The sequence below is a fragment of the Lactuca saligna genome, chromosome 9 (assembly GCF_052625555.1).
Source record: "Lactuca saligna cultivar CGN05327 chromosome 9, ASM5262555v1, whole genome shotgun sequence".
Lineage (NCBI taxonomy): Eukaryota > Viridiplantae > Streptophyta > Magnoliopsida > Asterales > Asteraceae > Lactuca > Lactuca saligna.
In genome coordinates, this window is record NC_136425.1 from 143,557,911 (window position 1) to 143,629,999 (window position 72,089).

General features: G+C 39.3%; 2 protein-coding genes across 5 annotated transcripts; one reads left to right on the top strand and one right to left on the bottom strand.

Moving 5' to 3' along the window:
- Positions 1 to 1,343: 1,343 nt before the first annotated feature.
- Positions 1,344 to 3,960, bottom strand: ABCI10 (ABC transporter family protein). Of its 3 annotated transcripts, none has more exons than XM_078976380.1 (7): positions 3,721 to 3,960; positions 2,823 to 2,920; positions 2,561 to 2,741; positions 2,407 to 2,483; positions 2,078 to 2,203; positions 1,857 to 1,979; positions 1,344 to 1,712 (listed from the first exon to the last, which is right to left on the bottom strand). In XM_078976380.1, the coding sequence occupies exons 3-7, from the start codon at positions 2,583 to 2,585 to the stop codon at positions 1,503 to 1,505; spliced, it is 561 nt and encodes a 186-aa protein (XP_078832506.1). In that variant the 5' UTR covers positions 2,586 to 2,741; positions 2,823 to 2,920; positions 3,721 to 3,960; the 3' UTR covers positions 1,344 to 1,502. The 3 variants fall into 3 exon arrangements, with proteins under 3 accessions (XP_078832506.1, XP_078832504.1, XP_078832505.1); XM_078976378.1 differs by having other exon boundaries at positions 2,407 to 2,493; positions 3,721 to 3,953; XM_078976379.1 differs by lacking the exon at positions 2,407 to 2,483 and having other exon boundaries at positions 3,721 to 3,953.
- Positions 3,961 to 21,347: 17,387 nt separating this feature from the next.
- On the top strand, positions 21,348 to 23,931 carry LOC145015782 (F-box/FBD/LRR-repeat protein At4g26340-like). Of its 2 annotated transcripts, none has more exons than XM_078974258.1 (2): positions 21,348 to 21,530; positions 22,248 to 23,931. In XM_078974258.1, exon 2 carries the CDS (start codon positions 22,250 to 22,252, stop codon positions 23,801 to 23,803), a length of 1,554 nt encoding a protein of 517 aa, XP_078830384.1. In that variant the 5' UTR covers positions 21,348 to 21,530; positions 22,248 to 22,249; the 3' UTR covers positions 23,804 to 23,931. The 2 variants fall into 2 exon arrangements, with proteins under 2 accessions (XP_078830384.1, XP_078830383.1); XM_078974257.1 differs by having other exon boundaries at positions 21,349 to 21,530; positions 22,241 to 23,931.
- Positions 23,932 to 72,089: the final 48,158 nt, after the last annotated feature.

The window sequence follows — 72,089 nt, forward strand, 5'->3', positions numbered from 1 at the left end:
AGGGTTTTCTTAATGGAATTGGTGAACCGGCGAATTGCTCAATGAAATTGTGTTTCAATGTTCTTAAGAATAAAAATTACGCCGATGGTCCTTGTGGTTTGGGGTTATCTGTTCATTTGGTCCTAATTCTTTTTTCAATTTTAACTCCATCTTTGTTTGGTTTTTGGTCTCGGTGTCAGATCTAATCCTTTTTATTTCATTGTTAATGTTTCTGTTATTTATTTCTTATTTATTTATTAAAAAATATTATTAAAAACAAATGAATCTTAACGCTCATATACCAAGCAACTCGCTCATCACTATCATCTCCGATAACCACCATCAGTCCACTCATGTCACTACCATTGGTCCCTTCCGGCCACCACATCACTCCATTTTCGGCAACCAAGTGAAATGAAATCAAAACTTGTAAACAAAAGCTACAACCAAAACCAAATTCAAACCTCCAAATAGAACCAAATCAAAATCTACAACAAAAATCATACCTGAAATCCCACCTAAAACTCTACTATAAAGATTATATGGTATTCTTTTTGGTCGGTTGAATTTGAATCTAGTGGAGAAGGATGAGAGAAAATAAGAATAAGAGAATGTGATTTTCTGTAGATGAATCAGTCGAAGACGAACAACTTCCAACCAATATTGGCTCCTTTCCTGTTCTACCTCACCAGTTTTCGACACACCAACCCTAGCTTTGTTTGTTTGTTTGTTTGTTTTTTTTTTGAGTGGATTGTAGATCCGGCAACAATGGTTGCAGTGATGGGTCGAATTAATCAATGGACGGCGACAGGTGGAGAGAATTTTTTAATTTACATAATATTCATTAAAATTTATAAAGCTCACAAAGAGTTTTTTAGTTTACTCCAAGACATAAATCTAAATATTACAATATCAAATGTGTAAATTATAAAATAAATCCACATACTAAACCAGGAAAATCACATATAATATAATGCAATTCACGTTTATAACATGGAATCCCTCGATTATAACATCCAAAAATACATTAAAACATGAAAAAATTTTAAAGCATATCATCAAATTTTTATATTAAAGTTACATATAATACATCGAATTTTTGATATATTATCTAATTTCTCTAAAAATGTTAGCCAAAAGTCAACCGATTGCCACAAAACTTTTACAAGTTACATTACTATAACACGTGTGAACTTAAAAAAAAAAATGCAATATTGATATAAAATGAAAGAAAAAAGCTGTTTTATATAAATTAATTTGATTTAAAAACTAATTACTTAAAATTTAAAACTATCATAATAATTTATCTTAGATTTAAAAGTCAATTTAAAAAAAAAAATCATGATTATCTATCAAATGCTTAATAATTTAAACCATACCATTCTAATTTGCAATATTTAACGAAAATGTCATCCATAAGTTACAACCATTGATCTGGATTAGATAATCAGAAAGGGCATTATATAGTGATGCTATGTTACATTACATACATAGAGATAGATAAAGAAGATAGTTTTTAGGAGTTAGGAGTTAATAGCTTTTGTATAAGACGCTTTCCTAGCTTCAATAGAATCCATTATAGTTGATGCTTCACCATGCATTACAACTCTCCCATCTTCCATATACACAGCTCCATCAGCATATTTCATTTCCTCCAATCGATGTGTTACCCATAACGCAGTCACATCTCCACAACTATTCAATGTCTTCTTCACAGCTTTAATCACCCCAATCTGACAAAATTCAATCCTTAAAAATCAAATATACATAAATAAATAAATAAATAAATAAAAAGGTTTGAACGATACTTTGCATTCTTCAACATAAAAAGTTAAAATTGAAAAGCATTAATCAATCATATGTATTTAAATATATACCTGATCAGATTGATCCAAGAATGTTGTGAGTTCATCTAGCAACAACACTTTGCATTCTTCAACCAAAGCACCAGCAATTGCAACCCTTTGTTTCTGGCCCCCACTAAGAGTCTGAACCGGTCTCTAACAAAACAAAACCAGGTAATAATTAATTACAAAGTTGTCAAGGGGTATTTCTGTCTTTCCATAAGTCATACATACATACATACATACATACATACCTGTAAATAATCATACATGCCCACAGCAGTCAATGCCTTTGCTACTCTCAGTTTTGTTTCCTCATCAGTCAGGTTGAATCTTCCAAGGCCAAATGCCACATCTGCTTCTACAGTAGGCATCACCACCTGAATAAATTTATACTCATCAAAAATACACAATCTATTAACTCCTTCTTTCTCAATATGTCAAAAAGTAAGTAACACCCATATACAGCTGCTTATTAACCCAAAACTAGTCATATATGACTCTTGATAAAGATAAGGAAACTTGAGTGTAAGCATATTGAAGGATAATCGATAATGGAATAAAGAAAAAAAAAAAGACTAACTTGGTGATCTGGGTTTTGGAAGACAAAACTTCTAGGTTTTTCCACATGTACAAAACCATCTGTTGGACATAGTAAACCTGCCAAGATCTGTGTATAACTTTTTACAACATAAATTACTCTATGTGACAAAACCGATAAGATCTGTGTATACTACCTTCAAAAGAGTTGATTTGCCGCATCCATTGGGTCCAAGCAGCATCCAGAATTGTCCAGAAGGAATTTTCAGGGAACAATCTTTTAGAATCGGAATCAACTTCCCCTTTTCTGTGTTGATTGAGTAGCTTACCCTATGACTTTCAATTGCAAAATTTTGGGCATCAACAACATTATTATTCCTGTAATAGAAGACAAGAAAACCCAATATGATTAGAAATATTGGAGACAAGGTGCTCGATGAAATGCCACAATGAAATTACCTGGTTGGGAGGTTGGAGTGGAGAGGTCCAGAGGTGCAAAAAGGAGTGTGGATGTTCATAACATGAAAAACAAGTAGAGGATAGGATGTATTCTTGTTCTGGACAGGATAGAAAATATGATGAAATGTGAAAATTACTATATTGCCCTTGATACAAATTAAGGGACATAATAACATAACTCCATAATAACTGAGATACAATGACAGATTCCTAAACAATAAAACAAAGCTTGTGAGGTCATGTCCATTCAAGATACAAAAAGGGTTCATAGAAATTCATAATGTATGGCCATAAACCATCACCTTAAGTCTATATGTAAAAAGTTGTCTATATAAACAATTCTCCAAAGATTAATTCCAACATTGAAAGCAAACCAGAGTTAAATATTTGTGAACTTGATAATTTTTCTAAACAACCTCAAAGGAACATAACCCGACCCAAATTAAGTGAGCTTTATATTTCAAATGAATAATCAGACAAAACAGCAACCCTTATTAGCTAATGCCTTATGCCCTAAATCAAGAATATATTCATCTACGACATCGATAAATTATACATAGAACTGTGATGAATGATTAGCTAATGCCTTATGCCCAACATTTGTCAGTTGAATGAATTAAATCTTGTCTTAAAGTAAAATGCAGCTCTAAAGGAAACGTAAAAATAACAAACATAAAATACACAATTGTACTTGCCTACTGATTGAGTGATTTCAGTGATTTGTTCTAACAGGAAACAGAAAATAGCAAACATACATACTTGCCTGCTGATTTGTTCAACAGGAAACAATCAAAGATAAATACCGATACTTGCATATAAACATACACACTTGGAACTATAAACACTAAAATGTAAAGAGGTCAGACATGTAAAGACTAAAGAAATTCAGATGAATTACCGGTAGATCGAGAACTCAGAAGATCGTAGCCTCCAATTTGATTCAAGCAGACAGCCGACAACCTCCAATGTCGATTCAGCCAGCAGGCTCCAAGCTTTCGAGGCTTCAAGACGCTAGGCGATGTCGATGTTGATTAATGGATTACTAGACGAATAGACGATAAAACTAGGAGAGAAAAGCTGCGCAGTGTTTTCTTTTCTGATTACGAATGGGTGAACCGGCGAATTGCTCGATGAAATTGAGTTTCAATTTTCTTAAAAATAAAATATATATGATATAACTCTTCCTATTCTTTTATAAATTATTTAAACTTTCATAATAAAAATTAGTTAAACTTTCATATTAAAAATTTATAATTATTATTTATTTAATATAAATTATTAATTAAAAGATATATCAAATTTTTAAAGTTATTATAACTTCAAATTTAACATATAATTAGAAATATGAAGAAATCGTATGACTGTAAAATGAATGTTTGTATTCACTGATGGATGTTGTACATATACGAGCTGTGTATTTATATACAGTGGAAAAGAAGGAAAAACGAGTCCTATCTATACGACACTAAGTAACGGCACCCAAGACTAGGTAAAATAGTTTGACCAGGTAAGATACTTTGAACTCTTCTGATATCACGTGCTTATTAGCCCCCGACAAGCTCAAGGATTGGACAGACTTGAAGCTTGGTACGAAGAAGATGGACCCAATCTCTAGAGAGTGGTTTGGTGAATAAGTCTGCTAATTGATCGACTGATGATATGTATCCAATTTTGAGTGCACCTACTTCTACCTGTTCACGAATAAAGTGAAAGTCTAAGGCAATGTGTTTTGAGAGAGTGCTGATGAATGGATTCTTGCTCATGAAGATTGCTCCCACATTGTCACAAAGGAGAAGTGGTTGTTTGAAAGTCAGAGCATGCAGTTCTTTAATTAGTTGGTGTAGCCACAATAATTATGCAGTAGTGTAGGCTAGAGATTGATATTCAGCCTCTGTGCTTGAGCGGGCCACAACTCGTTGCTTTCGTGATGTCCAACTGATGATATTTGAACCGTGAAAAATAGCATAGCCATATTGTGAATGACTATCTTCTTTATTCGAAATCCAACCGGCATCGGAGTAAACTAGTAATGAATCGGCTTTGGTAGGTGAGAAGTGAAGACAGTGGTTTAGTGTGCCCTTTAAGTATCGAAGAATATGTTTGGTAGCTTGCCAATGTTGTGTTGTTGGGGAGTGCATGAATTGGCATACGTGGTTTACAGCAAAGGCTATATCCGATCTAGTAATTGTAGCATATTGAATGGACCCAACAATTTTACGGAATAATGTTGGATCATGAAATGGCTCACCATCAGAGGTTAATCGGAAGTTGGGATCCGCAGGGGTTGATAATGGGGAAGCTTCGGTCATTTGACTTCTTTGAAGAATATCAAGGATATATCTTTGTTGGGAAAGATGGAGACCAGACTTGGTGGAAGTGATTTGCAACCCCAAGAAATAGTGTAAAGGACCAAGATCTTTGAGAGCAAACACATGATGAAGCTGACTGATGAATCATTGGATTTTATTAGGGTCGCTGCCAGTAATAATGACATCATCAACATACACCAGTATGTAAGTAATGGTGGTTGGGCTGGCATGGACAAACAAAGAAGTGTTGGATTGGCAAGCTTGAAAGCCTTGGGCAACTAGATAGTGTTTTAGCTTAGTGAACTAGGCACGTGGAGCCTGTTTCAATCCGTAGAGAGCTTTATGTAGGCGGCATATGTGAGTGGGACGAGTTGGATCTTCAAATCCTCGTGGTTGTTTCATGTAAACAACCTCGTTTAGATCTCTATTTAAGAAAGCATTGTTGATATCTAGCTGTCGAATAGACCACCCACGAGAAATGGCAATGGAGAGAACCAAACGAATGGTTGTTGGTTTAATGACATGGTTAAAGGTTTCAAAGTAATCCACATATGCTTCTTGAGTGAAACCTTGAGCCACCAAACGCGCTTTGTGTCGTTCAATAGTACCATCAGATCTTCGTTTTATCCTGTAAATCCACTTACAACCAATTACATTTGCATTAGTAGGATAAGAAACAATAGACCACGTGTTATTTCTCATAAGAGCATCATATTCGGTTTGCATAGTGTAACACCTGTGTTTCTGGGCTTGTCATTAATGTTGGTATAATAGTCTAGGTTAACCTTTGTAACCCGTTTTGAAATAATATAAGTGTATTATTTGAGTATTATGTGTTATGTGCTAAATTGTGTGTCTTAATTTAATTAAGAATAAAAATAAGCATCAAAATGAAATGTTAGATAAGTCCTATATTTATGGATAATGTTGTAGTAGTTGAAACGAGGTTTCCGAATATATAAAGAATGCCGAAATCCGAGTTATAACGAAGAAGTTACGACCTGTCGAAGTTTTGCGACAGAACTGGCACGACCCAGCGCGATGTAAATAGTGAATTTAAGGTAGTTAGATATCTATCCTTAGTGATCTAAATGAGAATTGAAGATCTCATCGATATTAGTGCAATGATGGAAAGACGGACGGAATCGGAGTTCAGATGAAGAAGTTATGAATTTCGAACGGAGTTTTCCTGTCCCGGCCTACTAAAAATAATATATAAGTAATATACTTATAATATATTAAAAATAAAGTCAAAATTAGCCAATGGAGTCTAAACGAGAGTTGTAGAGAATAATCTCACCTTCGCGGCGATATAAATAACATCGAAAACGGAGTTCGTATGCGAAAGTTATGAATTTCTGAAGTGCGGGGCGCGAAACCCCAAAACTGTCAGAGACCACGACGTGGCAAGCAGTGCCACGATGTGGCAAGTGTCCTGACACCTCCGGGAGGCCCCCAGATGCAACTTGGGATGACGCATGCAGTGACGACCAAGCCCACGACGTGGAAAAAGGTTGCCACGACGTGGCAAGGGCCAAATTTGCCCTATAAATAGATTTGAAGGGCCAGCCGTTTAGGGTTGCTATTTTCTCTCTTCTCTCTCCCGTTTTACCTCGATTTGCGTGCCAGAAGTACCCCGAATCCCCAGTAATATCCCCGAGATCCCGAAGATCCCGAGAAGTGCGGTTTCCGAGCCGAAGCTCTGCTCGCGAGAAATTCGACTTTTGTAGAGATCTTCCAGATCTGCTGAGGATTACTACTTCTGCAAAGCCGTAGTGTTGTCTGATCATCTTCTGATCAAGTGAGTGTGTAGTTACTTTCTTCTAACGCATAATTATGAAGTATTTTATACGAAATACGTGTTATGTGTATAATTTTGTTGTTATGTGCGTGAATGTATATTCACTCTCTTCAATCTCATAGATCTGATTTGTTTTCTATGAAATACGTGTTATGTGGGTATGCCTCATCTGTTATGTGAAGTATGTATTGGATGAAAATGCTATACAGGTTTTAAACTATGTATATAAATATATATTTTTATCTACTAATATGTTGGGTAGAACATGGATAGATAGTTGGTGTGTAATAAACAGATGAGAGGCCTCGATGTTGTTGTTGTTGACCTAGTTATTCAGCGGAGTATGGATAACGACCACAGACTCCTTCTAGACAGTCTCGTGGAACGCTAGCAGGTTCATAACATGTAGGTGTTGTGAACGATGTGTTCACTGGTGTACTCTATCCCCCTCATGGTTGCCTTTAGGATATCTATTGTTGAGGAAACCCCTTAGCAGTAATGTCCGTCCCGATGAAAATCCTAGATTAGGTCCCTTAAGATAGATGTTGTTTTAGGGACGTAAAGTGAGGATAACGGGAATGGGTAATCGGGATAGTGATTGGTTGGTGAAATTAAATATAATTTATTTATTGTGGGTTGAAAACCCTATATGCTCACCAGGCTCCCAAGCCTGACCCACTCAGTTTTATCTGTATTACAGAAAGTGGCGCAAGGGCGTAAGATGGATGAACCATCAAGTTGTTTTGTTTACAAGTCTGCATATGTATATATTTGTTGAATGACTTGTAATGTTATCGTTTATGCTTATTGGTCTGTATCGGAACATGACACCCCGAGTTTTGATTATATAATGAAAATACATTTATTTTATGAAATGCTTTGGTAAACATTGTTTTATCATGTTTTGTTTTTGGGAACAAATTCCGCAACTCTTTCAAATCAAAAGGATTTACTCTGAAATTATTTTAAAAAGCATAAATGAAAATCGGTCTTTTCTGGCCTTGATTTTGGGGATGTCACACATAGCTTATTGCCAACACGGGATTTTAATAGCTTGAGAAAAGAGGCATGGTTCAATGGTGGATGGATCAGAGAGAGATGTGTGAAAAAGTCTAGGTTTGAGAGAGTTCGTTTGTGACCTGGTCACCATGCAATGGGTGTTATTTGGAGCGGGTCGATAATGAGAGGTTGAAGGTTGAGTGTGCTTTACACGAGAACTGACGGTCGAGGTTTGATAGGATGGAGTATCGGGGTGAATAGGATGGGAGGGAAGTGGAGGTGTGTGGGTAATAGAAGATGTGGAAGTGGAAGAGGAGGATGAGAGAGTTAAGGATAACATAGGTTGTGATGGTGGTGTTGTAGATGAGAGAAAAGCAACTTGGGTAAGTAAGTGAGGGGTAATATCAGAGGGAGGCGGAATACTGGATGAAGGTTTGTTGGAGGTTGGGGGTAAATAAGGAAAAATGGTTTCATTAAAAACGACATGGCGTGAAACATAGATACTGGATAATTGTTGATGGAAACAAAGGTACCCTTTGTGTGTTGAACTATAGCCTAGAAAGATACATGGAAGTGAGCGAAAATCAATTTTGTGAGAATTATACGGGCGTAAGAAGGGGTAGCATAAGCAACCAAAGGTTTTGAGGAAGTTGTAGTCTGGTATTTTGTTGTAAATACATTGATAGGGAGACTTAAAGTGGAGAGTAGGAGTGATGATGCGATTGTTGAGATAAGTAGCGGTTTGAAAAGCATGTTCCCAAAATTTTTTGGAAGGGAAGACTGGGCTAACAAGGTGAGGCCTTTTTCCACAATGACGCGGTTACGACGTTCGACGGCCCCATTTTGTTCTTGTGTATAGGGACAAGAAACACGGTGTTGAATGCCATGGGTGTGGAGAAAAGTGGAAACATTTCTATATTCCTCACCCCAGTCGGTTTGAAAGGGCCTTAATGTCGCAATTAAATTGGGTTTTGACCATTTGTTTGAAGTGGAAAAAAGTGGAGAAAACTTGAGATTTGTTGGATAAGAAATAAATCCAAATGTATTTGGTACAATCATCAACAAACAGAACGAAATAACGATGTCCATTTATTGAAAATAAGGGAGATGGTCCCCATACATCTGAGTATACAAGATCAAATTGAGATAAAACAGAAATATGAGAAGCAGGTAAGTGTAAACGATGACTTTTCCCGAGCTAGCATGAGTCACAAACAGTGGGAAAATGCTTGGAAGAAACAGGGAGCTGGAATGAAGAGAGAAGTCTACGCAGTAGTGACTCATGTGGATGATCCAGATGTTGGTGCCAACCGTGAAAAAATGTGTGAACCCCTAAAAGAGCCAAGGGTGAAGAACACTTATTGATGAGGTTTGGTACACGATAGAGACCATGGTCAACGTCCCCTGGAGAAGAGTTTGACCCTGCAAATTCTTGACAAAACACTGGTTACGCCAAAATTCCATGTAAACGTCATTATCTTTGGTTAATTTAGATACACTTAGAAGATTATTGGTTAAGTTTGGAACTACTAAGACGAATGGGAAATTTAAGTTATGCAATGAACTGACACCAATATGAGAAATAGTCATGTGATTACCATTGCCAACCTTCAACTTATCGGTGCCATGGTAGTCTTCAGCAAGATTGAGTTTTCTAATATCCGGAGTGACATGGTTCGTTGCACCGGTGTCAAAGTACCAGGCAGGGTCGACTGTTGTGGATGAGGTGGTAGCGTGAGCAATGTGAGCCTGGCGAGAAGATTGTCTGGGATTGGGTCGTCTGGAGGGATAGTCAGTTTGGTTGTTTCTTTGCCAGCAGTCGATAGCTTCATGGCCGAGACGACTACATAGATGACACATAGGGGGACGCCGATGATTGTCGGGATTTCGCTGTGGACTAGAAGCATGAGAGTTATTTGGAGATGATTGGACCCGGGTAGAAGACCGTTGTGCTGCCAAGGCGGTGGAACTGGAGATAGGTGAGGCAGAGGTTGGAATGGAATTGAGAAGTGGAGCATTGCGAGTATGTTCATGTTCAATTCTTGCCTCTTCTTGCAGAAGAAAACCAACAAGATCGTCAACAGTGATGTTATCCGAATGCATCATGAACGTCATGGCAAAGGCGGCATAGGAGGAGTCAAGTCCCGTGAGAATGTAGCTAATCAAATCTTCCTCCGGAACTGGGTGAAGATTCTCAGCGAGAGAGTCCGCAATGGACCATTTGTGTTGAATATAGTCAATCATTGAGAGCGATCCTTTTGACAGATTCTGAAGTTGGACTTTCATGGCCATACAACGGGCCTTGGTTTGAGACTGAAAACTTTTCTCTAGATAGTCCAAGCAATACGAGAAGTGGGGGCCCGAACGACTAAGGAGAGAGCCTGTTCAGAAAGTGTCAATTTGATCCATAAAAGGACAAATCGATCTCTTTTCTTCCAAACGGCGTATTCGGGATTAGGTTTAGGAGCAGGTGCAACATCGTCGTCTGTAGGGCTGTAAACGAACCAAACGAACACGAACAAGGTCTTGTTCATGTTCGTTCGTTTAAGTTAGCCGAACAACACACGAACACGAACGGATAAACGAATGAGATTTTCTTGTTCATGTTCGTTCGTTCAACAAATTACCTTGTTCATGTTCGTTCATTTATGTTCGTGACCATGCTAAACGAACATAAACGAACAAAGATAAAAAAAACACACACACAATTGAACATATATGAACATATAATATAGCAATATAATAAAAAAATAATTGAATATAAATAAACTTAAACGAACGAACATAAACGAACGTTCACGGACATAAATGAACGAACGAGACCATTGTTCATGTTCGTTCATTTAACTAAACGAACGATAATTTTTGTTCATGTTCGTTCATTTATTAAATAAACGAACATAAACGAACTTCCCGCCGAACAGTTCATGAACGGTTCGCCGAACAGTTCATGAACGATTCGCCGAACGTTCAGTTCGTTTACAGCCCTAGTCGTCTGAATCACTGGAGAGATAAGTTTCAGCAGGTGGATTGGAATTGGAGACGAAGGATTCCAAGTCAAAGGTTTCTAGGGCAGAGGTTACTGTAGATCGCCAAAAGGGGTAATTATCCCTGTCAAGTTTGACAGAAATCGACGGTATCTGAAGATTGAGAGCAGGGGTTGCGGATGTGGATGTGGCATGGGCCAAGAGAGAAGAGTTAGAATTGGCCATTAGAGTGTTTGTCGGAGCAAATCACCGGAAGGTAGAGTGAGAGCAAAAGAAAAAAAATAATCAAATGGCTCTTGATACCATATGGAGATACTGTATGAATGTAAAATGAATGTTTGTATTCACTGATGGATGTTGTACATATACAAGATGTGTATTTATATACAGTGGAAAAGAAGGAAAAACGAGTCCTATCTATACGACACTAAGTAACGACACCCAAGACTAGGTAAAATACTTTGACCAGGTAAGATACTTTGAACTCTTCTGATATCACATGCTTATCAAGAAAATATAAATTTGAATTTTGAAATGAATTGCCTAATATATCTACATGACACATGACATAATATTAATGAGAAATTGTATTATAATGACACTTGGCAAAAGGAGATTAAAACTATTCATTTATTAGAATAGGGATTTCTTTTTCCTTTTGACATGTGTCGTTCTATTAGCCTTCCTAATTAATGTATATTTTATTCTTCTTTTGTCATGTGTCATCTTATTATGCCTCTTAATTAATGCATGTCACTTGTAAACCTATTGATTATTCCTGGGTAAATGGCACAAAAAACACTCTTTTTACACATAAATTCGATTTTTACACCGTTTTTTTTTGTGTCAATTTTGACACTGTGTTTTCCAATTTGTTACAATTTTTACCACTTGACCGGTTAACCAGGTTACATGCTGACGTGGCTTGATGACGTATCAGTTTTGATGACGTCGCATGTTGACATGATATACTGACGTGTCAAAATTGATTTTTTTTCCACAAAAAACACTAAGTTTTCACTTTTTTATTTTTTATTTTGACACTAAGTTTAATTTTTTATTTCAATTTTGACACTATGTTTTTTTTGTTCCAATCGAACATCATTTATCAAATTTTGTTCAATTTTATCTATTTTTCATTTGAAACCGTATAAATATATTTTATTATTACATTTTAAACCGTATAAACATATTTTTTTCATTCAATAAAAAATGCCCTCTCCCGAAACTTGGTGTTGATCTCCACCATAGTCTCCGTAGTCTGTCTCATGTCCAAGAACTCCCTAGCTAGCTGCTGAAGCTCCACAGCTGGCGCAAACTCCGTCCTGAATCTGGTCACAAAGTCTGACCAGGTCATAGCCTCAATAGTCGAGGCTCCCAGAAATTCACCAACCGACTCCCACCAATCTCTAGCCCTGTTTCTCAAACACCCTGCAGCGAAACAGACCTTCGACCCTTCCGGGGAGAAGCTCGTTAGCTGCACAGACTCGATGTCTACGATCCATCTCCTAGCAGCAATGGGGTCTTTCACCCCATGGAAATCCGGTGCACCACTCCCTCTTAAGTCCTTAAAGGACAATGTGCGTGATCCTGACTGGCTGGCCGCCATGTCACTCCTAAACGTCCTGAGTCGATCCTCCATCAGGTCAATGATCCCTTCCTTGATCGAACCGAAGATAACCGGCATCGCATCAAGGATACCTCTCGTGATCTCGGACGCGATGAACTCGCGTAACCCATGATCCACATGCTCGGATCCTACGCCCGAGCCCGATCCTAACGAAGATCCTAAACCTCCTGCTCCATGTCGCGTGACCACCATTCTGAAAATAAACATATGAATGTTAGGGTCACATATACTTTTTAGAGGTGTCACACACTTTCCAAGTTTCCAGGTTCCATCTAAGCCCTCCTTGATTCGAGTACGGGTCCTCTGCTTTTAGTAGTACGGGCTCATACTAACTTCCACATCTACCCGTACCTTCCTAAATGATTGCTTCGACTTCAACAAGTCCCTTTTATCGATACCATTTCCACTGACCTCATCCCAGGCTTCCCTAAGGCACTCTCCGACCTACCCTCCTCCATCAGTTGCACTAGGAGTCCCCACCACCTCCCCCTAAGTAGCTTGCGGATACTGTTACATATCCATTCCTTAGCTAGTTGAAGATGGCCAGAACCCCCATAGCACAAAGCAAGCAGCATTCATGCATTAGGTAACCAAATCAGGCATAGCCTACACATGTCATCCTCCTGCTAACTAAACAGTCCTAACATACAGTTTATACAACATGGATATAAGGCATCCTCCCTAGACCCTTAGCCCTAACTAGCATGCAATTCTTAGAATCATATATCAGGCACACAAGGCATCCTCCTAGATCCTTTGTCCTATTCTAGCATGCATTTTTCTGAATCAAAACCATATAACATAACATAGCAAGTATGGGTATCTTGGGGAAAACTTACTTGAGTCGGGTCGGTCACATGCATCATACACTTCGTCTTTCTTAAAATCCTTCCATTTAGATTTTAGAAAACCATTTTCCTTGTAAAAATCTTTTAGTCCCTCGGTTTGAGTCTAGACACCCCCGAGGGTGTGTCCGAATCCCTCAAACCAGGGCTTTGATACCAACTTGTAACATCCCAAAATTCAAGCCCGAAAATTTCATTTTTTTTGAATTAATAATTTTCAAAACATTTTACCATAACATTGTTAATAAAGCAACACATTACAAAATCATAATATTGTATCCCAAACCATGACATCAAAATAATGAAAATCAGAGTGCAATCCCAGAAAATCCGATGCGGAATCATGTGTGTGTGATGCGATGTTACGCCGTCGTCTCCTTCCCCTTAGACGAAGAGGTACCTGAAACCAAAATAGAAACCGTAAGCATAAAGCTTAGTGATTTCCCCCATCATACAACATACAATATAATATCATCGGTATCTTTCAACCGGTAATCATCGTCGGTATCTTTTAACCGGTAATCATCATCGGTAGCTTTCAACCGATAACCATCATCGGTATCTTTCAACCGGTAACCGTCAGCGGTATCTTTCAACTGGTAACTGGGGACTATTCCACCCCCTACCACTAACATACAACATCAAGATACAAACATACAATCAGGCATATCCAGGTACTGACCTACCCTTCGGTCCTAAGGATCACTGTCAGGGAAACTGATCCCTATTATACACATAACATATCATCTCCTAAATATTCCTCTGTGGTGGGTCGACATTATGGCCTTAAACCCACCCCTCCTGGAAGGTAACTCACCTCGTACGAGTAGCTGTTGATAATCTACGCGGGAAACCTTTGTCTGCTGCTGCTACGGAAATTCTCCGACTATAATCCCCACAAAACACTCAGTCAAAATCTGATATCTACTCTTAGGGTAAAATGACCATTTTACCCCCAACCAAGTCCAAGTCAAAGTCAACTTCCAGTTAACCCGACTTGCCAAGTTGGGCCGTCAACTCATCGAGTCCCTACTCTTTACCCGTCCTTATCCATGACTCGACTCGTCGAGTTTAGCAACGACTCAACGAGTTCCCCTTTTTTTACGAACATCAATGAACCTTCATCCGATTTGCCGAGTTGTATGAACAACTCGTCGAGTTCACCTTCATCTGATGAACAAGTCCTGACCTTGACTCGCCGAGTTGTATAAACAACTCGTCGAGTTCATCTTCAAACATAAGAAGATTGCCTTGGACTCGCCGAGTCTATTCTAGCACTCGTCGAGTCCCATGAACTCCAAGTCTAAAACTAAGTCCAATGCATTGGGTCATTCCTTCTGTTATGCTACAACCCTTCTAACACCCAACTGAGTTCTTTTGACCCTCAATAGATATGGGACTCAAAGCCTTGGACTCGTCGAGTTCCAAGAACGGACTCACCGAGTCGATAACGTCTACACCCTAAATCTTCCATTTCTGATGTACAACACTTGTCCAAATGATAGATCCAAGCCCCTAAGATCGATCTAGCACGTAAAGTTACGAACTTACCGTGCATGCATGGGACTTTTGAGCCAAAAAGGCTCTAAAATGGGTCTTTTGTTGCATGGGGCCTTCCTTGGGTGCAAAAGCAACCTAAATCTGCCTTGTGAATCTTCCCAAGTGCTAGATCCGAAGTCTTGACCATGAACCATGTTTGCAAATCATGGTTGGTCACCTCATATGGCTTAAAAGCCCTAAATCCTCCCCAAAAAGGGATCTAACAATCAAGCAAGCAAGGTACAGACTTTATACCTTTCAAAGACTACAATTGATGAACCAAACTCGAATCCTTTAGTCTCCTCTTGATCCTTCTATGCTCTCGAGTGGTGGCTGAAAGAGATGATTAGATAGGGTGCAAACCCTCAGATTAGGGTTTTGTCCAGTCAGAGCCTACTCGTCGAGTCTGGCTGCCAACTCGACGAGTCCATCACTTACGTCCTGTGTCTAAACCCACTCCTACTCGACGAGTTGGGCCTTCAACTCGCCGAGTCCCAGGCCAAAATGCAAAATATAACAAAATAAATTACATACAGAAACCGAATGCTACAAATATATTAATATGAAATCATATTATTTAATTAGTATTAATCTTAAATTAATTTAGAATTAATTTAGTGATAAAAAGGTGACTAATTAAATGTGGGATCTTGTATTTATAGAGTGTGGGCGAACACTCATTTGGAATGGGCTAGGCTTGCATGGGAATCCATGGATAGTCCATGGAGCTTTTGACCCATGGATCCTTGGAATGGAAAAGACATAGGTATTAGGGTTTACAAGGATGTAACCCTAATCCTCCACACTATATAAAGGATCTTATGGTTCTTGAAATGGCCCTAGTGTGTGTGTGTGTGAACAAGTAGTGGCCGATTTCTACATAGCATACTACTCTCTCATAGTTTTTCCAAGTTTGTGGTGTTTTGTGACTTTCATTTGAGGCATCCACATTATTGGTGCTAGGCTATCAAAATCCAAGGAAACAATCACTACTAAAAGGTATGTAATTCTTGTAGCATTTTATGATTCATGTTCCCCATGCCATGCCAGTTAGGATGTAAACCTTGGAAATTTATTATTTGCATGTATGTTATAGAAAACATAGATCCAAGGTTTCTAGGGTTGCATGTACACCTTAGGAATGTTAGAATGCTCAAAACCCAACATCAACAATAACATAACTAATGCGCATACAGATAATCACATAACATCACAGGTAGTCCTACATATATACCTAACTGGCATAGCAACTAGCATGCAACACTACTCATACTCTACATACTACCACTGTTGGGATATCATATCCAATGGGCCAGCCTTGGTGCCCTAGACCCCTTAGTATAGTGAGGATAACTCACCTCGCAACTTTCGACTCGAAAGGTAAGCTCAAACTCTCGGATCCGTCACAAACTCCACCACCTATATTCACCATAGAACCATACTTGTAAATTTCCAATTTCCTAAAATGCCCCAGAATTCCAATAGTCGAACCTTGGTCAAATTCAAAGTCAACTACCAAGTTCAACAGTCCATGTTGACCTGAACTCTTCGAGTACAACCAGCAACTCGCCGAGTTCCTTACATAACCCGTCAACTCGTCGAGTTCCTAATGTTTGTGGTCGTGAACTCCTTGGCCAACTCGTCGAGTTTCCTTAGCAACTCGCCCAGTTCACACGTGTCAAAAGATTGGGAAAACCCTAACTGATTTGCCGAGTCACTCTACTGACTCGCCGAGTTTACGATAATCTTCATCGGACTCACTAAGTTGACCATGCAACTCGTTGAGTCCCTTCAGACCTTCATCCAAACAGATGCTTTTTAAGCCATGCAAAGGCTCCATATTGTAGATACAACTTCCCAAGGTATGCTTACCACGTAAAGTTGCAAACTTTACGTGCATGCAAAGCTCTAAAGCCTTAAAATGACAAAACTAAGCTTGCAAGGAAGTCTTGCACTTGAGGGGAGGTTCATACTTGCCAAAGCTAACAACTTTATGGACTTAGAGGCCAAAGAGAGCTCAGATTTGAAGTTTCAACTTTAGATCTTAGCTCAAACATAAGAAAGGCTTCCTAAAAACCCACCCAAAAAGATCTAGGAAGAAATGAGCCAAGGTAACAACTTAATACCTTCAAAAGGGTGTCCACTGAAGTAGATCTCTGATTCCCATGAGTTCCTTGTTTTTAATCACTTGTTCCCCAAGCGTTTCTCACCAAAATCCTTCTTTAAAGCCTAAATACACCCAAGAAGCATACACACACACACACATGATTTAGGGTTTTGGAATGTCAAGAGGCTGTAAGGGGAGGCTGAGGAGGCCAATGGTCCTTTAAATAAGGTGAAAACCCCGAAAATTAGGGTTTCATCCTCCATCTCCTACTCGTCGAGTCCCATCTTGGACTCGGCGAGTAGGTCACTTAAACACGTGGACCAACCCGCTGCTACTCGACGAGTCAGGGCAACCAACTCGTCGAGTAAACCTTGAAATCAAGGAAATCTTATAACAAAATCAATACTTGAGAATTGGGGCATTACACTCGGCCCACACGCGCACACACACACACACAGATATATATATATATATATATATATATATATATATATGTATATATAAAATCTAACAAGTTTAACACATCACTAATACTCAATGGTAATCCATGCTTAATATATAGTATGTATCAATGCATGGTGTAATAGCCTTCAAGTATTAACCAACCTAAAATCTCTCTTCTCTCTTCTTATCCTTGGCCGAGAGCACCCTTAATCATCCTCACTTCACCTATTTTTCACCCACTAAATCCTCTCTAAACTCCCAAGAAGTCTCTTAGTTTTCCTCTTAAAATTGTGAATTGGTGTGTGCTTTCAAGGGGTTCTTCAATAAAGATTCATCCTTTTTAACTCCATAAGTTCGAAGATCTCTTCAAGGAGCTTGTTAGGCCGAAAACTCCTTATACCTTCTTCAAAAACCGAATCCATCAACCAAAGTGAGTTCATACCCCCTTGCTTTCGGTTTTTACTATGTTTTGGGGAGGATACAAGTTCCTATGTGTTAGATCTATGTATTTGTGCATGTTTATGTGTGTTTTCTATGCTATGTGTTGTGATTATGTGATGAAACTTCATAAATCTCAAAAGCTCTACCAAAACTTGGTGAAAGCCTTTTTGACAAGTCACAGTTTTATGGGCTAACGTTGTCAAATTTCACAAGATTGAGCCTTATTTAGTGATTCACGGTTTCATGGGTCTAAAATGAAATTTTTGGCTTTTATTTGGCTAAAATGTCATTTTTATCAAACATAGGCCGAAATTGTAATTTTCCTTAAATTTGGGCTAAAAATGTCATTTCCAATATATTTGGGTCGGAAATGTTATTTCTATCAAAAGTGGGCTGAAAATGACATTTGATTCAAAATGAGTCCTTAAAAGTAAACTTTCGGCCTTAATGGGCCTTAAGTGTCATTTTTACCAAAATTAGGCCTAAATTGTAAATTCTCGGCTTAACGGGCCTAAAGTGTCATTTTACTAAAGTGGACATTTACAACCAGGCTAATTAAATCATTTTCACTTTTATTGGGCCTTGTTTACCCATTTCATGTTTAGTGGGCCTTAGTGGTCCCTTTACATGCTTATTGAGCCTTGAATATACATTTCATGTTTAGTGGGCCTTAGTGGTACTTTTACGTGCTTATTAGGTCTGGAATATAGATTTCATGTTTAGTGGGCCTTAGTGGTCCTTTTACATGCTTATTGGTCTGGAATATGCATTTCATGTTTAGTGGATATTAGTTGTCCTTTTACATACTTATTGGGCCTGGAATATACATTTCATGTTTAGTGATCCTTTTACATGCTTATTGGGCCTTGTTTACACATTTATATTCATTGGGCCTTGTGGTCTCAATACATACACGAAAACATTATTTACTGCGTTAAATGATGTGATACAATATTCGCGTAAATTTAGTTAAGGTTATTGTGAGACACGTTTTCATCGGTACCTACCTAGTGTACGACTTTAAGTCCTGTAGTTATAACCAGAGTCTCCTGGAGGGAGAGCGGGAGTTTGTGTATAGATCTATACGAGGTTGTCACCCTACACCTTAGTTGTTCGCTACAGCTAGACTAGGCCAGTCTAGGGTGACAAATATCTTACCTTAAACATGTCGACGCCTGAAAAACGTCTAGACAGGCAGATCAATCATATCAAGCATGGTTATAATGACTTACATAGAAATTAACTTCACTGTAAATTTACGGAATGCATATACATTTTTGGTGATACAGAGTCATACATACATTGTCACTCGGTCTTAGGATTTTAAGACCATAACACTTTTACAATCAGAAAATATCAGATTTTTCTAGGAAATCATACAATTATACAGAACCTTCTACTTACAACAGAAAATATAGAATTTTCTGGATTACTCTCTTTATACATTTTTCAAAACAGTAACACACATGCAATAATACAAGATTTGATACATAGGGCGTGTTTGGCACGGAGCTTTTGGAAGCGTTTGGGAGCTTCTAGCTTTTAGTTTTTGACAAAACGCTCTAGTTTAAACAAAAAGCTTCGTTTGACAGTACGAGCGTTTAGCTTTTAGTTTTAACAAAACGCTTCGATTCTAAAAGCTACTTCATGTAGCTTTTAACAAAACGCTCCGGAACTTTTGAAATCAATTTCCATAATTACCCTTAAAAATATATTTATATATTTTTTTATTTTTTATAAATTGTCCTTTTATGTAATTTTATATATTTCAAAAGCTTCCAGCTATTTTTGCCAAACATTCATATAACAAATAAAAGCTACAGCTTCCCGCTACCAGCTACCAGCTACACGCTACCAGCTACCCGCTACCAGCTAACCGCTACCCGCTTCCAGCTAACAACTAATTTTGCCAAACACGCCCATAGACTTTCAAATCATTTTTACAGAAAATATCGGATTTTTTGGTGTTTACAAAACGATACAAAACGTTTATACAAATATGCCTATGAACTCACCAACATTATATATGTTGACGTTTTCAAAATAACTTGTATTCTCAGGAAATCGCTAAACAAGTTGATCATCAAGAAACTCGTGGATTTTGTCGTATTTTGTTATCATCATACATTGAATATTTTGGTATGTAATATATGATACAACACTTGATGTAAACAATGACGATTGTTATATTGTATGTGTGATGATGATGATGTTTTGTTTCAATTATATACATTGTGATGATATTACAAGATGAAGTTTCAAACCAAAAAAACCCAAATGCATTCATTATTAGTGAAGAACACATCACAAATACATACACACACAAAAGACTTGGAAGGAATTCAAACTCAGATCGAATATAATTTCTGGACTAGTCTCTCAAGCGTCATCGATTGGTGTGGAGAGTTTATGCCTAGCGAAGAAGATGGCATGCCATAAGCATTATGATGGGATCCGATACAATATTTTTCTTCCTAAAACTAGATCATAACAAAAAAAACCACACACACACAAAAAGTGGATCTAGGAGACGAAGACTGAGGGTTACAGATCTTCATTTTGCTCAACTCAGGCCTTTAATCGAGAAACTCTAAAGATATGGCGGCTTTTGTAATTTACCTACATGGCGGTTTGGGTGAGGGTTTGTGTCGCATTAAGTGGTGGTGACAACGAGATAAAGAAAGATGGTGAAGAATGGTAGTATAATAGGGGTAATATATATATATATATATATATATATATATATATATATATATATATATAGAGAGAGAGAGAGAGAGAGAGAGAGAGAGAATTATTAAGTATTAAAAATAAAAAACTAAAAATCAAAGAGCATTTTAGTTTTCCGAAGGACAAAAACTTCAAACAAACTAGCTCTAAATGACCATGAAATTAAAAAAAAATTAAAGTTTGGACTAAACATCATAAAAAATATATATTAACGCCTTGATCCCGAGTTTTTTTTTTTTTTTTTTTTTTTTTTTTTTTTTTTTTTTGGTAAATTCGTTAAAGGAAATGGAAGGAAAATTTTGACAAAAAGAAAGGGAGGTGAAGAAAAATATTCATTATTCCGTGTTCCCGAGTTCGAAGAAAATGAAAGTAAAATTTTAAGTTTTATTTTCTTTTCCTGTTAACTCGGGAACATAAAACTTAAAATTTTCCTTTCTCTCACTTTCTTTTCAACTCCGCCCAATTTGGAAGAAAAATATGACTCAAAAATATTTCCCCTTCCCTCACTTTCCTTCCATTAATGAAACTTGAGAACACGATTTTTCTTCAATACCTCTCACTTTCCCTCCGTATCCTCTCATTTCTCTCCTTAAGTGGAACTCGGAACAAACGCTTAAAAGTGATATTTTTTCAGTTTTATCTTAATTTTTTATTCTTAAAATAGAACCAAAAGTGCAGAACACATGTATACCCGAAGGACCAACGATGTAATTTACTCATAGAAATTCTGACCCCCCGATTAAAAAAACCGAAGAACACAATTTACAACTGGAATCCAATAGGAGGAATATAAAACAAAACATGAACCCTAGTTGAAGTACAGTGGTTGACGAACCGCCTTGCAGCTGCGGCTTGTTTCTCGATTTTTGTTATCAGGTAAATCCTCCGATTTGTTTTGCATCTTGTTGTGTGCTGTTTGGTGCGTGTCAATCCTCGTTATGAAAATCAAATCGGAGGCATAAATTACAGATACAAAACTTGAAATTATAAGATTGGATTTTTCTTATAAGAATGGAATTATTGGTATCAGTGATTGTGTTTCGTGTCTTTGCTTTGTTTGTATCGATGCCAGAGAAATTTTGAAACTTTATGTGGTTTTGAAGAGACTTAAAGGCTTTGGTAAACTCCAACGACTAAACTTGAAATTAAAAGATCGTTTTAAAAAAAAAAAATGGGATCTTGGTATCAATCAATGCAATATGCATTGCGTGTCTTGTATTAAATTTTGAAACTTTATGTGGTTTTGGAAAGCCTTTGGCACACTACAGCGACTAAACTTGAAATTCCGAGATTGGGCTTTTTCTTATAAGAATGGAATTGTTGGTATGAATCAATGTATTGTGTGTCATGGTGCTGTCTGTATCGACGCTTAATATTTTGGAGAGTTTCAAAAGCATATGGCTGAGAATGATTTTTAGAAAACACGGTTGGAAGGTGTGTTTGCTAGCAGAGTGGTATTTGTTGCATATATAGCAAACTGGAATCTGTCTGTCAGTCCTTTGGCTGTATATATGGATTGCTAAGTAAATTTTGGTTTGATTTTGATGATTTCATAAGATCCTTATCCTTGTGTTATGTGTTTGAAGTTTGAAGGGATGAGAGGAGAAGTAGAAGATGTTGTGGAGTTGATGCATCGTATACAAGCACGGTTGCCAGTAAAAGATGCGGCCCGTACGAGCGTGTTGTCCAAGTCATGGCTACATGCTTGGTCTACCATCCCTACCCTCAGGTTGTATGCTGGAAGAGGAAAGAGCATGAAGTTGGTGGATGTGGACCAGACTCTGATAAGGTATCTCCATGACAACATACCAATCGAAAGCTTTGAGCTTAAGATGGACATGCGGAACCAGGAGTCGGCTTCTCATGCTGAAAAATGGATAGGATTCGTGGCAACCAAAACTAGTCTCAAGGAGTTTTCCCTCTCAGTTTACCTAAAAGGTGCCTCCTCTTTTACGTTGCCAGATGAGTTACTCTTGGGTGAGAATCTAACTAAGATAAGAGTTGGAGCTTCATGGGGGACCGATATTTCTGTTAGGATGACGACTAGCCGTCATCCTGTGATCAAGTGTGTGTCCCTACGAGAACTGCACTTGGCTGGTGTGCACATAAGTGAAGAGGCACTCAATGACATGCTGTCGTCCTGTAGCTCGCTTGAGAAGATAAAGCTTTCAAATATAGATTTTGGTTCCTGCGAGGGGTTCAACACCATCAAGGTTATAAACCTTCCTCGTCTTTACGAATTAAGCATAACTTTGGATGCTGCTTTGGAAATCAGTAATGTCCCAAATCTTGCTGTGTTTAGCTACGATCTACTTCGTTCGGGACAATTTCCATTCGATGCAAACCTCCATTCAATGTCGTTAAGCAACGTGACACAGTTAATGTTAGGTGGTATGGTTCGGGACAACGTGTGTCTGGACATGATCAAGTCAAGATTTCCTTTTCTCGAGAGTTTGACCCTTGATATGAAGTCTTGGATGTTGGGAAGCTTCCATTTCACATGCGCTTCAATCAAGATATTGTCCTTGACGTCACACAAAAAGCTTTTCGACGTACAAGTTTGTGCTCCAAAATTACTTTTCTTCTCATTCTCTGGCGACAGCGTATTGCCTGATCTCCTGTTTCCAGTCTCGTCTCTCAGGCAAATCAAACTCTCACTCTCACTCGACCTTCCTCTTGATGCTTCGTTTTTTCTTAAGCTGAGGGAAGCCCTCATGTTATCACGCAAATGCGACCTTTGTATAAGTATAACCAACAACTCTAATAATAGTATGCCATTGGACATCGACGAACTAAGAAGAAAGCTCATGTTTCCTCCTGCTACGAATGTGCAAGAACTCGAGTTTGAAACGGATGAAGATGAATGCCTGTGGGAACGATCCCCATTTTTTGATGCGTTCTTTGAGATTTGTCATCCCAAGCAGATATATGCACGCCCAGACAGGCACTACAGACACAACAATCACTTTTGCAGGCTCATGCTCAGGGAGCTCTTGGAGAAGAAAAAGTCCACTGCTATTTGGCCTCATCGCCTACAACATGTTCTAATAAGACCACTTCCTCATAAAAAATGGAGAACCCTAACAAATTCCCAGAGAACCTTACTACAAGCCTTGACTCCTGTTGACTTCAAACTAAAGTGGCGTTGATCATCATCTCTTGCTTCGGTTATTTGTTTTACTATTTATTGTCTTTATTTATCCTGTTTGTTTAACACATACTTAGGATGTTATACTTAATTTGCATAAGGATACAACAACCCACCTTTTTAGTTTTAGCTAAACATTTTACACCCTATTCATACGCCAACCTTCATGCGTCATCTTTGCAAAAATCTCTACTCAAAACATATTTAGTTTTTATTTTATATAACATCATCTTAACTGATATTATATTTACTATAACTTCCAACTAAAGCTCACAACCATTCAGGATTTGAATTTAACTCTACCTTGTTTAATGCATTCGTGGTCTTTCTGGTGAATGTTTGCCTACAGCAATAACTTACTATTATGGTGGAGAGAATGGTCTTCCATCCACGAGCTTCTCTCTCCATCATCCTATAACCATCGAAAGGCCTTGAGCTCTCTCTTTAAATGATGATGTCACTACATGTGTTGACATGACAAGCCTAGTCAACATCCCACGTTAACAAAATCTGACACATTAGTTTCGAGGTTTGGCAATCGGCTAATGCGTTTAAACTAACATAGCATGTGACAAAAATGTCATGACTTCCTCTATCAAACTCCAAAACACTTTTTTTTTTGTTTAATTTTTTTTTTTTCAGACCAACAAACATTTTTTTTGTACAGGGGACAACTTCTGCAAACAGTAATAACTTTTCATTGAAAACTATACTCATGAGCTTTCCAAGTATGCTATGATATTAGGATGAGATATAAAATCAAAAAACCAACTCGGAACAGAACCGATATAATCGGAAAATGCTTAAACGGTCCGAGTGGGTCTGAAAATTAGCCTTATCCGGGTTTCGGGTATTCGGGGTACGAGTCCAACGGTATGGGTATTTTGGGTTTTAGCCAATGTTTTAAACCCGGGTCGACCCGACCGGTTCAACCGGTTGGACCGTGATCCGGGGTAGAAGGCGAGTCAATTAAGAATGTTTTTTTTGTAAAAATACGGACCGGATCGAACCTGCCGGGTTTCCCTTAAACCGCGGTCGAACTGTTTGTGTTGAGTCGGTTAAAACCGGATTGACTCGTTTTAATAGGGCTTGGATACAAATATGGACTGGATCGAACCGTTTGTGTCGAACCAGCTTCTCAATCACAAGGTGACCATGTTGATCATGAAGTTGATAGTGAATTTCAATTACTAAGTGACCGCGAGATCGATGCTTATAATACTTAAAATTTTCAAGATCCATGATTTGGTTTGGTCGTGGTGCGTTTGGATTTGTCTAAAACTATGTTTTGTTTTGTTATTTATACTTTATGTGGCTGTTTATTGTGTTTAGATTGATCTATAACATGTTTTGATATGTTTTTCAATGTTTAAACTTTGTGGACATCAAATTATTGGTTTTATATGTTTATGCATTATACAGGAAAGTAAATAGATATGAAAATAGAAAAAGACCATAAACCGGGTTGACCCGACGATTCGACTGGTTGAACCGGTCATCACACCGGGTCATCTAAAAACCCGGGTTTTAAAACATTGGTTTCAGCACCGTATTTGGAAAAAAAAAACTGGAATCGGGTTTAATGGACATGAACCGGTTTATTGGGCCTGAATTTGAATTGGTATAAAAAAAAAAGACGCATGCTGCAATTTTGGAAAACATAAAAGGAAGCTTGTGTGGTTCTCTATGCAAAATGAAAAATTCATTGGATGGTTTAAAACATAGGAAATAAGTGGATGTAGTCTCTTGATATGTGTAAAGGAAATTGCTAATGTCAAAGAATTTATCTTTTGCTTTTATGTTCATGTTTTCAAAGTTCAAATGTTTTCAAAGTTCAAAGTTCAAAGTCAAGAATGCATATCAAGTTTGTACATCAAACTTAAAAGATAAATAAGTTTGTTTGAATATAGAGTATTAAAATAGGAAAGTGAAAAATAAGCAGCTCTGGAGTCCTATAATCCTACAAAAAGACAAGTTAGTATGGTTGTTTTCATATCTTTAATTACAAAGAAGCATTGACATACAAATAAGCAATGACGTACAAGCCTACAAAAAGTGGTTGCTTCATATGTTTAATTGCAAAAAAGCACCTCATAAAAAATCATGACTATTTTTATCCATGTTTTATGAAATAAGTAAATGATGCAAATGGAGTTGGGAGTTAAGTGAAACCTTAAGAATATAAAACTGTTAAGAATGAGAGGTAGGTCGACCTTTTTTTATTTTTTTTCTTGTTAATAAAAAAATTGGGACATATTGATTTTACCATATTTTATAGTATATAATTTACAAACTGTTTAACAACTATCATAATTTGATTAAAAGCTCATGTTTCACACTTCAGTTCATCATATTTCATTTTTCCTCGTTGCTTGTTGTCTTTAAATTGCTATATGTATACTAGTCGGTATACTTCACAATCTGATTGATTTTTTTTTAAGGATTTCTTGAAGCATTTTTTTTGTCTTGATAATCACTACAATGGCTCATTTCTTGCCTTTGATTATGTTGATATCTTGGAACTAATTGCAAGGAAGCACGTCAATAATGTAAGTTTTTTATTTTCAATCCGGTTAATCAATAAAGCTTGCTAAAGATTAACTTTTGCTGATTATGAAACTCAAAAAAACATTCCAATTCGATTAAAGATTCAATTTTTCCACTCATTAGACTCACTTGCAAGGAAGCACGTCAATGATGAATCAATCTTATTATTTGTATAACAATACCTTTTTAGGGAATGTTTTCATTTTCCGGGTCCATCCAGGTCTAAACCCCGTAGCCGGTTCCAATTATCTATTTTCGGTTTCAACCGGTTTCATATCCACTTTACCCGATCCGATACCTCGAATCGTAACCGGTTCCCCTATACTGGTCTCGTTTCCGGGTCTTAGAATCCTTTAATTTTGGTTTTCGGGTTTCCCGGGTCCGGGTCAATCGGTCCGAGTTTGGACCCACTTTCATCCCTATATGATATACGATTTTTTTGACTTATGGATTAGTCCAAACATCCCATTCAAGTTTGACCAATTTGTTTTCCAGACCATTGAACATTTTTTTTGTATACATGTGACTTCCTCTACAAAACTTCAAAAGACTTGACGTTTTCGTTAAACCTTCACATCCAAAGCATTCCAAGAATATAAGATACATGATTTTTTTCTTTATTCTGGATCATTCTAGATTTCCTCTTCAAGGTGGTCCTAAAAATTGTTTATGATACCATTGAACTTTTTTTGTACACCGGACAACCTGTGGAAAAAATGTCATAGCTTCTACTACAAAACTCCAAAAGGCATGCTATTTTTTCCATTGGGAACTACACATCTAAAAATTTCTAAGCATATGATATACACGGTTTTTATTGACTTATGGATCACTCTAGACTTCCCGTTGAAGTTGGTCCAAAAATAGATTGGAGAACCCGTGACAAAAATGTTATGTCTGTTACTATAAAACTCCAAAAGAGTTGTTTTTTATTGGAAACTACACATCTAAAGCACTGATACACATGTATTTTTGACTTATGGATTGTCCATACCTCTCGTTGAAGTTGGTCCAAAATATTGGTTTAGACCATTGAACTTTTTTTTTTGTGTACTAGACATCCTGTGAGAAGAAACGTCATAACACTCTACAAAACACCAAAGAACCAGACGTTTTTTCATTGGAAACTACACATCAAAAGTTTTTCAAGCATATAATATACACATTTTTTGACTTTTGGATGATTCCATACTTCCTGTTGAAGTTGGTCTAAAAATGGTTTTTGAGACACCAAACATTTTTTTGTACAATCTACAGCGTGTGACAAAATTTTTATAGCTTTCTCTACAAAACTTCAAAAGAGTTTTTATTTTTCATTGGAAACTACACATCTAGAGCTTTCAAAAGATATAAGATACATGCTTTTTTTTTTAAATCGTTTCAGACTTCCCGTTGAAGTTAGTCTAAAAATATTTTTTCAAACCATCGAATATTATTTTGTACATTGGACAGTCTGACAAAAATGTCATAATGTCCTATACAAAACTCCAAATTGCATGTTTTTTCATTGGAGGCAACATATACATAGTTTTCCAAGCATATAAGATAAATAATAAGATCGTTCCAAACTTCCCATTCAAGTTGGTCCAAAAATACTTTTTAAGACCATTGTACATTTTTTTATATTAGGAAACCTATGGGAAAAAATGTTAAAGTTAAAAAATCTTCAAAATATGAATAAAATTTTCAATAATTTATAAACCGTGAATAAAAATTAACTTTATTTTGAATTTAATTCATTTACGTATATTTACAAATTGCAGGATTGGAGATTGAATCAACAGAAAAATACCAATACATGAATATGTCAATGATTGTTTTGGAAAACATGGAGGAAGGAGATATACATAAGGAGAAAATTGATGCAAAAACCTGCGAAGAAAAGAAAACAAATGGTTCATCTTAATTATGCAAAAAAAAGCTGTAGGATCGTTCAGATTCTAAAACATAGAATTCATGTTTGTAGCAGAGAATCGAATGAACACAAGCAAGTAAATATGATCTGGTTTTCGATTAAAGAATAAGAAGTTCAATAAAAAATGGTAGTAAGAACCTCGCAAAGATATTCTCTCTATCTAACTAACATCCTTATATATAGGTTCACAACTCAAGGAGTCGGTTAGGCATTCACCCAGGTATGTGTGACAATTGGTCAAATTAGGTTAATATCCATTGGTTAAACCACCCCGAACCCACTTGTAATAGGACCTAATGTACAGTGTTCCATATAACGAAGGCAAATATAGTTTTTCATACTTAGAATTGCATACGAAATACTCTATTTTGTTATCTAAAAATATGAATCGTAGTTGAACAGAACACTATTAACAACAAATAAGTATTAATTAATGCATTAAAAATGAGATTTATGTGTTAATCATACTTATGAGGATCTAATCCTCTACATATATATAGCGCATGTTAACATGATTCCGTGGATATAAAGACGTATGCAACAGATCTGCCCTTTTTATGAAAACGAATTGATAATATAACTGATTTTTCCGGAGACGAATATTGTATTGATTCATTAGGATAGTTGCACATTTTTTTAATTGTTTTCGAGAAAGTTTTTAAAATCAGACTATGTCATAATATTTTGTAACGGCCCGAAATCCAGGTATTCTTCTTTTGGCCCTGCATCTTAGTTAAGTTGTTAAATTAGGGTTTTCATGATAAGCGAGTACGCTGGGCGTACAAGGCGTACGCTGCGCGTACTCGCGCGCCTCTTTTGGACGCGTTCACCCTCAGGTACGCTGGGCGTACCCAAGGTTACGCTCGACGTAACTTGTCCAGACCTAAAAACCCTAATTCCTTTGGAGGGCTATAAAAGGAATGTGTGGCTGGACTTCTCAGCCACCATCCCTCAGAGTGAAACCCTAAAAAGAGTGTGCCTTCGTTCCTAAGCCATTTTTGTGTATTCTAAGCTTGGTGGTGCCATTCCAAGGTTGCAAAGGAGAAGAAGAACTCATTGGAAAGACTAGAAGTGCTGTGAAAGTGTAGATCTAAGCTTTGCAAGGACTAAAGCTTCATTATCAAGTAAAAAGTTCGGATCTTGTCACTTGGTTCATGTTATTTGCTTCAAGTACCATTTTCTAGGGTTTTAGTCCCAAAGGTGGAGACTTTTTGTGCAAATGGCCTCCATAAGTTGAGATCCTTTATATTTTGGTCTATTGGAGTTGTAGACTCATAAAAATGACATCTTGTACATGAATATTGCACCATGCATGAGATCTAGGTCCTTGAGTTGGAATAGAATGTTGTTAAGAGGTGTTGGAGCCTTTACAGCCATGCCAAGGCTTAAAGGTCTCGACTTTATGGGTTTAGACACATTAACAGAGTCGGATCTAGAAGTTGGAGTAATGGCTTAACCGATTAAGACCAGAAATGAAGAGTGTTGGAATCTGATGGTTACGCTGGGCGTAACTTCCAGTATGCGCAGCATACTGGGTGGAAACCCCGATCCATAGGTTGGCGATGTACGCCCCGCGTACTCTCAGTGTTGACTTTTAGGATTTTGGTCAACATGAGTACTTTAGGTCAAGGAAGGGTAAAATGGTCTTTTACCCTCTGAGGAATGATGATAAGGGGTAAAGTTTTAGTGGTGGAAGTCTTTGAGTATTAAATGATATTTTTATGTTTAGGCGAGGTAGAGTCGTCGTTGGGATTCGGTGATAGCGAGGACGCGAGATCTTATACTTTCCACAAGGTGAGTTTTCTCACTATACTATACCCGGAAGGGATTTTATTGTGTGACCAGAAGGTCGGATATGTTATGAGTTATATGCATTGTATATGATAAGTTAATCGTTTGTATGTGCTATGTATGCTATGCTTGATATGGGCCGGAAGGCATTATGATATGGGCCGGAAGGCATTATGTTATGCGCCGGAAGGTAAATATGTTATGGGCCGGAAGGCGTTGTGATGTGGACCGTAAGGTTGACGTGGGTAGGACCGGAAGGTTTACCTAGTCGGGACGGAAGTCCCCTGAGACACATAGACCGGAAGGTCAGGGCCTAGAAAGGCGTATGTGCGTAAGTTGTATTTTGGGGAACTCACTAAGCATTTATGCTTACAGTTGTTGTGTTATGTGTTTCAGGTACTAGCGAGGACCGTGGGAAGGCGCCGTCGTGATCGTACACATTGCCGGGTAAAAACTATTTTATGATCATTGGGATGTATCCTATTATGATAATATTGTTCACGTTTGAATTTGAAATATTAATCGATGTTTTTGATGTTTACAAAAATGAAAAATTGGTTTTAAAATTTACGTCGTTACAAGTTGGTATCAGAGCCTTGGTTTGAGAGATTCGGATACACCTTCGGGCGTAACAGAACTCAAACCGGGGATTTGAGAAAATTTTTAATTAATAAAAGCAATAAAAATCTGATAAGAGATTTTGAAACAACCAAAGGAGAAGCAGTGTGTACGGTCAGCCGGCGCCCGAACCGTAAAATCCCCAAAATACTCTTACAATATGTGTTATGAGATATGATATGATATGATACGCATGCTAGTAGACTAGGTATTCATATTAGGACTAGAGTCGCCTGATTTGTGATGCCTTAGTCTAGGGAAAACTGCTGCTATGAGGTACTTTGAGAGCGAGTGGGTAGCTAGTGCATGGCAAGAATAGAGTACTCATGATCCGGGGTTCGGGGAGGAGGACTTGGGGTGAATGCTGATGCGGTGTAGTTGGTAGTATTGGGACCGTACTACCGAAGACACCGGGTCAGTGGGCAACCCAAGTAAGAATCCCTGGGTATCGGAGACTGAGTAGGGTTGCGTTATCGAGTGCGATTATACTCGATGGAGTCTCTGATATTTCTATGTTGTATTTCAGAGGCATCATGGTTGGACCACGCCACAGACCTGGTACGAGCGGTGTGAGTGACGAGGAGCTTCGTCAGATGATTCACGAGGAGCTCGCTGCAGCGATCCGGGCTGAGATTCCGGAGATGTTTGGGTCTATTAAGACCACACTGATGGAGACTTTTGATGAGCGGTACGCCGCGGTGACTGAGGCCGCAGCTGCTGCAGCTACCACAGCTGTGGCCGCTGCCAGACCACAGGGAGGTGACTCGTTGCTGTTCCGGGAGTTCAACAACACGAAGCCACCCGAGTTTGACGGGACGTAGGATCCGATCGCTGCGATGAGATGGATTGCTGATATCGAGGGATGCTTCTACACTTGTTCATGTCCGGAGCATATAAGGGTACGGTTCGCTTTGAACCAGCTCCGCCTGGGAGCAAAGGATTGGTGGAAGTTCGTAACGGCGAACTTCACTCTTGCGGAGGTTTCAGTCGTGACCTGGGAGAGATTTACTGCTATGTTCAGAGATGAGTATGTTCCCCCGGTGGAGAGGGAACGGTTGGTTCAGGAGTTCTTGACCCTCAAGCAGGGTAATGATTCTGTCACGGTGATCACTCGGAAGTTTCATGAGAGGGCGATGTTTTGCCCTGAGCAGGTGTCCACGGAGCAGGCTCGGATGAGCCGATATTTGGGTGTGCTGAGGAGGGATATCCGAGAGTTCGTATCGAACTCGTCATACCAGACTTTTGCTGAGCTCCAGGCGAATACCAGGAAGCGTGAGATCGAGTTGGAGACCCAGGCCAGGGAGGAGGCCGAGTCTCAACGGGTGGATCGACGGCCATCTCAGTCCCAGCCGGCAGCCAAGCGGACCAAGTCTTCCGATTCGAGGACGGGAAGTCAGAAGGGCCGCACTTGCGGAAAGTGTGGCAAGGGTCACGAGGGGGCTTGTCGATCGGGTGCTTGCTACAAGTGTGGCAAGGAGGGGCACATTGCTAGGGATTGCCCCAAGGGATTCATGGTTTGCTTTCATTGCAACCAGACCGGCCACCGGAAGGCCGAGTGCCCCCAGCTTCGCCAGGGATCTACGCCTGCTGCTAGGGTTACCGAGACTCGGTCGGTGAAAGCCGAGGTTCCGAAGGCTCGTGGGAGAGCTTTTCACTTGACTGCGGAGGAGGTCCGCACGACGCCTGATGTCGTAGCTGGTATGTATTCTTTAGTGTACTTACTTTAATGCTAAGGTATTGTGCTTATATTATGATATGCGTAGGTACTTTTTTTTGTGAATTATGTACCTGCCTTGGTATTATTTGACTCGGGTGCGAGTCGGTCTTTTGTATCGTTGGCTTTTAGCCAACACATCGGTATTGAGCGGGAGGTGATGAGTCGACCCCTGCGAGTTTCTATAGCGGATGAGAAAGCGGTATACGCCACTGATGTGATTCGAGGATGTGTGCTTGAGATCTTTGGGGTCAAGTTCCCTATAGACTTGGTTCCTATAGCGACGGGGGATGTCTGCGTGATCGTGGGCATGGACTGGTTGAGTAAATTTGGGGCAATCATTGACTGCGAGAGACAGCTGGTGACTATTCGAGACCCTAGTGGGGGAGTTCTTACTGTGTATGGCGAGGGGACCCGGTGTGGGTCGGCGTTTTGTTCGGCTACCAGGGCGAGGCAGAGTTTGCAGCAGGGCTGCAATGGATTCATAGCCTACGTGACTGATACTCGAGTGGCTGCTGGGAGGCCCAATTCGGTTGATGACGTTCCTGTAGTATGCGAGTTTTCGGATGTGTTCCCCAAAGAGTTACCAGGTGTGCCTCCGGAAAGGCAAGTGGAGTTCCGTATCGATTTGGTTCCGGGAGCGGCTCCCATCGCCAAGGCTCCTTATCGCCTCGCTCCACCGGAAATGCAGGAGTTATCCTCGCAGCTTCAGGAGCTGTTGGGAAAGGGGTTTATTCGACCGAGTAGCTCACCTTAGGGAGCGCCGATTTTGTTTGTCAAGAAAATGGATGGTTCACACTGGATGTGTATCGATTACCGGGAGTTGAACAAGTTGACGGTTAAGAACCGGTATCTGTTACCTAGGATCGACGATCTGTTCGATCAGTTGCAGGGGGCATCTTGGTTCTCCAAGATAGACTTGAGGTCGGGTTATCATCAGATGAGGGTTCGGGATGAAGATATTCAGAAGACTGCATTCAGAACTCGTTATGGACATTATGAGTTTGTGGTGATGCCTTTTTGGCTCACCAATTCCCCGACTGCGTTCATGGATCTTATGAACCGGGTGTGCAGGCCGATGCTGGATCGGTCGGTGATCGTATTCATTGATGATATTTTGGTATATTCGATGTCTAGGGAGCAGCATGAGGAGCATTTGAGGGAAATTATTGGGGTATTGAGATCGGAGAGGCTGTTTGCCAAATTCTCCTAGTGTGATTTCTAGTTACGAGAGGTCCAGTTCCTTGGGCACCTTGTTAACTAGAAAGGGATATTTGTCGATCCGGCCAAGATTGAGGCGGTGTTGAGATGGGAGGTGCCGAGATTGCCCACTGAGATCAGGAGTTTTCTGGGATTGGCCGGCTATTATCGAAGGTTTATCAAGGATTTCTCCAAGATCGTCGTGCCACTTAATAAGATGACCCGGAAGGGTGTTGCATTTTCATGGGGACCGGAGTAGCAGTCCTCATTCGAGACCCTTCGTCAGAAATTGTGCGAGGCCCCGGTGCTTGCACTCCCGGAAGGGATGGAGGATTTTGTGGTATACTGTGATGCATCTATATCGGGTTTAGGGGCGGTGCTTATGCAGAGGGGACACGTTATAGCGTATGCTTCGAGGCAGTTGAAGCCTCATGAGTCGGGATATCCCACCCACGACCTGGAATTGGGGGCTGTGGTGTTTGCCCTCAAGATGTGGCGGCATTATCTTTATGGGGTTCTGTGTACCATCTACACGGACCACAAGCATCTGAAGTACTTGATGGATCAGCCAAATCTGAATATGCGACAGAGGAGATGGTTGGATGTGGTGAAGGATTACAATTGTGAGATCCTGTACCACCCGGACAAGGCTAATGTGGTGGCCGATGCGTTGAGCCGTAGGGCGGAAAGCACCCCGATCCGAGATATTTGTATGAGGTTGACGGTGATGACCCCGATTTTGGATACCATTCGAGGAGCTCAGGCTGAGGCTACGAGACCAGAAAACCAGAAGAGGGAGCGAGTTGTCGGTCAAGTATCAGGATTCGTTACGGATGGTCGAGGGCTTAGGACTTTTCAGGGTCGGATTTCGGTACCGTTTGTGGGCGGTACACGTACTATTTTGATGGAGGAAGCGCATCGATCGAAATTCTCGATTCATCCCGGGGCTACAAAAATGTATTTGGACCTAAGGAAGGAGTATTGGTGGCCCTGTATGAGAAGGGATGTTGCATGGTTTGTTGAGAGATGCCTGACTTGTCGACAGGTTAAGGCCGAGCACCAGCGTCCGCACGGTAAATTGCAGCCGCTAGAGATTCCTGAATGGAAGTGGGAACAGATTACCATGGATTTTATCACCAAATTGCCGAGGACTGCGAGAGGAGTCGATGCGATTTGGGTGATCATGGATAGATTGACGAAGAGCGCTCATTTTCTAGCCATCAGCGAGAGCTCTTCTGCTAAGAAGTTGGCAGAATTATACGTGAGGGAGGTGGTATCGCGGCATGGGGTTCCGATGTCGATTGTTTCAGATTGGGATGTGCGTTTTACTTCCAGGTTTTGGAAGAAGTTTCATGAGGAGTTGGGTACGAGACTGCATTTCACTACCGCATACCACCCGCAGACGGACGGACAGAGCGAGCGGACGATTCAGACGCTTGAGGATATGCTCCGAGCATGTGTTTTGGATTTTGGAGGGAGTTAGGACACCTATCTACCTTTAGCAGAGTTTTCATACAACAACAGCCATCATTCGAGCATTGGTATGCCACCCTTTGAGCAGTTGTATGGGCGGAGGTGTCGCACCCCTATCTGCTGGGGAGAGGTGGGGCAGCGGGTGATGGGTAGCACGGAGATTGTACTCCAAACAACTGAGCAGATTCAGCAGGTCAGGCAGAGGTTGTTGACCGCGCAGAGTCGCCAGAAGAGTTATGCGGACAGATGTCGGTCCGAGCTTGAGTTTCAGGTTGGTGACCTTGTGCTCCTAAAGGTCTCTCCTTGGAAAGGAGTAATACGATTCAAGAAGAGGGGAAAATTGGGACCCCGGTATATTGGACCCTTCAGGGTAATTGCTAGGGTAGGCAGGGTAGCCTACCGGTTGGATCTACCTGCTGAGTTGGGGCAGATCCATGATACCTTTCATGTCTCGCAGTTGAGGAAATGTATTGCCAACGAGTCGGCAGTGGTGCCATTAGATGATATTCAGGTGGATGCAGGATTGAACTATGTGGAGAGACCAGTAGCGATCCGGGATTGGAAGATTAAGGTTCTGAGGAACAAGGAAGTACCCCTGGTACAAGTGCAGTGGCAACATCGAAAGAGATCCGAGTTGACATGGGAGTCCGAGTCTGAGATGCGGGATCAGTATCCGGAGTTGTTTTCAGTATGAGACTTCGGGGACGAAGTTTGGTTCTAGTGGGGGTGAATTGTAACAGCCCGAAATCCATGTATTCTTCTTTTGGCCCTTCATCTTGGTTAAGTTGTTAAATTAGGGTTTCCATGATAAGCGAGTACGCTGGGCGTACCCAAGATTACGCTCGGCGTAACTTGTCCAGACCTAAAAACCCTAATTCCTTTGGAGGGCTATAAAAGGAATGTGTGGCTGGACTTCTCAGCCACCATCCCTCAGAGTGAAACCCTAAAAAGAGTGTGCCTTCGTTCCTAAGCCATTTTTGTGTATTCTAAGCTTGGTGGTGCAATTACAAGGTTGCAAAGGAGAAGAAGAACTCATTGGAAAGACTAGAAGTGCTGTGAAAGTGTAGATCTAAGCTTTGCAAGGACTAAAGCTTCATTATCAGGTAAAAAGTTCGGATCTTGTCACTTGGTTCATGTTATTTGCTTCAAGTACCATTTTCTAGGGTTTTAGTCCCAAAGGTGGAGACTTTTTGTGCAAATGGCCTCCATAAGTTGAGATCCTTTATATTCTGGTCTATTGGAGTTGTAGACTCATAAAAATTTCATCTTGTACATGAATATTGCACCATGCATGAGATCTAGGTCCTTGAGTTGGAATAGAATGTTGTTAAGAGGTGTTGGAGCCTTTACAACCATGCCAAGGCTTAAAGGTCTCGACTTTATGGGTTTAGACACATTAACAGAGTCGGATCTAGAAGTTGGAGTAATGGCTTAACCGATTAAGACTAGAAATGAAGAGTGTTAGAATCTCATGGTTACGCTGGGCGTAATTTCCAGTACGCGCAGCGTACTGGGTGAAGACCCCGATCCATGGGTTGGCGATGTACGCCCCGCGTACATCTAGCAGTACGCCGCGCGTACTCTCATGGTTGACTTTTGTTGACTTTTAGGATTTTGGTCAACATGAGGACTTTAGGTCAAGGAAGGGTAAAATGGTCTTTTACCCTCTGAGGAATGATGATAAGGGGTAAAGTTTTAGTGGTGGAAGTCTTTGAGTATTAAACGATATTTTTATGTTTAGGCGAGGTAGAGTCGTTGTTGGGATTCGATGATAGCAACGACGCGAGATCTTAGACTTTCCACGAGGTGAGTTTTCTCACTATACTGTACCCAGAAGGGCTTTTATTATGTGACCGGAAGGTCGGATATGTTATGAGTTATATGCATTGTATATGATAAGTTAATCGTTTGTATGTGCTATGTATGCTATGCTTGATATGGGCCGGAAGGCATTATGATATGGTCCGGAAGACATTATGTTATGGGCCGGAAGACGAATATGTTATGGGCCGGAAGGCGTTGTGATGTAGACCGTAAGGTTGACGTGGGTAGGACCGGAAGGTTTACGTAGTCGGGACGGAAGTCCCCTGAGACACATGGACCAGAAGGTCAGGGCCTAGAAAGGCGTATGTGCGTAAGTTGTATTTTGGGGAACTCACTAAGCATTTATGCTTACAGTTGTTGTGTTATGTGTTTCAGGTACTAGCGAGGACCGTGGGAAGGCGCCGGCCTGATCGTACACATTGTCGGGGAAAAACTATTTTATGATCATTGGGATGTATTCTCTTATGATAATATTGTTCACGTTTGAATTTGAAATATTAATAGATGTTTTTGATGTTTACAAAAATGAAAAATTGGTTTTAAAATTTTCGTCGTTACATATTTGATTTCACTTTTGAAATATTTTTGACGCGAAGTGAAGTCACTCTCGCGAAAACTGTCAGACTGAAAATTTATAAAAATAATTAAGTCGAAACTTTGAACGTATTTTTAACCTAGTATCGTCTATTGGTTAGACATTGTGATCAATATTTGGAATCAACATGTTCCGAACATTTGACAGCCATGTTTGAAAAAATTACACGGAAATATTTTTAGTCGAGATTGACATGCGGTTCGAAGAGACGCCACATGTCACCACCCAAATGGTGACCCATGGAACCATGAGAACTAAACAAGTGTCATAGAGAGGATCAAGAGATTTTCCCTCTCCTATAAAATCCCCTCATCTATCCCTTCTCCTCACCCTATTTCTCTACTTTCGGTCTCTCTCTCTCTCTCTCTCTGTCTCTGTCTCTCTCTCTCTCTCTCTCTATGTGCATAATTATGTAGGCTGGACCATCGAGAAACACCACCTCTGACACCGTAACACCACCTTGAGCCACCCCTGCTTCCGCCTTGCTGCTTCAATAAAGGCTAGTTGCTTCCGATGTGCAAAAGTCGATGAAGGAGTTCATTGGAAGCCTACGTGTCGTCGCCGACAGCGGAGCTCCGATGAACTTTCGGCCACTTTCCGACAGTCCCAATCTGTTGTAAAACAACTTTTTTCAGATGCCTATCGACCCGATCTGCAAGCCTGCAGTTTCGGTTTGTCGAAAAGGTAATCCATTCAAAAGCCTATAATCACGAAAAACACCCGATCTCAACAACGGTAACTCCACACACTTCAAAAGTGATTTATATGGCCCCTTTTAAACGTTTTATATTTTCATGGGAGAATACATGCATAACTCCTTATTATGTTTATATAAACATCAGAAACATCATGTTGAAGGTTTATATAATGTTATATTTTTGTTATATGTTTCAGTATGTTAAACTGGACGTTTTAAAACCAAATGTATATGTTTTGAACCACATGAACTTAATATCATATTTTGGGTTTTAGTTAACTACACGTATGAATTTAATATAATTACAAACGTTAAAAGTTTTTTTTTTTTTTTTTTTTTTTTTTTTTTTTTTTTTTTTATGATTTAATAACTATATTTGTTGCTAGTTGTCGTCTCCTTATAAAACGAGCCAAAAATGAAAATCATACCACTATTTGAACTTGTACATTTATTTGGAATTATTGTTTTTCTGGAAACGAAAAACGATTAAGTGGAAGCCTACTCGCAATTATTGTTTTTACAATCTGTAAAACCAAAATACAACCGCTATGCTACCCAAATATCGTTAGAAAATGAAAATATAGTTTTAGTCGAAGAATGAACAATAAAACTAGTAAACTATACAAGTTCAAGTTTAGGACACACATCACACTTTAGTCTAGAAAATCTATCAATCAAAGTTTTGGACACTAAACCGCACACTTTTAGATATGTTGAAATTGGGATTTCTATATGAGTTTATCTTCATCAACTGAGCACAAAAACTTAGTAAAACCCTTTATGATATAACCATTAATCTCAAAGGAGCGATGGGAGTTTTGTTTTGATCTATACGGGTTAACATCCCCACTTGTGGTTGCTAGCTACAACCCTGTCTCGCGGGACAAATCAGACGATAACTTCCATTCTTGAGCTTGTTCACAATGTTGATGAAGCGTTGATGTGATATTCTCGGCACGCCACTTATATTGCCCTACAAATGTTGAATCTCCTCAAATAGCTTAGTTATAGACTCATCATAGCCCCTAGAGTTCAATCTAAAAGCACTCATATGATTTTAAATAGGACTGTATGTAGCCCGATCATGAACTAATAGATAAGTGTTAGTATATTATATAAGTAGACTAATTACTTATATAGTTATACGAAGAGTAAATTACACCAATGGTCCCTATGGTTTAGGGTAATTTTTGTATTTGGTCCTTAACTTATTTTTTTAACTCGAAAGATCCATATTGTTTGTTTTTGTTACGCAATTGGTCTATGTTTTTACCTAAAAAGAGTATTTTGCCATAGATTTTTTAATTTATTTCAATAAACACACTCCCAACCCCACCCCATCACCTTACCTTACCTATCCCACCATTTTCACTGTTTAAATAATAGTCTTTTTAGGTAAGATAGGGACCAAGTGCATAGCAAAAACAAATAGTACGGACCAAGCGTGTAACAAAGACAAATAGTAGGGACCTTCCGAGTTAAAAAACAAGTTAGGGACCAAACGTGCAAATTACCCTAAACCATATGGACCATTCGTGTAATTTACTCTTATTGAATTTCAATTGTTATTATAAAACTTGTTCATTTTTATACCAACAAATAATAAACAATAAACATGGACACTTGTATGGGGTTACAAACTTGAAAATTACTTAAGTCAGGCAGTCAGAACTTGTACAATGCGCACACACACACACACTTGTATTGGGTTACAAGTACAGATCCACATGCCTATAAGTAAGGTAAGTACTTATTTTCCTCAGATCTTATACTTGTTAGTTAGAAAAGTACACTTTTATATAAATTGGAGTCACAATTATATAAACTTACTTTTGGTTATAAAAGTACACAATGTTAAAAACCTGTGGAACCACCAACAATTTTTGTTGACTTATCTTTAAAACACATGTATTCTTAGGAACCTAGATCTAGAAGCACACAGACATGGAACACTTGTTGTCATTCATATTTCTTTGTTTTTTTGGTACCTACCTATTTGTTATGGCAGTTGTGTTATATTGTTTTTATATTATGTCGAACATTTAATCCCTAATGTACTTTGAATCATCAACGATGTAAATGCCACTTATTGTATTATAGTTATGTATTTTGTTGATGTTGTTATTTTTGTGTTGTTTAATTGTATACTCAATAAGCTTTGATCCATGTTTACATTACGCACCCCGACGTTTCCGCCGTTGGTCCGGGTTTCCGCCGTTGGTCCGGGGTTAGGGATGGCAAAAAAACCCGAACCCGACGGGGAAACCCGAAACCCGATCATTTCGGGTCGGGTAACGGGTCGTTATCGGGTTTTTTATCGGGTTCGGGGCAGGGAGTGGGTTATCCTCATCCCGACCCGCCCCGTCCCGATTATATATATATATATATATATATATATATATATATATATATATATATATATATATATATATATATATATAATATGTTCAAAAAATTTTGTTGTTAATTGTACACGGTCAAATATAAAATACTTATTGTGGACAATTTTTTTAGTTATTAACAATCTGGTGTTAATGATCATTTTTATGTGTTTTGACATATTAAACAAAATTTAAATCAAATAATTTTTTATATAACGTCCAGTTTATTTTATTAACGTGATGCATCATGTTTTTAATTTAAAAGAGTTGCTATAACATGTATATTTTATAAAACATTAGGGTACCTTAAAATAGAATAAAGATTTCGTTATCAGTTGTTGTAAACCCGATAAGATACCCGAAACCCGACGGGGAAACCCGAAACTCAATGGGGCGCCCCGATAAGATACCCGGAAGTTATCGGGGCGGGTTTGGGAATCCATGCCCCGCCACGAACCCGCCCCATTGCCATTCCTATCCGGGGTGTGACACTATGCTAAGAATTACAGTACGAACTGTCATCTACCATCACAACATATCTGAAACACATTTGATTTCATTCTTGAAATTCATCTTTCACATCTTAGATTTCATAAGAATCCCACTTAACGTTCCAAACTTGTAGCAATGTTCATCTTGCAAAAACTCCATGCAGTTCTTCACAACTATGTTCTCATGAGTTTTATAAACAACTCCCCAATTCTTTCTCTAAATAGAACTATCTCTCATATGTTCAATATTATCTGGCTAATTACAGGGCCTAACAATTGTATTTTTCTACAACAAACTAGCCACTTCAACGTCCATTTTACAAAACTCCAAACAGTAAAAAACCTTATCATCTTTTTCAATTATAGGAGCTGAGTTGCGTGCTTGAATGGTCTTTTAAAAAAATATTGAACACAAGAACCATGTGGATTCATCAAAGGTAAATCAACAAAGGTGAATAAGAATTATTCATTATTGCTTCCTCGCAATGCTTGGAATTTGTAATTCACAAATCCATTTTTAACCTCCACAACGTCACATTCTTGAATAACATAAATGTTCTTTAAACTCTACATTTAATTTTGAGGTCTAGATATGAAACATAAAACTAGAAGAGCTTCTTATTCAAGGTAATATTTCCAAGGAAACACCAACAATGTTTGGAAAGCATCTGAACATGAAAACCTTCGCTGTCATGGGGAATCCAATTGGAAGTCACTCTTGTTCTCCACAAAAAAAGAAGACCTTGAATTAAGACTTTATTTCTCAACATTCTTGATGGATTCATTCATATTTCTGTTAACAATCCATTCATGCCATAATGCCTTCAAACTTGCATCAGCAACCTCTCTCTTTTTTTTCTTCGCCTCTTGTAGATCCGATTAAATGTGAATTTGTTTCAACTTTTCAAGATCTTCATCTCTCTTTACTTGAGATTCTACATCGCTTGGATCAAATTCTGATTGAGATACAATCTTTATAGTACCACATTATGAAGCAAAATTTTGGAAAGACATTCAGGTCGATGAGCGCCTGAACTATGTGGAGAGGCCTGTGACTATTTTGGAAAAAAGAGGAAGATTCTGTGGAACAAGGAAATACCTTTAGTAAAGGTACAGTGGGAACATCGGAGGGGATCCGAGTGGACATGGGAGCCGGAGGCGGAAATGCGCGAGCATTACCCGACATTGTTTATTCCAGCGGACTTCGAGGGCGAAGTCTAGTTCAAGTGGGGGAGAGTTGTAACGCACCGATTCTTAGGTATTGCTTAAATAAGATTTATTGGGTTAAGCTCTACTTGACGAGTTGGTTGACCTACTCATCGAGTAGCAGCGGGATGGGATTGCGTGTTAAATGACCTACTCGACGAATCCATATTGGGACTCGGCGAGCAGGAGCTGGCAGATGAAACCCTAAATCCCGGGGTTTGCACCCCTATTTAAAGGGACCTTAGCCTCCCTTAGGCCTCTTTACAGTTCTAGAGAGTCTTGAGAGCCTTATACGTGTGTGTGTGTGCCATTGTGTGGGTGTTTGAAGCTTGGAAAGAGAATCTTGGAGGAAGAAAGCTAGGAGTGCAAAGGAATTGAAGCAAGGAAGGTGTGGGAAGCAGGATTTACCTCAGCTAGCATCCTTTGGAGGTATCAAAGTGCCATCCTTACTTCCCTTTTTCATTCTTTTTGAGTTTCTAGGGCTTTTTATGGATTTTGAAGTTGATAAGGTGAGCTATGGGCTAGATCTGAAGTTGTAACTTCAAATCTGGACCCACCTTGGATTCTAGAAGCATAAAGTTACAATTTTCGTCGTGATCGAGGTCCCTCTTGAGCATGAAGCCCCATTAAGAGCTTAGATTTGGCATTTAGAGCCTGTAAAGCCATGCATGCACGTAAATTTTGGAACTTTACGTGATAAGCATGCCCTAGAGCTTAGACTCGGCAAGTCACTTGAAGATGGCCGTGAACTCGACGAGTTGGATGAACAACTCGGCGAGTCCGATGAAGATTGCCATAAGATTTAACGAGTTGAAGAACAACTCGGCAAGTCAGATGAGTTTTAACCAGGGTATGTTTGTGTGTATATCCGTCGAGTTGCGAGGAGGAAACTCGACGGGTAGCCTTAAGGTTTGATCGAGAATCAAAGGAACTCGACGAGTCACCCTGATGACTTGGCGAGTTGGAATGTGCTTCAAGGGACTCAGGGAGTAGCCGAGGGTACTCGGCGAGTTTAGGTTAACATGGATTGTTGACCTTGACCGAGGACTTTGACTTTGATCAGGGGTTGACTAGTAGGTTATGGGGTACCTTATAAGGTTAAAGACTTATGAGTATATTGTACTATGATCATGAAGTGGTGGAGCCTGTGTCGAGTAATATGAGAATAAGAGTTTACCTTCTGAGTCGACATTTGCGAGGTGAGTTATCCTGACTATATCGATAGGGTCTACGACACCAAGCCTGACCCTCTAGTTGTTATTGTTATGGTATTTTAGATTTGATTATGATTTGCTTGATCGGAATCAGGGCAGACAGTATGCTATGCTTTTATGATTCGTAGGGATTGGTATGTTAGTGACCTGCTAGGTCGGTGTTCTAGTTACGAGAGAACTACATGATTCATGATATGTGAGATAGATATGATTGATGTTTTTATATGCCAGTACATGATAGTTATGCGCACATGGTTATTTGCTTGTTGGTTGGGTTGAGGCGGTCCTACTTGTTGGAATAGTGTCTAAGACTGCAACTATATTAGGCAAGTATTTGACCCGATTGTGCATGGTCCTTTTGGGTTGCCTTCACCATAGTAACTAGACAGGATGATTTATTATGAGAGAATAGATATTATTAATATATTATGAGAATAATATAAGGAATAATAATATAGTTATTTAATTAATATGAGTCATAGATTAATTAGTATTAATTTGGTGACTTAAAGGGATTAATTAAATATGAGGGTATAAACTGTCAATTGTTTGATTGTTGCACTTTAGGCTGTAAATCCTTAGAGATAAAGGATGGACGGATTTTAGGAGCTCAGGATAGCTCAAAATCATCCATAGGGTTATCTTAGATGAGGATATGGATTACTTGGAGTTTAAGTTATCCAATTAGGGTTTAAAGGTGAAACCCTAGGAGCCTTGCAAGTATAAATAGACCCCCTAGGCATTAGAAATCGGCACCTCTTCTAAAGTAAAGATACTCTGGCCGATTTCTTACTCCTACCTCTCTCTCAAATCATCCTCATGCTAGTTGGTGTTTGTAAGCCATTAGAGGAGTGACAATTGTGACTCTAGGAATAGTTTATGTTTTCATTTAGACAATCGTTGCTATTCGCCAGGAATGGCTAGAAACATCATTTCATTTCATGGTTTGTTTAGACAAGGTTTTAGATTTTCTTTTAATAATGAGAATGGTTCTATTTTAGCTTATCTAAATGGTGTTTTTTACTTTGAAGCTATACCATGTAATGGAATTTATGAAACTGTTATGATTGTTGATAACTTAGGAAATGATGTTTTGAACATAGATTCTTCCAATAGTTTGGATAAAGCATCCTTGTGGCATAGTTGTCTTGGACATGTCAACAAGAAACGCATAGCCCAACTCCAAAAGGATGGAGTGTTGGAGTCATTCGACCTTAGGGAAGATGACACATGTGAGTCTTGTTTACTTGGAAAGATGACTAAGTCACCCTTCGCTAGTACGTGCGAAAGGGGTGAAGGTCTATTGGACCTAATACATACGTTTAGATCAACCACGAAGGATGGGAACCGCTTCTACGTGACTTTTACCGATGACTATAGTAGATATGGGTATATCTATTTAATCAAGCAAAAGTCAGAAACTTTTGAAAAGTTCAAAGAGTTTAAGAATGAAGTGGAGAATCAATTGGGCAGGAAAATCAAGATGCTTCGATCCGATCGAGGAGGAGACTACCTAAGTCTTGAATTCCACGAATATCTCAAGGAATGTGGAATATTTTCGCAATTGACGCCACCTAGGACACCACAATTGAATGGTGTGGCAGAAAGGCATAATCGAACCTTATTGGATATGGTTCGCTCTATGATGAGTCGTGCTTCACTATCAATCTATTTTTGGGGGTATGCCTTAGAGATTGCCGCCCATATCCTTAACCGAGTCCCTACTAAGAAGGTTGCCAAAACACCTCACGAAATGTGGACGGGGAAAGCTCCTTCGTTGGCACATATCAAGGTTTGGGGTTGCGAGGCTTTCGTAAGACGAGATACTCACAACAAAATCGAACCTCGAAGTGAGCGATGTGTTTTCATCGGCTACTCGCAGAAATCCTTTGGATATCTCTTCTATAGACCGAAGGACAATGTTGTCTTTGTTGCGAGGAGAGGAGTTTTCCGAGAGCGAGAACTCATAGGCCAAGAGGACAGTGGGAGGCAAATCGAGCTTGAAGAGATTCAAGAGTCGATAGATGAAGGAACCTCTACCACTGACACTCAACCCGAGGAGGAAACTCCGGTTGAACCAATTGACGAATCCTTACCTCTTAGACGTTCCGATAGAGTTAGAGTTCCACCCCAGTTTTATGGTTTTCATATTACTACCGAAGGGGACACGTATATTAGTGTTGGTACACTAGTAAACCTTGATGAACCTAATAGCTATAATGAGGCCATGGCAGGCCCGGAGTCTGAAAAATGGAAAGAGGCGATGGATAGCGAGATCCAATCCATGTATGATAACCAAGTTTGGAATTTGGTTGATCATGTGCCTGGACGTACGACCGTTGGATGCAAATGGATCTTCAAGAAGAAGACCGACGTGGATGGAAAGGTACACACATATAAGGCGCGATTGGTTGCGAATGGCTTTACTCAAACTCCCGGAGTTGACTAAGAAGAGACCTTCTCACCGGTTGCGAAGATTAAATCTATTAGAGTGATGCTAGATATTGCCGCATTTCATGATTATGAGATTTGGCAAATGGATGTCAAGACCGCTTTCCTTAATGGGAAGTTGGCTGAGGATGTTTACATGGATCGGCCAGAGGGGTTTGTGGATCCAAAGTATCCAAATAGAGTGTGTAAGATTGAGAAGTCCATTTATGGACTTAAGCAAGCGTCTCGAAGATGGAATCTCTGCTTCGATGAGAAAGTCAAAGAGTTTGGATTTGTACGAAGCGAAGATGAGTCATGTGTATATGTCAAAGCCAGTGGGAGTATAGTAAGCTTTCTCGTTTTATATGTCGATGACATATTGCTCATAGGAAACGACATCCCGACTCTACAGGAGGTTAAGTCCTGGCTCGGGAAGTGCTTCACTATGAAGGACCTCGGAGAAGCTTCTTACATTTTGGGAATAAGGATAGTAAGAGAAAGAAGTAAGAGACTAATTGGACTTAGTCAGAATACTTACTTAGAGAAAGTACTAAAATGATTTAGTATGGAAAACTCAAAGAAGGAAGAATTACCGATACAAAGTAATGCCAAGTTGAGTAAGACTCAAAGTCCGAGTACCGAAGCTGAGATAGCCGAAATGAGTCGAGTTCCATATGCTTCCGCAGTTGGTTCAATCATGTACGCTATGACTTGTACTCGCCCTGATGTAGCCTTTGCTTTGAGCATGGTTAGTAGATATCAAGGGAATCCTGGCAGAGCACATTGGATTGTGGTGAAGAATATCCTTAAGTACATTCGGAGGATGAAGGAATGGTTTTTAGTCCTCGGAGAGAGTGATGACTTGAAGGTGCAAGGGTACAGCGACGCCAGCTTTCAAACCGATAGGGACAACTACCTTTCGCAGTCTGGCTGGATCTTTACCCTAAATGGAGGAGCAGTGACTTGGAAGAGTTCCAAACAAGAAACTGTAGTTGATTCAACGTGCGAATCAGAGTACATTGCAGTGAGCGAAGCGTCGAAGGAGGCAATATGGCTAAAGAACTTCATCGGTGATCTTGGAGTTGTACCCGCCATAAAGGAGCCCATGGAGATTTTCTATGATAATGAAGGAGCGGTTGCCTTGACCAAGGAACCAAGAGATCATGGTAGATCTCGACATATCGATAGAAAATACCACTTCATCAGACATCGTGTAGAAGAAGGACAACTCGTAGTGAAGAGAATATCATCAGAAGATAACCCAGCAGATCCGCTTACGAAGGGACTGAGTAGGGATAAGCACTTGGAGCATGCTAGGAGTATTGGGCTAAAGGATGATATTAGCATAGATTAGATAGTTTAGAAACGTATAATAGATAAATGTAAATGACATTTGATGATTAAATAAAGGAGTTTTATTTATGAGTAAAGTTACTGTCTTATGTTAATTGTTTAACTATTGTTTCACTTTGCATGTTTTGACTTCCAGAATAATTGAATTTATAAGGAATAATCGAATTATTCAAATTGTCCACAATCGTTCATATGTTGGAAGTAGATATGAATGAAGATTGTCGTGAATTGGTGCATCGATTGTCTAAATGGTATTAGACATAGCAAAAGATTGCTGCGACGTTCATGAGTGCTTATGAACTGGTTTTGAGCATTGGAACAAACCCGCGCTTGCTGGAATCACCGTATGGAATATGATATATAAAAGGTGATCGCGAGATGATAATATCATATAGTCTTAAAACCTAGATATATGGTTTATTATTTGCTAATTGATTATACATTGATAATGCGAAAACGCATTGGTAACTCAATGTTATAAAATGCATTGTTGTGTATAGTTGATTATTGAATAAGTAAATGCATATAAGTCAAAGTTTATCTGTAAATTTTATCCTAAGAGGGTAGAAGAGATATCTCGGCCGCTCGATGATTTGATTTGACTTATGTGCCGGGCCCGGTCAGAACTAAATTGATGTGTTCGATTAAGTTCTATGTCAAATAAATCGGAGATTGAGAAACCTAAATGCTTGACTAATTATTCCATAGAATTGTCAGCATGATATCTAACAGAGGACTGTACGATCCCTTATCTAAAGGACAAGATTGATTAGATCAGAGTTTGATAGCGTCTTAGAGAGCTACGATTGCAAATCGAATTGTACTTGTGCATATAGTTACTGGAGTTATCCAAATGGGAGACTGTTGGAATAGTGTGTAAGGCTGCAACTATATTAGGCAAATATTTGACCCGATTGTGCATGGTCCTTTTGGGTTGCCTTCACCATAGTAACTTGACATGATGATTTATTATGAGAGAATAGATATTATTAATATATTATGAGAATAATATAAGGAATAATAATATAGTTATTTAATTAATATAAGTCATAAATTAATTAGTATTAATTTGGTGACTTAAAGGGATTAATTAAATATGAGGGTATAAACTGTCAATTGTTTGATAGTTGCACTTTAGGCTGTAAATCCTTAGAGATAAAGGATGGACGGATTTTAGGAGCTTAGGATAGCTCAAAATCGTCCATAGGGTTATCTTAGATGAGGATATGGATTACTTGGAGTTTAAGTTATCCAATTAGGGTTTAAAGGTGAAACCCTAGGAGCCTTGCAAGTATAAATAGACCCCCTAGGCATTAGAAATCGGCACCTCTTCTAAAGTAAAGATACTCTGGCCGATTTCTTACTCTTACCTCTCTCTCAAATCATCCTCTTGCTAGTTGGTGTTTGTAAGCCATTAGAGGAGTGACAATTGTGACTCTAGAGCTCCAAGACAACAAGATCAAACAAGAGAATCAAAGGTATGTTTCTAGATCTGATTTTTGTATTGTTTTATACCTAATTAGCCATTAGAAGTCTTGGACAAAAGCATGTTTAATTAGATAAGCCATAGATCCAAGCATTAGGGTTTGCATGTGCACATAGGAATGTTCATATGGCCAAAACCCATCACTACTTTGTGCTGAAGGCCAACATACCCTATGAGCGGTTCGGGGAGACTGTAGGCCTGTGTGGCGGACTAGTCATGCCGAAGGCTCGGGATAGATCCAGACAGACTGTAGGCCCAGTAGGGGGTCTAGTCAGGCCGATGGCCCAATATGTATGTTGATTGACTGATTGTTACTGATATGGTTTTGTCAGTGTGGTATTGGTATTTTAGGGGTAGCTCACTAAGCCCTCGGGCTTACAATTTTCAGTTTATTGTTTCAGGTACTTCAGGAGACCATGGCAAGGCGACGGCGTGACCGTACCGCTCCTCACCCTTATGTTATGATTTTGGGACACTCTGATGAATATTGATTTGAAAACATTTTTGTAAACAATGATATTTGATTTTATTTATGATTGAAAAGCTTTAAATTTGGCATAAAATTTATGGATGTTACAAGTTGGTATCAAAGCCTTGGTTTGAGTGAATTGGAGTAACACTCGTGTGAATCCAGTATCAAATCAAGGGGATTTTCGGAAAGTAAATTTTTAAAATGGATTTCAAAATAAGGATGGAGGATGCAGAGGGTACGATCAGCCGGACCCTGTAAGTAAACCCCAAAATACCATACAACTATTTGATATTCTGATATGTTAGAACAACATGCTAGTGCTAGGCTAGGGATCTTCAGGAATCGCATGATAGATTTGCCTGATTATATGATGCCTATTAGCCTAGGGTTTCTTGTATATGGAATTGACATCATAACTATAGATGTTTAGTCTATACATCACGGCTGTGTATAGTCAAGATCTTATAGCCTGAGAATGTCTGATTTGACCTTAGTGTAGGATTGGATATTCGAAAGTCTATTGGGTCCATCGTTATGTGCAACTAGCATACACTAGCGCTGCAGGGGCTGATGGAATTTTCATGGATGTGTGGGTTGTGCGGAGCTGTGGGATCAATTGTGAGATAGGCGATGTAATGACCCAAAATACCAACCCAACATTTTTTTTTTAATATTACTAAAAATCACATCATCGGATATCATAAATAATAAAAACCACAGACTGAGTAACTTAAATGTCATAGTAACTGTGTCTAAACAAAAACTGTATCAATCATAACATTATCCGAATAAAATTCCAGGGATAAAACTGAGGTTGTGGTGTGTGCGATGCCATCATCCCGAGCTCTTCCCTTTGCTAGCGGAAGTACCTGAAACCAAAACTGAAAACTGTAAGCACAAAGCTTAGTGAGCTCCCCCAAACTACCACATACCATACAATAACATATAAAGCACATACTGGGCCTTGCCCACTGCATCAGTCCGAAGTCTGGAAACTGCATCGGACCGAAGTTCGGAAACTAACCAGGGTCTTGCCCTCTGCATCAGACCGAAGTCCAGAAATTGCATCAGACCGAAGTCCGGAACTAACTAGGACCATGTCCCCTGCATCGGACCGAAGTCCGGAACTAACTGCATCAGACTGAAGTCCGAAACCGACTGGGACCTTGTCCCCTGCATCGGACCAAAGTCTGAAACTGATTGAACATAGCATAGCATAAACACATATCAACTAGCATAAACACATATACTGCATACTGCATCGGACCAAAGTCTGGAACACATAACACAAAGACATGCTTGAATCACAAAGACATCAAGCACCATGGACTACTGCATCGAACCGAAATCCGGAACCACTGCTAACTAAACGGGCCGACATTGTGGCCGTAGACCCGTTCCTACAGGAAGGAAACTCACCTCGAAATCTGGCTGCTGAAAATCTACTCTAGAACTCTCTGCTGCTGCTCCGGTATCTCCCTGGCTACAATTCCCATAAACACACTCAATCAAATACTGATAACTAACCTGAGGGTAAAATGACTATCTTACCCCTAGACAAAGTCAACACCCTGGTCAAAGTCAATATACAGTTGACCTGACTCGCCAAGTTGGGCCGCCAACTCATCGAGTCCCTACTCTCATTTCTAATTCCTGTCCGCTACTACTCGTCGAGTTTGGCATAGTCTCGACGAGTTCCTCTATGATGCGAATAATCAGTCTATCTTCATCTGACTCGTTGAGTTATATGAACAACTCATTGAGTTCTCCTTCATCATAAGAACACTCTGGTCTGAGACTCGCCGAGTTGTATGAACAACTCATCGAGTCTTTTCTTGAGGCAAGAAGATTGCCTTGGACTCGCCGAGTCAGGGCATTGACTCGCCGAGTCTTTCCATTACCGAGTCCGACTCCCGACACACCGAGTCGACCTCTAACTCACTGGTTTCACTTGAATAAATCAAAAAGGGGGAAAATCGGGGACTCGCGACTCGAGTCGTCAAGTCCGATGAACAAATCGCCGAGTCGCTTGCATGCAAACACCATACATACGATTTTGATCGATTTCAACGCATTCAACTCATAGATCTGGGTTCCTAGGGTGTTTTTTACACGTAAAGTTTCCAACTCTACGTGCATGCATGCATATACAAGAGTTTAAAGGGCTCTAAATGGAATAAAAGAGTTGATCTAGGCTTGCATACAAATTTGACTCAATAAAGGCAATGGATCTGAGCTTCTAGAGCTCGATCATGACTAGATCTGATGTCCTTTCACTCCTATAAGCTCTCTATTCACCAACATGCCAAGAAATGTCCTAAAATGATTCTATTGGGGTTTTAATGGAGATTTAATCATGGAAACAGTAAATGTTCGAGTTGTACCTCACAAAGCTCTGAATGGACTCAAGATCTTGGATCTTCCTATTCTCCTTTGGATCTACCTTCCTTCTTCTCTCCAAATCTTCAAAGAATCACAAAATACACTCAAAAATCTAAAAGGAATGCTAAGGTTTGGAGAGGAGCATTCTGGAAGTTATGGGGGCTGACTTGAGGCCCAAAAAGTTGTTTAAATAGGGTGCAAACCCTTGAAATTAGGGTTTCATCCAAACCGACGGACTCGCCGAGTCCAGGAATATGGAATCGTCGAGTTGCCTACTTAAACGTGCTCAAAATCCCGTCTCTACTCGACGAGTCGGGCTACTGACTCGTCGAGTTCCTCTTGAAAACTGAAAAATACATATTTAAATTACATACCAGAAATGGGGCGTTACAACTCTCCCCCACTTATCTTAGACTTCGTCTTTGAAGTCTGCTACTGCTGAATATGAAAATAACTCAGGATAATGCTCCCTAATTTCCCCTTCGGCCTCCCACATCCACTTTGAACCTTTTCAGTGCTGCCACTGCACCTTCACTAACTGTACCACCTTATTCCTCAAGGTCTTCGTCTTTTGATCCAAGATCGCAACTGGCCTATCGGTATAATTCAGGATACTATCAACCTGAATATCCTCCAATGGTACAACTGCTGACTCGTCCACTAAACACTTTCGCAACTGAGAAACATGAAAAGTGTTATGGATCTGGCTGAGCTCTGCCGGAATATCCAAACGGTAAGCAAACCAGCCCACCCGGGCCAAAACCCTAAACGGACCAATGAATCTAAGGCCCAGCTTGCCCCTCTTCCAGATCCTGATAACAACCTTCTAGGGTGATCCATTCCGGAGGACCATATCGCCCACCCGAAACTCCAAGTCTGAATGCCTCCTGTCGGCATAACTTTTCTGTCGACTTTGCGCCGTCTACAGTCTGCTACGAACATGCTGGATCAACTCTGTGGTCTTGAGCACCACCTCGATACTCCCGATGACTCGCTGACCGACCTCACTGTAACAACCCGAAGTTTTCCATCGCCGAAAAACCCGTTCTACCCGTAAAACTTGCCGTTTATCAATTCATTCCGATTTCGTTTTTGGGTTAAATTAACTAAACTTATATGTTTATTTGATGCTAATGAGTGTCCAAACCCCTTAGGAACTCATGAAATTAGCCCAAAATGTTTGTTTCAAAAAGTTTAGAAACATCCTCTCCGGGTTACGGAAACTTAATCGGGTGCGACCAAAAGCCCCGTTTAATGCCGGTATCGGGTAGAATTCCTCCATGTCCAAGATTGAGACCTATATAAACGTGTTAAATCATTCATTTGAAGCTTTTGATTCCTCTCTCTACTCTCTCTCCTAAATCCAAGTTTAAGGGTTCAAATCTCAAATTTAAGGTTTCTAATCACCAAGGTACCCTCCTTAACTCATTGTGTATCATATTTGACCTTCAAATTCGAGATTAAAGCATGAATTAGGGCCTTGTTTATGAGTTTACGGCCCTAGAAGGTTCTTAGGCCGTAAACATATATTTAGAGGGTTTTTAAGCCCTTAAACCCTTCCAAGACACCAACAAGACTTAGATATGACTTCTAGAATATTGGTTCTGGCCTTAGAACATCATAAACATAAATTTTGAGGAACAAATGAGAGTTTATGGCCAAGGTATATGCTTGCGCTGTAAACCCTTCAAACATGGGGAGTAAACTCCTCTAAAAGTGTTAAAATGCCACTTTAACACACCTAAAGCCTTGGTATAAATTCTAGAAGTGTCTACAAACAAGTATTGGACCTTAATACATAATAAAACACACATCAAGGGAGTTCACGACCATGAGGGGGGTTCATGGGCCATAAACTCCAAAAACCTTGTCCAAAGTCCCTCAAAAATCCATATAAGGCTAGGAGAAATCATTAGAATCACATGTGATTAAATGAAGACCACCAAGAAACACTTTGAGTATGAATATAAGATTTTATGGCCGTAAACATAGAGTTTATAGCCGTAAACTCCTCAAATGGTCCTTACTTTGTTCAAAATTCAATTCCAAGCCTTGAATCAAACCCTAGAAATTCCCACTTAATTGTTTCAAGCCATTTTTGCACCATAAACCACCCCACCATGAGTTTACGGCCGTAAACTCATGGGGAATGGGCCTTAGGGCTGAAAATACTCCTATGAGTTTACTCTTAAACAATAAACTCCATTCCCTAGTCATACAAGTCCTTAAACGCCACTCGGGTCCCTCCAAACACTTGCAATGGGGTGTTTCTGCGACTAAAAGTGTTTGACCCTAACAATTAAATAATCTAAGTCCTAATTAGATACAAATGTGTATTTTTTTCATTATACATAGGAACCTCGTGTGTTTGCAAGCCCCGAAACAACGTTTAGCATCCGAAATCGTCACGTTTCTCGTCCGGTGAGTTCATACCCCTACCCTTTTTCAATGGTTTTTCAATGTTTTCAGGGGGGGGGGGGGAATACAAGCAAACTATAAATGTTTCTAAAACATAACATTGATGTATTTCAAATAATATCTAACAAATTATAAATACTTTTACCCCTTATGTATTATGTTGAGCATAAGGAATGATTTATCAACTATAACAATATGAATTTCAGTTAAGGAAATAACCAAACTAATCAAATTATTATGGGAATAATTTGGGGTTCTTTAGTTCTTGTTTTATCATGTACTGATATGTATATAAAGTTATTAGATAAACTATGTCTAATTCAGTTTATCTCTGTTTCGTTTGAATGTATTGCCAGATAGTTTCATTGCATGTATCTATATTCATTGTATTACGTTTCATAATCTTTTGTATGTTTGATATCATATGAGAACCCTGTGAATAGTTTAGTACTAGCTTGTGAGTTTCATCATTACCCTTTTGGATGATCAGTAAATCCTCCCCGAAAGTGTAACCAGAGTGTCCTGGAGGGAGAGCGAGGAATTTGTGAATAGATCTATTCGGGACTGACAATCCCACACCTTAACTGCTAGCTACAGTTAGGCGGGCACACATGGGGTGACAAATTCTGGATATCGTCCGACGTCTGACAAGTGTCAAGGAGGTCTCGTTTTCGTATCAGCATGGTTACCCGACTCACATTACGTATTAATATAAGATTATTCACGACTTGGGTTTGGTTTTGGATTTGATTCACTTTCATATGTACTTTCTGTTATAGTCTTATATCTAGTTCGAGATAGTTCTCCCATGATTTCAATCTATATCTTGTACGGGATGATAATCCCATGGTTTTGAATCTATATCTAGTCCGGGATGGTAGTCCCATGGTTATCAATCTATATGTTCATGTATATCAAACTATAATGTATCTAGTCCGGGATGGTAGTCCCATGGTTTTCAATCTGTATTTTTATATATATCAAACTATCTTGTATCTAGTCCGGGATGGTAGTCCCATGGTTTTCAAACTACTTTTCATCTATAGTTCACGTATAGCAAACTAACTTATATCTAGTTCGGGATAGTAATCCCATGATTTTCAATATATTGTTTTATGTATTAAACTATACTCTGTAATATACAACCGGTCTTACAATTAGGAAAATATGGGATTTTCCTGGGGTAAAATACAGCACATAATCGAATTGGTAACAAGGGTTAACTAAACTAACTTTACATAAGAAAATATGGGATTTTCTTGGATAACAAACCTTTTCGGAAAACTAAAGGAAACTCGTTCATTTTCAGAAAACAAACATCTTATGAACTTTATGCTGATTTTCAAATCACTTGTATTCTCAGGTCCACGTTAGACAGGTACCCGGCGATATCTTTTGGTGAAGACGGAGTGCGCAGAAGACTCGTCTCTACTTTTGTTCGTATGATATATGTATAATACTTGTACAATTTACTTTTGAAACAAATGTGAACTTTCAAGTATATGTTATGTAATGGTTGTTTACTTTGATTACTATGTGCATTGGATTTGATACTCAACGTGGAGTCAACCCCGTAAATGTTTCCGCCTTTGGTTTTCGGGGTGTGACAGATTGGTATCGGAGCCCTTGTTTATAGTGAACGGAGTATACCAAACCTTACATGGTATAAAACTATAAACACTAAAGGGCCTAAGCGCTCTGAACTAAAAGTATCCTTCAAAATACAAGTATTTTCAAAAGTATACAAGTATACCGAAACCTTGAGATTCGTAACTATTTGTATAACAAAACATAGGTAAATGGGTGTTGTACGCTGCGGTTAAACCTGGGCAGTTATGTAGTCGTGTCTAGGATCAATATAGCCTGGCTAACTATATTCATTCGAGACACGGCCAACATGTGCTTGGGAGTGACTGTGGTACACAGCATACCTAAAACTTACCCAATGCCCCAAACAACGAGTCGTCGTTGCAGCAAATCATGAAATACTATGGGAGTATTTCTCGAGCCGATCCTTTGTAGAAAGTCCTCGTATACGCGTTGTTCCTTGATCATTCCTCTAGCGATAAAATGTTCTGTCTTGATAACTCTTTCCTGCTTTATCGCTTAATATGGTGCTATATCTGTCTTGATGAGATATCCCTTGTTCCTTATCTCTTGATTCAATTCAGAGGACTTATGATCCTCTCTTTCCTGATCTTTTTAGATCAAGATGCCCCCAAGAAGGAGATACAGCTCAAGAACCAACAACAACCCTACGCCACCACCCCCTCCTGAATTTGACCCTGTGATGTTCTAGGTAGCTATCAATGCCGCGGTGGCAGCTGCTATATCTCAATGGAACTTAGATGGTTCTGGTGGTACTCAAACCCAAAACCAAGAGAAAAGTCAGGGACACCGATCCCACTGTCGCCGCAGGTTCTGGTGGTACTCAAACCCAACAACTGGAAACACAGGAAGAGTCCTAGCAATAGGACGAGAGGAGACAACCACTGATCCCACTGTCGCCGCAGGTATACTCCTCTTTGACAACTCTTATACCTGCAACTCTTATCGATTCTAGTACCAGAAGGGAAACTTGTTATCTATCCATTCGAACAATTTCTAAACTTAATCCTTCGTTTGTAATCGAAATTGAGTACAATCGTGACGGCTAACCAGTGAGATAGAGAACACTAAATTCGTACCTGTAGATTGTATTCTCAGTCTGGGGGATTATTCTGTTCCATTCTATTTCAATGGGAAACTTTTCACGAAATACTTTCATGCTATGTTTGACATGAAATGACCGAGTCTCATCCATGTTGTTATCCTTGGTTTCGAAAGGGTCGCCCGACTAGATCTTTCCCCCGACCCGACTCTCGTGATCTTCGGCATTAAACCTTCGTATCATTTCATGCCTTAAAGCTCAAAAGTTTTCCCGATATGAATTGCCATGCATCCCTCGTTTCTGTGATCATCGGGAAACGGGAAGTCAGCAGCTCTTTCCCCTAAATGTCTTTCCCGAAGGATTCCCGAGAATTCCTTCCGAACGTCTAGCTTAGTCCCTCATCGGCCTAATTTTTAGAACTACCTCATGACCGAACCTCAATGAGAATGACGTGTTCAAGATGGTGACCAAGAACTGATATGATCACTACGGATTAGTAGTGGTATCCTTTCGATCAAATCTTTTTCCCTTGATCATGTAGCCGAGCAAAGTAGTCGTAACCGTGTACTTTTCCAACACCTAAGGCGATAGGGAATTAGTTGGAACCAAAAATACCCATAGAAACCTGTTGATTCTTGGGTCCTATCGACTAATTTCGCCGACTTACCCATAAATTTCTTCTAAAGCCATCAAACCCTTAGCTACCTGGCTCCATGAAGACGTGCTTTCCTGTTGGAGCGTGTGTCCTGTTGATGACTGCATCCGAGAAAAGCATGATATGCTTTGGGAAGTGTAAAATACCTCCGTCATGATACATCAGACCCTTCGTGATCCTCGTAGAATCGATTCTGCAATCTTCAAAATTCGGATGCCCTTAGAGCTTGGTAACATCTATCCGGTACTTCACGTCTCGAATCCTTAGAAGTACCTACCCGACGAAACCCTAGTGATTCCTTTGAGGATACTGAAGTCATCAAGGGTCGGAACCTCCATGGGAGAATCAATTGAGATCATAGATTGAGATAGAGTCAATGTACGAAACAAAGACACGTCCCGATAGTGAGAGTTCGTTGGAACGCCCATCGGAGACCCGATTCCACTTGTGGGCATGAAGATCCGAGGCAACAAATCCATTTGTATCTCATTCCAATTTATGATCTGTATCTTAAATCTTTGAATTTAGGGACGAAATTCCCTCTAACAGGGGGATAATGTAACAACCCGAAGTTTTCCATCGCCGAAAAACCCGTTCTACCCGTAAAACTCGCCGTTTATCAATTCGTTCCGATTTCGTTTTTGGGTTAAATTAATTAAACTTATATGTTTATTTGATGCTAATGAGTGTCCAAACCCCTTAGGAACTCATGAAATTAGCTCAAAATGTTTGTTTCAAAAAGTTTAGAAACATCCTTGCCGGGTTACGGAAACTTAATCGGGTGCGACCAAATGCCCCGTTTAATGCCGGTATCGGGTAGAATTCCTCCGTGTCCAAGATTGAGACCTATATAAACGTGTTAAGTCATTCATTTGAAGCTTTTGCTTCCTCTCTCTACTCTCTCTCTAACCTCTCTCCTAAATCCAAGTTTAAGGGTTCAAATCTCAAATTTAAGGCTTCTAATCACCAAGGTACCTTCCTTAACTCATTGTGTATCATATTTGACGTTCAAATTCAAGATTAATGAATGAATTAGGGCCTTCTTTATGAGTTTAAGTCCCTAGAAGGTGCTTAGGCCGTAAACACATATTTAGAGGGTTTTTAAGCCCTTAAACCCTTCCAAGACACCAACAAGACTTAGATATGACTTCTAGAATATTGGTTTTGGCCTTAGAACATCATAAACATAAATTTTGAGGAACAAATGAGAGTTTACGGCCAAGGTATATGCTTGGGCCGTAAACCCTTCAAACAATGGGAGTAAACTCCTCTAAAAGTGTTAAAATGCCACTTTAACACACCTAAAGCCTTGGTATAAATTCTAGAAGTGTCTACAAACAAGTATTGGACCTTAAAACATAATAAAACACACATCAAGGGAGTTCACGGCCATGAGGGGGGTTCGTGGGCCGTAAACTCCAAAAACCATGTCCAAAGTCCCTCAAAAATCCATATAAGCCTAGGAGAAATCATTAGAATCACATGTGATTAAATGAACACAACCAAGAAACATTTTGAGTATGAATATAAGATTTTATGGCCGTAAACATAGAGTTTACAGCCGTAAACTCCTCAAATGGTCCTTACTTTGTTCAAAATTCAATTCCAAGCCTAGAATCAAACCCTAGAAATTCCCTCTTAATTGTTTCAAGCCATTTTTGCACCATAAACCACCCCACCATGAGTTTACGGCCGTAAAATCATGGGGAATGGGCCTTAGGGCTGAAAACACTCCTATGAGCTTACTCTTAGAGAATAAAATCCATTCCCTAGTCATACAAGTCCTTAAACGCCACCCGGGTCCCTCCAAACACTTGCAATGGGGTGTTTCCGCGACTAAAATTTTTGACCCTAACAATTAAATAATCTAAGTCCTAATTAGATACAAATGTGTATCTTTTCATTATACATAGGAACCTCATGCGTTTGCAAGCCTCGAACCAATGTTTAGCATCCGAAATCGTCACGTTTCTCGTCCGGTGAGTTCATACCCCTACCCTTTTTCAATGGGTTTTCAATGTTTTCAAGGGGGGGGGGGGGGATACAAGCAAACTATAAATGTTTTTAAAACATAACATCTGGCAACTTATAAATACTTTTACCCCTTATGTATTATGCTGAGCATAAGGAATGATTTATCAACTATAACAATATGAATTTCAGTTAAGGAAATAACCAAACTAATCAAATTATTATGGGAATAATTTGGGGTTCTTTAGTTCTTGTTTTATCATGTAATGATATGTATATAAAGTTATTAGATAAACTATGTCTGATTCAGTTTATCTCTGTTTCGTTTGAATGTATTTCCAGATAGTTTCATTGCATGTATCTATATTCATTATATTATGTTTCATAATCTTTTGTATGTTTGATATCGTATGAGAACCATGTGAATAGTTTAGTACTAGCTTGTGAGTTTCATCATTACCCTTTTGGATGATCAGTAAATCCTCCCCGGAAGTCTAACCAGAGTCTCCTGGAGGGAGAGCGAGGAATTTGTGAATACATCTATTCGGGACTAACAATCCCACACCTTAACTGCTAGCTACAGTTAGGCGGGTACGCATGGGGTGACAAATTCTGGATATCGTCCGACGTCTGACAAGCATCAAGGAGGTCTTGTTGTCGTATCAGCATGGTTACCCGACTCACAATACATATTAATATAAGCTTATTCACGACTTAGGTTTTGTTTTGGATTTGATTCACTTTCATATCTACTTTCTGTTATAGTCTTATATCTAGTTCGGGATAGTAATCCCATGATTTCAATCTATATCTTGTACGAGATGATAATCCCATGGTTTTGAATCTATATCTAGTCCTGGATGGTAGTCCCATGGTTATCAATCTATATGTTCATGTATATCAAACTATCATGTATCTTGTCCGGGATGGTAGTCCCATGGTTTTCAATCTATATTTTCATATATATCAAACTATCTTGTATCTAGTCCAGGATGGTAGTCCCATGGTTTTCAAACTAGTTTTCATCTATAGTTCATGTATAGCAAACTAACTTATATCTAGTTCGGGATATTAATCCCATGGTTTTCAATATATAGTTTTATGTATTAAACTATACTCTGTAATATACAACCGGTCTTACAATTAGGAAAATATGGGATTTTCCTGGGGTAAAATACAACATATAATCGAATTGGTAACAAGGGTTAACTAAACTAACTTTACATAAGAAAATATGGGATTTTCTTGGATAACAAACCTTTTCGGAAAACTAAAGGAAACTCGTACATTTTAAGAAAACAAACATCTTATGAACTCACCAGCTTTATGTTGATTTTCAAACCGCTTGTATTCTCAGGTCCACGTTAGACAGGAACCTGGCGATATCTTTTTGTGAAGACGGAGTGCATAGAAGACTCGTCTCTACTTTTGTTCGTATGATATATGTATAATACTTGTACAATTTACTTTTGAAACAAATGTAAACTTTCAAATATAGGTAATGTAATGGTTGTTTACTTTGATTACTATGTGCATTGGATTTGATACTCAACGTGGAGTCAACCCCGAAAATGTTTTCGCCTTTGGTTTTCGGGGTGTGACACTCGTCCCAACAAATAGGGGTCCTGCACTTCCTCCCGTAGAGCATCTCAAAAGGAGGGCGGTCAATACTAGCATGGTAACTGTTGTTATATGAAAATTCCGCTAATGGAAGATACGTATCCCAACTACCACCAAAATCTAAGACACATGCCCGAAGCATGTCCTCAAGAGTCTGAATAGTCCTCTCGCTCTGCCCGTCCATCTTGGGGTGGAAAGCGGTACTGAAATGAAGACGAGTCCCCATCTCGTCATGAAACCGCTTCCAAAATCTGGAAGTAAAATGGACGTCTCGGTCTGGCACTACCGAAACAGGTACTCCGTGTCGTGCCACTACCTCGCGTACATAGATGTTGGCTAGCTTCTCAGCCGATATGCTCTCCTGGATCGGTATAAAGTGCGTGCTCTTGGTCAGCTGATCCACTATGACCCAAATCGAATCAACTCCCTATGCGGTCCTGGGAAGCTTAGTGATAAAATCCATGGTAATATCCTCCCATTTCCATATGAGAATGTCTAACGGCTGCATCTTGCCATGGGGCCTCTGGTGCTCTGCCTTGACGTTCCTGCAGGTCAGGCATCTCTCCACATACCAGGTGACATCCCACTTCATGCAGGGCCACCAATAGTCGGGTCAAAGATCTTTATACATCTTCATCACCCCTGGGTGAATGGAAAATCAAGACTTATGGGCCTCGTCCATCATCACTTGCCATACTCCGCCCCAGTACGATACCCAAACTCTCCCATGAAGGGTCAACAAACCCTAACTCTGATAATCAAAAGAAACTACTCGGCCCACGATCCTCTCACACTTCTGCCTCTCCTCCTTGAGGCCCTCGACCTGTGCCTCCCTGATCTGCTCCAACAATGGAGTAATCATTGTCATCCTCAGGCATATATCCTTGATTGGGGCCGCTACCTCCTTGCGGCTCAGGGCATCGGCCACTACGTTGGCCTTCCCCGGGTGATAAAGGATCTCACAATCGTAGTCCTTCATCACATCTAGCCTCCGACGCTGCCTCGTGTTAAGATTCGGCTTGTCCATGAGGTATCTCAGACTCTTGTGATCCGAGTAGATGGTACAACGGGCCCCATAAAGGTAGAGTCTCCAAATCTTGAGGGTGAACACCACTGCCCCCAACTCCAAATCATGCGTCGGGTAGTTAGCCTCGTGAGGCTTCAACTGTTTAGAGGCGTAAGCTATCACATGCCCCTGCTGCATCAATACTGCTCCCATACCTGTGATCGAGGCATCACAGTAGACTACAAAATCCTCTACACCCTCTGTTCAACTCCCGTAATTTATGCACATACGGTGCGGCCCATCCTTCTTTCTAACGAATTAGATCGGGGCTCCCCATGGTGAACTACTCGATCTGATGAAACCCTTGTCTGGCAGCTCCTGCAGTTGCGTAGACAACTCCTGCATCTCTGAAGGGGCCAACCGATACAATGCCTTGGCTATAGGAGCCGCACTAGGAACCAGGTTAATCCTGAACTAAACCTGTCTCTCCGGAGGTATCCCATGCAAATCCTCCGAGAGTACGTTCGGGTAGTCTCGCACTACCGGTACATCACCGACTGTTGCCTTGCCTATCTCCCGAGCATCCAAAACGTAGGCGAAGAACCCTGCACAACCCTGATGGAAGTAGCACCTCGCTCTCGTTGCTGAACAAAGAATCGGTCCGCGATGTGGCCTCTCGCCCTGAATCACTAACTCTCCCCCGCTGGGAGTGCGAACTGTCACACCCCCAAACCAAGGATGGTGGAAACATTCGGGGGTGGAGGACTTCATGTATAGGATCACAACAACGAGTATAATAGTGCTCAAAGTAAAAACAACCATCCTAAATATAATTGAGAAAGTTACATCATAGTAAGTTTACATGTTTCAAAATCAATTACATTATGATGACAAAATGAACTGTTTGAGGATTTATCGTCCCATCCTCAAAATGTTGTTGGTTTTCCTGTTTCACTGATTTCTTGAGAATACAAGCAGTTTTGAAAAAGTGTCAACAATTAAGTTGGTGAGTTCATAAGAGTTTTGTTTGAGAATGAAACTGTTTTCCTTGTAAAAGCAACAAAGTATGTTTCCAGAAAATCTAATATTTTCCTTATTATGTATGAAATGAATGCTTCTATGTTATGCAATAACGAATCCTAGAAAGACCCACAGATTCCTTCTATAATCACTCAGCGAATATAAATTATATAAAAATTAAGTTAAATAAACCGTTGAATATAATGGGTCTGCCCTAGGTCCACAACCAAACAAGGAACAGGAGATAAGGCGGGCCCACCAATTCTAAGTCGATTGTGACTAGATTTTTATATAACTCTAGCATATAAACTTAGCAAATATAGATGAATTCTAACAATTCTAGATGAAATATAGTTTTAATATCAAAAAAACCATTTTGTGTGAGCCTGGTACTTTGTATTTGTACCCCTTTTTGGTATGAAACCGGTGCTTTGTATTTGTACCCCTTTTTGGTATGAAACCGGTACTTTGTATTTGTACCCCTTTTTGGTATGAAACCGGTACTTTGTATTTGTTCCCCTTTTTGGTATGAAACCGATACTTTGTATTTGTACCCTTTTTTGGTATGAAACCGGTACTTTGTATTTGTACCCCCTTTTGTATGAAAACTTGGTACTTTGTATTTGTACCCTTTTTTGTTTAAAGACCTTTTGTAATGAATTCGTAATGTAATGAACATAAACTATACCTATTATAGTCTATCATAATGTTTGTAATGTATATGCAACCTAACTATACCTATTATAGTTTAGTATGTTTGTTTGTGGTGTATAAGAACCCTTTTCTATGTACGTTGAATGTATAACAAAATATAACTATGTTTATCATGCCGTGTTTGGTACTATTGGTAATGATGGAGGATTCTAAAAATTCAGTGAGTATTTTATGTCATACAATTATCCCACAACAAGAAACACATGTAAAATATGAAGTCATTAAAGATTAACACTTTGCTCAACATGTTACAAAGTGTGTTGAAAGTTATAAGCTGTTATTTAGATTTTTAACATTTCTATACTGTTTAGAAAAATTATAGAAAAATCATACGAAGTCGAAAACTGAATCTGTAAATTCTAAGGGTTCACAAAATGTGTCTAGTTTATCCATAATTTTTATTATGATTTTTAGAGGTCTTTAACTTGGGTTAAAATGTCCATATTCACAGACTGGTCCGGATTTGTTCTTGAAATGATAGGCTGTTTTGTAAAAATCACCATAAATCGTAGAAAAATCATATGGTGATGTGCAAGTAGTCATTTTAAAGGTATAAACCTGAAATATTTGCATCTAGTACAGTTTTTAAAACTAAAATGTTTATGTTGACCAAAACAGTCCATGAATGGAGTTAAACTTTCTTGATGAAAGTTGTTGGAAAAGTTTAGTTGTGTTCTTGGTGTTTTAACTAGTATTCTCCCACTTAAAACTTAAGAAAACATGAAAAGATAGGGGTATGAACTCACCTTGAGTGATTTCATTAGATGGATGATGGAGGAAAGAAATGCTCAACTCAAGAACACTTAGGAGATGCTTGAAGATTTGAAGATCTAACACAAATATGACGATATTTGTGTGAGCAATCTATGATTTGGATGTAGGATAGTAGAATATCTAAGTGTAGAAGGAAGATACTTACCAAATGTAGAAGAAAATCTTGGAAACAAGCCTTGAATCTCGAAATATTAGAGAGAGGGAGTGAGAGAAAAGTGTTTGATCTTTTGGTGTAAAAGAGAGAAAATGAGTGAAATGAGGAGATAGGGTGGATGTTCCAGCTCTAAGAACGTGGGAAATGGCTGGAAATGATGATAAAATACATTGACATGACCTATGTATGGTGGAAGGACAAGGGGTTGTACCAGTGAGGTATGGGGAGGTTGCTTGTGTCATGCACTAAAGCAAAGTCAACACTCCACCCATAATATCTCACCCACTAGATTTTATTATTAAATAAAGATTTCCATAAAAATATGTTTAAATTATGATTATTTAGGATCTTAAATGTTAAAATATGATTTTTGGAGAAAATCCCGCGTTAAAATCATGAAAAACGGGCTTAATACGTGAAAATGATCAAAAACCGGGAAGACATGCGAAAATCCGAAGTCTGGTCCGGAGGTTCGGCTCCTGATGCTTAGAACCGAGAGTAGAAGAGGAACCGAGAGTAGAGGTTCTGCTGCGCGGGTCGCTCCTCAGACAGAAGCTCAAGTCCTTGGACCGAAGGTCAGAAGAGAAGGGCAGAAGGCGAGGCTCGGTCTCGACTGTTGTCTTTCGGTTCTATGAGAAGGCTCGGTTCAACATGATCAGGGGACCGAAATAGACAGAGCACTTGGTCCATTTCGGTTCAGAGGGTCTCAGCTCCTAAGAGGTTTCGGTTCCTGAGAGGGTTTCGGTTCCTTGAGAGGGTTTCGGTTCCTAAGAGGAGTTTCGGCTCCTTAAGTCTGTTATTCGCGTAGACTTCCGTTTTTGAGCCGTTTCCGCCAAATTCGAGTGTCGGGATGCCCCGAGTGATTATAAAAAGTTGAGAGAGATTTGTCATACTTGGAGAGACTTGGCATACTTAAAGAGATTTGGGAGAGATTTCACATACTTGTAGAGATTTCTCATTCAGAGAGATATTTGGGAGAGATTTCACATACTTGGAGAGATTTGACATTCTTGGAGAGATTTCTCATATATAGAGAGATTTGGGGGAGATTTCACATACTTGGAGAGATTTCTCATTCAGAGAGATATTTTGGGGAGATTTGGAGAGACTTCTTTTGTGACCTTTTTTGAGTGTTTGGCTTCACAACGCAAGGTTCTTACACTCTGTTAAGCCTTGTTATGAATGTTATATGCTCTTGAGGGGCATGGAATAATGTTTTATCGAGTAGACTCATCACTTACCCTAATTAGGGTTTAGAATTTCCGAACACGTGAAAACTCTAAGTGATACTTTATTTTAAGATTGCGAGTAGTACAATAAGAATCATAATGGAAACCCTAACAAACAAGGGTTAGATGAGTTGATAGGTTTGACTTGTTGACTTTAGTTGACTTTGACTTGATCGGAAATTGACAGTTGCCACATAATCCCCCTGTTAGAGGGAATTTCGTCCCGAAACTAGCACTTTGATCGGGACTTCAAGAATTCGGAGAAAAGATGGGGAAACTTTTCGTAGTACAAGAAATTGCTCTGGCGGGGACCAGTCCCCCTGTTGCTAGATGGCGACCTTGAAATTTCTTATCGTAAAAGGAGTTTATTGTTTTGGAATGATAGAGTATTCTATGTGAGCCTTTATGTTCTCCGCTTTATTCTCGTTATTCCCACTATAAATATTTCAGGTTGTAGTTAGTGAGTACCGGTATTACGAATGCTTTAACAATTTGTGATGAAGTTTGTATTATAAGTCCTAACGACTCTTTGATAATCGCTTGGCGTAAACTAGTCATATATCATTAAGATTGTAAGGGCATTCGGATGGGTGACCCCGCCTTAAGCCCATAACCAAACAAGGAACAGGAAATGAGGCGGAATCACACATTCTAAGTCCATAGAATCTTAATAATATATGACCATAATGTTTACACTAGCCATCATAGATTCACTAGTAAAAACCCTGTGTTTTTATATAGATGGTAAGAATTATTCGGGTTTTGCTGTGTTCTCGAGATATATGGTCGATAAACCCTAAGTCGACACTAGTCTCAGTAAGGGTTTAAAACCTACATGTGGTGGTTAGAAGTATGTACCGCTATTCACGGGTGGTTTCGGGGGAGTTTCTCCTGCGGTGATCATGAGCACCCTTCCACCGTCACCAGCATTCCTTGTTCTTGGACAGTCTCTCTTAAAGTGTCCAGTTTCACCACACTCGTAACAAGTTGGACTGGCTCCAATGCCGGGGACCTGGTTGATGGGTTGTGTCGGTGCTCTACAAAAACGGATAGTGTGCCCCTTCCTGTTGCAATTTTTGCAATGCATCTCCCAGCAAACCCCAGTATGATGGAAGTTACACTTGTTGCATTTCGAGAGGGTTCCAACGTATCGATTCATGGGTGCTGGAGTGGCAGGAGTTGTGGCAGTATGAACAGCAACAGTCTGTTGCTACTTGGTGGCGTCCTGGGCTGGTTGGTCCTTCTTGTTGTTCCAGGACTTCCTTTTGTTGCTTCTTCCACCATCTTTCTCAGGGGTGGTTGTTACAGTGTCATGGATGACCCTTTGGTCGATGAGTTGTTGTTCCAACTCCTTGGCACTGTCAAAGGTAGTTGGTCTAGAGGCCAATACGTTGTTTTGAATTTGGGGAGACAATCCCCAGAGGTATCGTTCAACCTTCTTTTACTCACGAGTGACCATCGTGGGACAAAGGAGTGCTAGATCACATAATCGTTCGGTGTAAGTTGCAAGGTCAGAGCCTATCATCTTGAGGTTCCACAGTTCTTGCTCCAGTTTTTGCACTTCGCCTCTTGGGCAGTACGCTTTTAGCATCATCGTCTTTAAGTCCTCCTAGCTTAACGAGTTAGCCACTGCAAGCGTCAGTGACTTAATGTGGCTATTCCACCAAGTAAGGGCTCGGCCAGAGAAAAGTGCAAGCTGCAAATTTGACCTTGCTTGCTTCGGGGCATGCACAAATTTCGAAGACCGATTCAGTCTTCTCGTACCATTGCATCAGTGTGATGACTCCCCCGCTTCCATTGAAAGAATCGGGTTTGCCATTGGTGAAATCTTTAAAGGAACACTCTCTCGGGCGCCCTTGTCTTTCTCCTTGAGTGGAGTTATTAATGCCACTCCCTATCCTTCTGGTACCGTCAGTGTTGATTTGGGACATAGCAGCTGCCACTGCGGCCGTGACCGTAGCTTGGAACATGACAGGATCATATTGGGGAGGCGGCGGTGGCGGATTTGTTTGCGTTCTGCCAGTGCGTCTAGCAGACCTACAAGGCGGTAGCTTTCTGTTATAGAATTTCAGAGACGAAATATGTATAACTCTTTTAGTAATGGTTATTAGTCGTGTGCCGTAAAACTTGGTTATTAGTTTTTAAGTATAGCATTTCCATGTTGTTCGAAAGTGGCAACCAATTCATAGTAGAGGTCTATATAAACAAACTTATGAATTTAGTAGTAATGACTCGAACGAAATCTTGTAATTTGTTCGATGCCTAATCCATGATAGGTTTTAGACATAAGAACATCCTATGTGCTCATATAAACCCTAAAGCTTGGATCTAGGCTTCTCTATTGTACACGCAAGTTATCCAAGACTATAAACCCTAATTCTAGCATTCAAATAATCATATTAACATGAGAATAAGTTTATAATGTTACCTTGATTGTTATGTAGCAATAACAATCACAAATCTCCTTGTATTGACTTTAGAAAGCTTAGAGTCACAAATGTAACTCCTCTAATGGTTCACAAACACCATAAGCAAGAGGATGAAGAGGAGAAAGGATGGAAGCTGCCCAAAACGTGTTCTAGCCCTAGAATAAAGCTTAGCCACGTTTTTGAGCCTTAAAGTTTCTTTATATAGTTGGGCTATTAGGGTTATCTAACAAGGAAACCCTAATTTGGATGCTTAAGCCCTAAGCAACCCATGGAGCCCTTTATTTAAGCCTTGGACGATTTCATATGGGCTTCCCCCATAGAATTCGTCCACTCCTTAATACAAGGCAATCCATGGCCCAAATTGCAATTATCTTATAATTACAATTCCAGTCCCTTAAGTTTAATTAATCTCTTTTAGTCACAAAACTAATTACTAATTAATTATTGACTAATATTAATTAAACATTATGATTTCTCCTTTAATATATTATTCCTATAATATATTAATAAATCATATTTAATCCTTTCTCTCCATAATTCATCCTATCAAGTTGCTTTGGTGAAGGCAACCCAAAAGGACCATGCACCATCGGGTCAAGTACATACCAAAATAGTTATGGACTTAGACACTAATCCAACAGTCTCCCACTTGGATAAGTCTAATAACTATTCTGCGTATGACTTCAGATCCTGATCTGCAATCGTAGCTTTCCAAAGCTGTTGTCAACTCTGATCATATCAGATACGCGTGTCCTTTAGATAAGGGATCATATATTCCTCCATTCTAGATATCGTATAAGACATGATTTCAAATCATTCTCTTTGTACTATTTCTCAATCTCCGATTTATGACGACTGACTAATTGAACAAATCAAATTAGCCCTATCCCGGCCGAGCATTTACGTTTGTCATCACTAAATCATCGAGGGGCCCAAAGATATCGCTTTTATCCTACTTGGGATAAAAGTAACGAATAAAATTTGATACAATGCTTTCTTGCACTTACTCACCGAATCACACACAACAATATGTTTTATAACACCAAGTTACTAGTGCGTTTTCATATTATCAATGTGCAACCGATTAGCAAGATACAACTCACACATCTTGGTTTTAAGAATATAAGATGTTATCGTCTCACCAATCACTTGTGATACAATTCATGAAGTGATCCAAGTGAGCGTGGGTTTAATCTAATGCTCAAATTCATATTCATAAGCACTCATGAACGTTGCAGGAAACATTTGCTTATGTCTAATACTCTTTTAGACAATCCACACACCAATTCACGACAGTCTTCATTCATACCTACTTCCAACATATGAACGACTGTTGCCCGTTCGAATAATTTGACTGTTCTAAACCAATTAAATTACTCAGGAAGTCAAAACATGCAAAGTGAAACACAAGAATAATACTAATCCCATATGGCCTCAAAACTTTGAGTATAAATAAAACACCTTTTATTTATCACCATATCGATTAGTCATTATTTGTCGTTTCGGGTAATTAACTTTCTACTTGAATTACAACACTTGTCCTATGCTCTTAGCATGCACACAATGTTTACCTATGGTTCTTACTTTGTGAAATAGATCAAACGAACACATTTCCAGTCATACTCATTTCACAACTCCAAATCCTTTTTCATAAGTGAAAGAATATCAAATTCTTGCTACTTATAGAATATGCTAGATTCTAACATTCTATGCAATGATTCTTTTGTAATGTCACTGCACCAAAGTCACAAAGACTATAGCCAATGATATTACAAAATCTTCTATCGGAGATTGTTACAAGACAATTCCTTAGATATGATGTCTCTCACTCAAAGTACATTCCTTTGAACATCCTTTTGCATAAAAATTTATAATCTAGTCATAGATTTCTCAATATTCAATTTCCCAATATGGACACGTTTCCATATTTTCCATATGACAACTTATTCTTAATAGAATCTTTTCTATTCATAATAATGTCGATATGGTCCATTCAATACCATGCTTCCAACTTCTCATAAGCAACCAATCCTCGTCGAACTTTGGATTGTCCTTTGATGGTTGTTTAATTATTTTAGTCAAAACCGATTCTAGTCCTTTTTCCCTCTAAATGCGCTAGACATTTTGAAAATTTTAGAATGGTCAAACATTAAAGCATTTGCAATCGATCCTATACCCGAAGCGTATGGGACACGACGCATAATGTTTTATTTGCTTGTTATTGGAACGAAGTATGATTGACCTTTTGATTTAACCATTTCTTCAATTCTTGATTCCTCTTCTTAAACATACAATTATGCTAAGACTCACTTAGAGGATCAATTAAGATATGGTTCTTAATCATTAAGACCTATCATAAAGTATAAAAGCTACTCTCCCTTCTTCTTAGAATGGAGAAACTTTTATCTTTCCGCCTACTTGATTCTTCTTATTCGTTTTTCTATTGATTTAAACCTTTTTAATCAATTCTGAATTACACTTAATCTTATAAGTATAATCATATTTACTAAACCTTTAGTAAATCATGACGAATATCTTTGTTACTCTTATGGTGGACTTGATCAACACACAACTTTGTGTGCTCGATCTCCTAGTCCTTCACTTGACACTTTGTCAACGAATTAGTCTAATTTCCAAATATGAAATTCCTCATTCATCATGCAACCAAGTTTTGTGATTCCAAATTTCTGTCCAATTGAAATTTAGGCGATAAGAAACTCTCCCTATTTGGTAAATTCTCGACATTTCCATAAATAAGAATCATATCCATTCGTTGTAGAAATATGTAAGCATCAATTTTCATAACGATTTCATTGCAAGGAAATAAACAAATAAATAAATAAGTCAAACAAAATTTATTTTATTTATAAAAGCAGCGGAAAACATTTGTCCTTACAATGCAAAATCCATTGAAAACTATGTATTTCAAAAAGAAACTTTCTAACAACTCTATCATAACTATCTAAGCTCAAAATCTAATCTTCAAGTCCATGCGATCAAGATCCATTTCTTGTGATTAGATTCATCTTGCTCTTTCACCAAGCTTCCTTTCTTTTCACCGATCCTACAAAAACATTCAAATGCAATCTTATCACATCATGTATTTTGAATCAATGAATAGGAACTTAACGAAGTTAGATAGTGGATTTTACCTGAAGTGCAGTCATACTCTTTGACTCTCCCATCTTTGGAATTTTTAGGCTCTTGGGGCAGACTTCTATCCAACACCCTTTCTCTTGGCAGCAAACGCAGGTCGCTTCTCTTAGAATGTACTCGGAAGCATGGTCGATTGACTCTCCCAACAGATACGCTCCATTGCTTCGCCAAACCATTTCTGATTCAGCAGCAATGAGCATGTAAGTTAGGTCAATGAGGTTATCGTCATGATCCATCATATAATACTTTCTTTTGAACTCATTATATGATTCTGGAAGTGACTGCAGAACCCAGGTCACAGCCAGCTCATCGGGGAATGACACACCCAACATTATCAACCTATCAATGTGTGATTTCATTCCTAGAATGTGGGCACACACGGATTTACCAGCTTCATGTTTCATTTCCAATAGGGCCTTAGTGATATTGAACCTTTCAATTCTTCGATCTTGTGGGTTAGGGAGAACAATTGGAGGAGGTGGAGGAAGTGAATCATGATTTCTTGTTCCTCGATCGAATCGTGGAATATCATCTTCATGTGGAATGCTTGTTCCACGGGATTTGGGAAGACCATAGTTGTCGAACTTTGACATCTACAAAACGGGAGAAAACGAATTCAAGTTAGTTAATTGATTGAGTCCTTAGTAAATCACCCAAATTAAATACTAAGGCTAGGACCAAACACAATATGCTACAACCTAG

Coding starts and splice junctions, on each gene's coding strand:
- ABCI10 (XM_078976378.1), bottom strand. CDS start 2,881: ATGAACATCCACACTCCTTTTTGCACCTCTGGACCTCTCCACTCCAAC. Junction 2,742..2,822: donor CACTCCAACCTCCCAACCAG/GTAATTTCATTG, acceptor CTTCTATTACAG/GAATAATAATGTTGTTGATG. Junction 1,713..1,856: donor TCTTGGATCAATCTGATCAG/GTATATATTTAA, acceptor GAATTTTGTCAG/ATTGGGGTGATTAAAGCTGT.
- LOC145015782 (XM_078974258.1), top strand. CDS start 22,250: ATGAGAGGAGAAGTAGAAGATGTTGTGGAGTTGATGCATCGTATACAA.